Source organism: Mesoplodon densirostris, chromosome 3 (genome assembly GCF_025265405.1).
Source record: "Mesoplodon densirostris isolate mMesDen1 chromosome 3, mMesDen1 primary haplotype, whole genome shotgun sequence".
In the NCBI taxonomy this organism is placed as follows: Eukaryota; Metazoa; Chordata; class Mammalia; order Artiodactyla; family Ziphiidae; genus Mesoplodon; species Mesoplodon densirostris.
The window spans coordinates 39,261,227-39,333,315 of record NC_082663.1 but is presented as its reverse complement, the minus strand read 5'-3'; the positions used below and the strand labels follow the sequence as shown (position 1 = coordinate 39,333,315).

Genomic DNA, 72,089 nt, shown 5'->3' with positions numbered 1-72,089 from the left:
TCCTTTCTCCACTGTACATTCCTGCCTCCTTTATCAAAGATAAGGTGACCATATGTCCGTGGGTTTATCTCTGGGCTTTCTATCCTGTTCCATTGATCTATATTTCTGTTTTTGTGCCAGTACCATACTGTCTTGATTACTGTAGCTTTGTAGTATAGTCTGAAGTCAGGGAGCCTGATTCCTCCAGCTCCATTTTTCGTTCTCAAGATTGCTTTGGCTATTCGGGGTCTTTTGTGTTTCCATACAAATTGTGAAATTTTTTGTTCTAGTTCTGTGAAAAATGCCATTGGTAGTTTGATAGGGATTGCATTGAATCTGTAGATTGCTTTGGGTAGTAGAGTCATTTTCACAATGTTGATTCTTCCAATCCAAGAACATGGTACATCTCTCCATCTATTTGTATCATCTTTAATTTCTTTCATCAGTGTCTTATAATTTTCTGCATACAGGTCTTTTGTCTCCTTAGGTAGGTTTATTCCTAGATATTTTATTCTTTTTGTTGCAATGGTAAATGGGAGTGTTTCCTTGATTTCACTTTCAGATTTTTCATCATTAGTATATAGGAATGCCAGAGATTTCTGTGCATTAATTTTGTATCCTGCAACTTTACCAAATTCATTGATTAGCTCTAGTAGTTTTCTGGTAGCATCTTTAGAATTCTCTATGTATAGTATCATGTCATCTGCAAACAGTGACAGCTTTACTTCTTCTTTTCCCATTTGGATTCCTTTTATTTCCTTTTCTTCTCTGATTGCTGTGGCTAAAACTTCCAAAACTATGTTGAATAAGAGTGGTGAGAGTGGGCAACCTTGTCTTGTTCCTGATCTTAGTGGAAATGGTTTCAGTTTTGCACCATTGAGGACGATGCTGGCTGTGGGTTTGTCATATATGGCCTTTATTATGTTGAGGAAAGTTCCCTCTATGCCTACTTTCTGCAGGGTTTTTATCATAAATGGGTGTTGAATTTTGTCAAAAGCTTTCTCTGCATCTATTGAGATGATCATATGGTTTTTCTCCTTCAGTTTGTTAATATGGTGTATCACGTTGATTGATTTGCGTATATTGAAGAATCCTTGCATTCCTGGAATAAACCCCACTTGATCATGGTGTATGATCCTTTTAATGTGCTGTTGGATTCTGTTTGCTAGTATTTTGTTGAGGATTTTTGCATCTATGTTCATCAGTGATATTGGCCTGTAGTTTTCTTTCTTTGTGACATCCTTGTCTGGTTTTGGTATCAAGGTGATGGTGGCCTCATAGAATGAGTTTGGGAGTGTTCCTCCCTCTGCTATATTTTGGAAGAGTTTCAGAAGGATAGGTGTTAGCTCTTCTCTAAATGCTTGATAGAATTCCCCTGTGAAGCCATCTGGTCCTGGGCTTTTGTTTGTCGGAAGATTTTTGATCACAGTTTCAATTTCAGTGCTTGTGATTGGTCTGTTCATATTTTCTATTTCTTCCTGATTCAGTCTTGGCAGGTTGTGCATTTCTAAGAATTTGTCCATTTCTTCCAGGTTGTCCATTTTATTGGCATAGAGTTGCTTATAGTAATCTCTCATGATCTTTTGTATTTCTGCAGTGTCAGTTGTTACTTCTCCTTTTTCATTTCTAATTCTATTGATTTGAGTCTTCTCCCTTTTTTTCTTGATGAGTCTGGCTAATGGTTTATCAATTTTGTTTATCTTCTCAAAGAACCAGCTTTTAGTTTGGTTGATCTTTGCTATCGTTTCCTTCATTTCTTTTTCATTTATTTCTGATCTGATTTTTATGATTTCTTTCCTTCTGCTAACTTTGGGATGTTTTTGTTCTTCTTTCTCTAATTGCTTTAGGTGCAAGGTTAGGTTGTTTATTCGAGATGTTTCCTGTTTCTTAAGGTGGGATTGTATTGCCATAAACTTCCCTCTTAGAACTGCTTTTGCTGCATCCCATAGGTTTTGGGTCGTCGTGTCTCCATTGTCATTTGTTTCTAGGTATTTTTTAATTTCCTCTTTGATTTCTTCAGTGATCACTTTGGTATTAAGTAGTGTATTGTTTAGCCTCCATGTGTTTGTATGTTTTACAGCTCTTTTCCTGTAATTGATATCTAGTCTCATAGCATTGTGGTCAGAAAAGATACTTGATACAATTTCAATTTTCTTAAATTTACCAAGGCTTGATTTGTGACCCAAGATATGATCTATCCTGGAGAATGTTCCATGAGCACTTGAGAAAAATGTGTATTCTGTTGTTTTTGGATGGAATGTCCTATAAATATCAATTAAGTCCATCTTCTTTAATGTATCATTTAAAGCTTGTGTTTCCTTATTTATTTTCATTTTGGATGACCTGTCCATTTGGTGAAAGTGGGGTGTTAAAGTCCCCTACTATGATTGTGTTACTGTCGATTTCTCCTTTTATGGCTGTTAATATTTCCCTTATGTATTGGGGTGCTCCTATGTTTGGTGCATAAATATTTACAATTGTTATATCTTCTTCTTGGATTGATCCCTTGATCATTATGTAGTGTCCTTCTTTGTCTCTTCTAGTAGTCTTTATTTTAAAGTCTATTTTGTCTGATATGAGAATTGCTACTCCAGCTTTCTTTTGGTTTCCATTTGCATGGAATATCTTTTTCCATCCCCTTACTTTCAGTCTGTATGTGTCTCTAGGTCTGAAGTGGGTCTCTTGTAGACAGCATATATATGGGTCTTGTTTTTGTATCCATTCAGCCAGTCTGTGTCTTTTGGTGGGAGCATTTAGTCCATTTACATTTAAGGTAATTATCGATATGTATGTTCCTATTCCCATTTTCTTAATTGTTTTGGGTTCGTTATTGTAGGTCTTTTCCTTCTGTTGTGTTTCTTGCCTAGAGAAGTTCCTTTAGCATTTGTTGTAAAGCTGGTTTGGTGGTGCTGAACTCTCTCAGCTTTTGCTTGTCTGTAAACCTTTTAATTTCTCCATCAAATCTGAATGAGATCCTTGCTGGGTAGAGTAATCTTGGTTGCAAGTTTTTCTCCTTCATCACTTTAATTATGTCCTGTCACTCCCTTCTGGCTTGTAGAGTTTCTGCTGAGAGATCAGCTGTTATCCTGATGGGGATTCCCTTGTGTGTTATTTGTTGTTTTTGCCTTGCTGCTTTTAATATGATTTCTTTGTGTTTAATTTTTGACAGTTTGATTAATATGTGTCTTGGCATATTTCTCCTTGGATTTATTCTGTATGGGACTCTCTGTGCCTCCTGGACTTGATTAACTATTTCCTTTCCCATATTAGTGAAGTTTTCAACTATAATCTCTTCAAATATTTTCTCAGTCCCTTTCTTTTTCTCTTCTTCTTCTGGAACCCCTATAATTCGAATGTTGGTGCGTTTAATGTTGTCCCAGAGGTCTCTGAGACTGTCCTCTGTTCTTTTCATTCTTTTTTCTTTATTTTGCTCTGCAGCAGTTATTTCCACTATTTTATCTTCCACCTCACTTATCCGTTCTTCTGCCTCAGTTATTCTGCTATTGATCCCATCTAGAGTATTTTTCATTTCATTTATTGTGTTTTTAATCAATGCTTGATTCATCTTTAGTTCTTCTAGGTCCTTGTTAACTGTTTCTTGCATTTTGTCTATTCTATTTCCAAGATTTTGGATCATCTTTACCATCATTATTCTGAATTCTTTTTCAGGTAGACTGCCTATTACCTCTTCATTTGTTAGGTCTGGTGGGTTTTTATCTTGCTCCTTCTCCTGCTGTGTGTTTTTCTGTCTTCTCATTTTGCTTATGTTACTGTGTTTGGGGTCTCCTTTTTGCAGGCTGCAGGTTCGTAGTTCCCATTGTTTTTGGTGTCTGTCCCCAGTGGCTAAGGTTGGTTTAGTGGGTTGTGTAGGCTTCTTGGTGGAGGGGACTACTGCCTGTGTTCTGGTGGATGAGGCTGGATCTTGTCTTTCTGGTGGGCAAGTCCACGTCTGGTGGTGTGTTTTGGGGTGTCTGCGGACTTTTTATGATTTTAGGCCACCTCTCTGCTAATGGGTGGCGTTGTGTTTCTGTCTTGCTAGTTGTTTGGCATAGGGTGTCCAGCACTGTAGCTTGCTGGTCGTTGAGTGAAGCTGGGTGCTGGTGTTGAGATGGAGATCTCTGGAAGATTTTCGCCGTTTGATATTATGTGTAGCTGGGAGGTCTCTTGTGGACCAGTGTCCTGAAGTTGGCTCTCCCACCTCAGAGGCACAGCACTGACTCCTGGCTCCTCAATTTGGGATGATTTGTTGTCTATTCATGTATTCCACAGATGCAGGGTACATCAAGTTGATTGTGGAGCTTTAATCCGCTGCTTCTGAGGCTGCTGGGAGAGGTTTCCCTTTCTCTTCTTTGTTCTCACAGCTCCTGGGTCTCAGCTTTGGATTTGGCCCCGCCTCTGCGTGTAGGTCGCCGGAGGGCGTCTGTTCTTCGCTCAGACAGGACAGGGTTAAAGGAGCAGCCTCTTCGGGGGCTCTGGCTCACTCAGGCCCGGCGGGAGGGAGGGGCACGGAGTGCGGGGCGAGCCTGCAGCGGCAGAGGTCGGCGTGACGTTGCACCAGCCCGAGGCGCGCCGTGCGTTCTCTCAGGGAAGCCGCCCCTGGATCCCGGGACCCCGGCAGTGGCAGGCTGCACAGGCTCCCGGAAGGGCGGTGTGGACAGTGACCTGCGCTAGCACACAGGCTTCTTGGCGGCGGCAGCAGCAGCCCCAGCGTCCCACGCCCGTCTCTGGGCTCCGCGCTTTCAGCCGCGACTCGCGCCCGTCTCTGGAGCTCCTTTACGCGGCGCTCTTAATCCCCTCTCCTCGTGCACCAGGAAACCAAGAGGGAAGAAAAAGTCTCCTGCCTCTTCGGCAGCTCCAGAGTTTTCCCGGACTCCCTCCCGGCTAGCTGTGGCTCATTAGCCCCCTTCAGGCTGAGTTCTCGCCGCCAGCCCCAGTCCTCTCGCTGCGCTCTGACCGAAGCCCGAGCCTCAGCTCCAGCGCCGCCCGCCCCGGCGGGGGAGCAGACAAGCCTCTCGGGCTGGTGAGTGCCGCTCGGCACCGCTCCTCTGTGCGGGAATCTCTCCGCTTTGCCCTACCCAGGTATGTGGGGAGTTTCTTGCCTTTTGGGAGGTCTGGGGTCTTCTGCCAGCGTTCAGTAGGTGTTCTGTAGGAGTTGTTCCACGTGTAGCTGTATTTCTGGTGTATCTGTCAAAATTGTCTCTTAATATGAGGGTTCTTATGATAGTTTTCTATTGAAACTTTTTCTCTGTGTATATTTTTTACTTATAAATGATGTTTCTTCTGTTTTGGTTTCTCTTTCCATATTATATCTTTCCTTGGGTGTTTGGAAATCTTTAGTTGTTTATTTTGTTTAAGATTGTGGGATTAAAATTTTATTTTAATCATTTTGAGTGTATTGGACTTTTTTGACTTTAAACTTCACTTGAAGTTTATCTTAAATAATATGTTTTGAGGGATCCTTGGGCTGGTCATATACACTTGAAAATATTCTTTCAATCTCCTATCTGGAGAGTAAAGGTAATGGCCCATTAGTAAAGGCTTCTCAGTGTTCAGCATACACTATGTGTGTGGACACTGACCCTCCTATCTTCAGTAAAGTACTATATAGCCAATTATATGGGGGCAGAACCAAACTGTACAGTCACATTGAGCCCTGAGAAGAGCCCCACACTTGATTTGTCTATTGTAATTATCTTGAAATTAGTAATTTTTGAATAATGAACCCAGCAAGTTATGTATCCACTCCTGGGTATCCACACCCTCAAGTCTGCAGATCTAAGACCAAAGACCGTCAGTTTTATCTTCTCCAGTTTTCTTTAAGGGTGGAAGAAGGGCATTTGCCCAGCAACGTATAATTCAAGTGGGCATCTAGGGATCTAACTGTTTCTAAATTGGAGTTCACAGAATTCTCTAGCACTGCCTTTCATCCTCCTTCCCCCTCCCTCAAAAAGTAGCTGTGCCTAAATCTAGCTTTCCATGGGCACCAAGGTCACAGACTGCTAGAAGCTGATTTTGCTCTGCCACCCCGATATGTGGCTAGCTACCCAAATCCAGAACGCCTGCTGATCAGTAATCTTTTATTCCTCCACCACAAAGGCTGCTCTCTATTAACCGTGGGGTAGGGTCCTTCCTGTGAATGCTAAACCTCCCTCTGTGTCCAGTAGAGCACCCTGGCCCTAGAATACGTCTCTGTGTGATAAGGGGACATATTGAAGGACCTGTGCATTTCTTTCTGGTGATCATGCACTTTATGCTTTGCCAATAAAATCTGTTTCTTAACCCATTAGAGTGACTTGGTAGCGGCTTCAACAAAACACAGCTCCAAACGGATGAATTTGACACTGTGGGGGAGCAAAATTTGCCACCCCAAAATGTGTCTCTTTGGAATAAGGATTCATTTAGGCTGCTTATTTTTAAGAAACAGAGGGCTCATAAGTCTTTCTTTTTACCTCCCCCTTAACTGCAGAATGTATATAAAGGGCCTGTTCCCAGAATAGTGTTATCACTAGAGATATCTGCAAAGAATATGGGCTAGGTGTGGTGGGCAGACTCAGCAAGGCCTGCAGATCAGAGTCCACTCTGTTTCCCATTGTGTCTGTTTGGCTCAGAAACCATTTATTTACCAAACATTTGCTTTTTCATCTCCATGTCAGTTGCCTTCCTCCACTTTGAAGTCCCAAACCAGTACCCCCAACAACCTCTTCTGTCTTTAGCTAAGCATGGTATTAAAGATGAGGGTTTTGGCCATTTTGGCTAAGTTACCTAGTTTTCCTGGGTCTCTCCCATGTATAGATGTTCTTAATATTTTGTTTGGTTTTCTCCTGTTAATCTATCTATCTCATGTCAATTTCATTCTTAGACCAGCCAGAAAAACGTAGAGAGGTAGAGAAAAGTGTTTTTTTCCTCCCTGACACCACAAAACTAGAAAAAAATATAACTTTTGTGACATCTACAATAATAATAGTAACAACAACAAACGTTCACATATTTTATCATTTGCAATACTGCCAAAACTGTTATTTTCACCTTTACGACACTGGCAGATACGTATTATTTTCCTATGTTATGGGAAAAGAAACTGAGTCTTGGAGTGGTTAAGTGATATCCCCAAATTTACAAAAAGATTAAGTGGTACTGCTCAGTCTCAAAACTGCTGTCTCCAAATATCTTCTTAATCAGTGCGAACATGCAAGGCTGTCTCATCCACAGGCTGAGTTTTCTCCTTTTGTATATGGCATCTCCATTTTTGCTAATTTTTTCATTGAGGAAAGCTAATCTTCTTGTCTTCCACTCTTAGTCAAGAGCTCCTTAAATAATACCTAAGTTTATTAACTAAACACTTTCCTTAGCAACTATTAATCTTCCAGAAAGACTACAAAGCTGCTTTGTATCAGAACGCAAATCAGGGTTACGAATGATAGATCGATCGATTGATTTCTTATGCCACATCTTCAAAAAGAAATTTATAGAGCACCTAACACGTTGTAAAAACTAAGAATATGTTTTCTTGGCAACAGTTTAATGAAAAACAAGAGGATATCACTACAAACGGCCAAATATCTAGTTGCTGAGATCAATCAGTTTTATTTAACTTGTCGATCTTATTTTTTAAAAATTTTAACAAAACAGTTGAAATGTCATGGGAAATAATATATTGGCTCTATTTTGAGATAAAACTCTCTGCATAAAGTCAAACATTTGGATAAAAATTGAGAATTTGAAAGCAGTTATAGTGGAAAATGTCCTTCCTCGCCATCTCCTCCTTCACCCCTCACTCCTATTGTAAAGGTTGAAATAAAATTTTATGGATCAGGCTTGACATCTTTGATTTTGCTTTTTGTAAATTGCTTTATCTCTAAAATGTGAACATGAACAGGATCTCTTGAGAATCAGTCCAGCTATGACATCTTCACTTCCATCAGTCTAAATAATCAAATAACTGGGTATATTCAGGTTATTTAATTTTCCTTTCTCATTCATATGTTCGGTTAGCCCTCTTCCCCATAGTTTTAATTAGACATTGTCACTTCCTTGAGCTAGCATGAAATACGAGAAACAGTTAGGAATATTAAACAAATAATAAATGAATAATTCATTTAAATGAGTGGATTACTTTATTGGCCCAAACGCAGAAGCAAAATGAAATTCTAAAATAAAAGATGACTGGATATGACAGGAAGATGAGTCACAACTGTTGTTTATAAATGCATCAAAAAAATCAAACATAAAAAGAGAAAGCAAAAAATACTAGAAGAAATCATAGATACTTTTATATTTTTCTTAAAATAATGAAGGCTTTTTCTAGCTATGACAAAAGCAGAAGTCATTTTTCTTTTTTTCTAAAGACTGGTTAATCTGACTGCATAATACATAATTTTTGGTGATAATGCCAGAAGACAAAAGGCATACTGGGAAAAGTTACCACCAAAAGTGAAATAGACAGTGACAAGTGACCCAAGGAGGCTTGGTTTCTCCTGAGGCCTCTTACCTTGACCTGTAGGTGGCCACCTTCTCTCTGTGTCCTCACATGACCTTTTCTCTGTATGCACATCCTTGGTGTCGCTTCTATAATCTTGGATTATGTCCAAGATTAGTCATATTAGATTCTGAGCCTACTCATATGACCTTATTTAACCTTAATCACCCCTTTAAAGGCCTATCTCCAAGTACACTCACATTCTAGGGTACTGGGGGGTTAGCACTTCAACATATGAATTTTGGGGGAACACAGTTCAGACAATAACACTTTGTGCCAAGTGATCATAGGGTATCAGGCTTTGGTCTTCCACTCTTCACCTTTATGTTGGGATGCCCAGAATCTCCTCAGTCACAGTGCTGAGTGAGTCCCACAGCAAAAGGTCTGTATACCTTTAAGTCATTTCTAGACTAGGTGGCTAGCAATAACTTGTCTCTATACCAAAGGGACTGCAAAACACAAAATTATATTAGAATAAATCTCTACCAAGTATATCCTTAACTCAACTTCCTTTTAGCAGGACCCCCAAAACAGTCACAGCATGCCATCTGACATGTGGGAAAGTATGACACAAGAGAAATTGGAGTAGAAATAAATGGTCATATTGAGTAGTTCCAGTTAAAATAGCTTACTTTAGCAAATTTTAGAAAAAATCATATGGAAAGTGAACATATTACTAGTTTCTGTCCCAGAGCCTTAGAATGCATCTGTACAAGTCATGGATCTGACTTCCCCTTCTAACAAGACTTGCCTATTTCTGGAGTTGGATGGAGTGTCTGCATCTGATAAGAGTAGAAGGTATATTAAGTTGAAGGAGTACCTGCTTTGGTTTCAGAGAATAAGTATGAAGAAGGGTTGCCTGTCAACAGTGAATAGGACTGGAGCGAATATTTGACATATTCAGGACTTCTTATATTCTGAAAGTGCTTCTGTATTTGGGGAAATTTTCACATTATGAATCCTACCTCCCCCCACTGAGATCAGAACTCAAACACTAGCCTCTCTTGCAGCTAGCACTCAGGCATGTGCCCTAGCCCTTCACACACCCAGGTGAGTGAGACCAATCAGAGATGAGCCTGGCGGCACTCCTGTTTATGCAGGGTAGCTCTCCCATTTGGCCAGTGTAGGTGGCAGCAGGAACTGCAAGAGCAAGTTCCTGACACACAGGCAGAATCAGTGATGGAGGCAGTAGTGGATGTGGGGCGCTGAGTCTCTGGCATTTCATGTTTGATGGAGGAGGCATCAGTGGTACCTATATCAGACCAGTATACTGCATGGGTCTTGGTGTTCCTGGAAGTTTATCCTTGAGTTTGTTTCTTCAACAGCCCCAAGTAGGACCTAATAAACTTTAAGAGGTTATTCTTCTAGTTAAACTAGCCAGACTGAATTTGTTGTTTGCAATGTTTGAACATCACATTTTAACATATAAAAAATACACATCCCATGGGCTTCCCTGGTGGCTCAGTGGTTGAGAGTCCGCCTGCCGATGCAGGGGACACGGGTTCGTGCCCCGGTCCGGGAGGATACCACATGCCGCGGAGCGGCTGGGCCAGTGAGCCATGGCCGCTGAGCCTGCGCATCCGGAGCCTGTGTTCCACAACGGGAGAGGCCACAGCAGTGAGAGGCCCGTGTACCGCAAAAAAAAAAAAAAAAAAAAAAAAAAGACGCATCCGGACTTACAACTTCTTATAAAGAAGTACAAATTAAATTGTAAATACTTGCCGTTTTTCAACTGTCAGATTGGCAAAGATCAAGAATTTGATTTCTTGGCATTAATACAGGGAAACAGGCCCTTTCATTGTTGGTGAGAATGTAAACTAATAATTTTGAAGAAAAACAATGGTACAGTATCTATCAAAGTTTAAAACACAAATATCTTTTGATGAGGAAATATTATTTCCATGATTGTATTCTACATGTATACCCTTGTAGGAACCACTAAAGAAATGTACAATGATATTAATTTTTAAGCTGCTTGTAAATGGAAGTATTTAAAACAATATAAATGCAGTCAAGTGAGACCTGGTAAATACATAGTTGGACATTCACAGAATGGAATGATATTTAGCTGTTGAAAGGGGAAAGCTCTATATAGAGGAAATAGATATATTGTCAAAGTAGAAAAGTTAGGCACGGAATGCCGCCATCCATGTGAAAAGGCATAGGCGTACAGAAACATTTTGCATAGATTTGGAATATCCCTGAAGAAGGCAGCACAGATAACTATCATCTCTGGGGAGGGAGTCTGGGTGAGGGACATGCCAAGAGATGGTTACTTTTCAGAGAGTATCTGTAGATTTTGAGTTTCATTCTTTAATTCATCTCTGTGACAACTGTGTGCTGCTTACTCTGGCACATGGGCCTGGGACATGAAGGTAAATCAGACACTGTTTCAGCATTTAGGGAGCTAAATGACATAACTACACAGATGATTATAGCATAATGCATTAAGAGCTGGGATAGGTGTGTACACAAGATGCTGTGGAAGCCAGAGAAGAAGCTCTTGAAGTGGAACAAAGAGAACTTTCTGGAGAAAAGGGCACGCAGAAATTGAAGTGAGAATTGGCAGTGGAGCTATAGGCAAAGCTATTCCAAGCATTAAAAAAAAAGAAAAAAGAAAAGAAAAGAAAAAGAAAATAATCAGAGGTAAAGTCAGTGAGGCACACAAAACAGTCAACTTTGGGGGAATTCTAAGTATTTCAGGATGAGTATAGTTTGGGTGGGGGAAGATGTCGAAAGGTAAATTAAATAATTATTTAAGGTCCTTAGATATTGGATATTATCCTCACAGAAAAGGTGAGTAACTAAAGCTAGGAGGTGGAAGGAGAATCCTGTGTGGAGACAGAATGGGAGTTCCAAGGCAAGGTGCAAGGCTTTTAATTTAAACTAAGGAAGTACTGGAACAGATAGGAATGCATTCAACTGCTATGAACCAAAGAGTGCTGTAACCAGTAGTTATTATTTGATACAGGTCTGGAGGGAGGCATCTCAGGGCTGGTGCAGTAACTCAGAGATGTACCAAGGACCCAGGTTTCTTTCTTCTTTCTTCTCTGCTATTCTTGGAAAAGTTGCCTGGTCACCACATCATTGCAAAGTTGCCACCGCTGATACCGGTATCATGGTTATGTTCAAGGCAGGAAGAAAGAGGCAAAGGGATGGGGCAAAAAGCCTTCTCTACTTAAAGCTTTTCTCTCTTTGATGAGGGAAGCCATTCACAGCAGACTTGCTCTTGTATTTCATCAGCTATGTTCCCCTTAGACACACCATTGCTAAGGGGAATGAGATCTTACTCATGGTTTTAGACCAATTATGATTTATCTCCTAGCATGTAGTAGAGGACTTCCATCCCTGAGATCAAAGGATCTCCATATATTGCTTAAATAATTTAGCAATTATTAAATATATATACATATGTGTATATAGTATATATATACATGCACGTCTATACATGTAATACCCATGTATATATACACACATGTATGTGCATATATATATATATATATATATATATACACACACACCTATATATCAATATATCTATATTTTCTTTTTCTTCCTTCCAGAGAAGGAGAGCAAATGACTGTCAGATGGTCATAGGTCCCAATTTAGAAATGGTATAAACTTCTGAGTAGCTTTGGAACTTTTTCATCTAATTCTTAATATCCAGAGACAACTAAAGTGGTTTCTTTTTCCTTCCATATCCATTCCTGACCTCGTTCAAGTATAGGATCATTTTTTTACAATGTAACTAGAATCACATCTGATGGGCTGCCCTGTATTAGTTTATTACCACCAACTTAGTGATTTAACACAAATTTATGATCTCATAATTTCCATGGGTCAGAACAGACAGGCACAGTTAATTGCATCCTATGCTCAGGGTCTCACCAGGCTGCAAAGTGTTGACTGGGGCTGTGATGTCATCTGAGGCTTGGGGTTTCTTCCAAGCTCACTGGTTGTTGGCAGAATTCAGTTCCCTGGGGTTGTAGGACTGATATGCTCAGCTCCTGGAGGATGCCCCTCTCCACGGGCAGTTAGTTCACAATGCGGCTGTTTGCTTTTTCCAGACAAGCATGAGGGTATCTGCCTCACTAGGAATGTCTCCCTCCAGCCTGCTGAAATAGAGTCTTATCAAATGTAACCTAATCAAAATAGTGACTACCCCAACATATTCACAAACCTGCCCACATTCCAGTATCACCCCATGTGACCAGGTGTCAAGAATCTTGGGAGGGCCACTGAAGAATTTTGCCTACCATTATCTCATGACTTGGATTTGTATTCTACTAATGGGCAGTAGAAAATTCTCACCTTTATTTTTAGTACTTTACATATTACTGTCTGATATAATGCTTTTTTCTAATAAAATTTTAAAATTAAATATTATTTTCAGTAGGAACTAACCCACTCCACATTCCCATTCTCATTTTCACAGTTTCCCAGGATCATGTCATACACTTTTCACTCAATAATAGCTTAAGGAAAAAAAAAAAAGATTTTATAGCATTATTTTACTATAGAAAAAGGGAAAACAGAGTTTTAGGAAAAACAGAAGAAGAAAAGAGATGTTTTGCCTATACTGAAAAGAGTTGTAATGTAGTCAGGAAAGAAGATATAATCACATGAGTTGAATACCAATAAAACATTTAAATGGGGGTTGAAACCAACAATGAAGGTCAAGTCACAAGGCTATAAATTGTTAACTGTCAAATTAATCCTAGGGAGATTCAGAGGAGAGTGGTTGGATAATTTTTTTTTTTTTTTTTTTGTGCGATACATGGTCCTCTCACTGTTGTGGCCTCTCCCATTGCGGAGCACAGGCTCCGGATGCGCAGGCTCAGCGGCCATGGCTCACAGGCCCAGCCGCTCCGCGGCATGTGAGATCTTCCCGGACCGGGGCATGAACCCGTGTCCCCTGAATCGGCAGGCGGACTCTCAACCACCACGCCACCAGGGAAGCCGTTGGATAATTTATTGTGGTGACACAAGCTACCCTTAACTTTAGTGTCTTAAAACAATAGTGTTCTTACATCTCACAATTGTGTGGGCCAGGAGTACAGGCAGGGCTCAGCTGGGCAATTCTTCTGCTTCAAGGAGCATCACGTGGCACTCAGCAGGCCTTGTCTGAGGCTCCAAGAAGGGTCCCTCACAAAACTAGCACACCTTACTGCCCCTCAGCCCCTCCTTCTACATGGCACCTCATCCTTCTAGGCCCCCCCCCCCCATGTAGTCTGGGCTTCTCACAGCACGGTGATCTCAAGGTAGTCATACTTCTTTCCTGGCAGCTGTCTTGTAAGAACAAGAAGGAAGGAAATGGACGCTCTTGTCGTCTGGATCCGGAAATTCACACAATGTTACTTCAGCCATATTCAATATGTCAACAGGAGTCACCCAGCTCAAGGGGAGGAAATACAGGACTCTCTTTCTTCTTCAACATACCTCATGATGAGGACAGTGTCAAAGCAGATGTGGCCATATTTAATTCACCATGGAGGGAAAGGTCAATCTGGACCAGAAAGATCAGAAAAAGCCGTACATGGAAGGTAGTATATAAATTGGTTTTAAAGGATACGGATCATTTGAAAAAACTGGACTGGGGATAAGGCTAAAAAATATTAAATATATAAATATAAACCAGTACTAATGGGGACAACTTTCAAAATGCTTAGCAAAACAAGAATTATATTTCTTCCTCAATTTATTTTGCTCTAACAGCAAAAAGAGAAGTGGAAACTAGCCTCAACCTGGCAAGTCACTTTTTCCTGTTCATAAACACGTTGATCTGACTGGGAAGATAATTTTTCCTTAAGTGAGGTCAGCTTATTTGAAGAAAGGTGAATTTGAGCTTAAGGATTTTATTGGAGTAATTGGGGAAGGTCAGTCAGAGTCCAGTTTGTTTTGAGAAGTGCTTAACTGTCAAAACTCTCCAAAGACATAGGGAAATGCTTGTAGTTAGTCTTGAGACAGGATGCAGGGCAGCAAGACAGGGGTGTGACTTAGCGACCGGTGATCAGGCAGTTTGGGTTTAGCAAGTCCGCTCAAGGTCTTAAGAGGGTCATGATGTAAAATGTTTAGTCCTTCAGGGTCTCTCATAAGGCTTTGTTCAGAAAGGTTTAATCATTATAGCCATAATTTTCTGACTGAGACGAGGCTTTCCTTAGATTTGTAGTTCATAGATAAATAGCTCTCTAGATGTGTGTGTGTGTGTGTGTGTGTGTACGTGCGCGCGTGCATGCAGGCACTCCTTGCAGTACAAGAAATGAACACAGTGCCTGGCACTTGGCGGAAATTTAATATTGCTTAACGAACTGTATTATTCACGTTCTCTCGATACAAATTTAAATAATCTACATTTTCCCTCAAAGTCTTGCCTATGTAATATTAAACTGGAAACAGGAATATTTTAAAAATACACACCAATTAAAAATCATTCCTGTATGAGGTGAGCATAGCTCTTGTCTTGCACTTCAATTTTCAAAATTCGTATCTAACATTTTCTTTCAATCCTTTTTTTTGACACTGATATATTTTGAATTTAATGACTATCAAACCTGACATTGCAAAGACAAAGGCAGAGGGAACAAACTCATGAGAAATACTTTAAAAATATATCTTTTAATGTGTTGTAACAGCCTGGAGAATTATCACATCTTACTACTCCTTTATGTGGTAATTAGATTCCTCCTGCCCTCTCCGATAAAGCAGTAGCTTTTAGCTGTTTTATTTTATTTGGTCGGGAGCACTGAAAAATTCCAAGCTACAGTAAGTAAGGGATAACATTATCTTAAACGGTGTTGGAGTTTGACAAAGGTCTACAGGCTTGTGCATTTTACACAGTTATCTACTTTCCATAGTTTTGTTTCTTGAGCTCTAAGTGGCTTCTCGGAAACTGCTAGGTTAAGCAAACAAAAGAAAAAGGAAAACAGACTGCGGGACTCTTGAGACTCTGAAACTGTAATCTAGAGCGAACCGGTTAAGCCTTCAGAGAACGGAGAGGAAGCTGTGTGCGATTGGTAGGCAGAGCAAAGACAGATTAGTCCAGGATGCGGGGCAGCTGGAGAGCGCCTTCCACTAGCGCACACATAAGCCTTCTTAACCCAGAATGGCCGGGGGAGCTGAAACGCGTTCCCATCCTCTGTCCCACTAAAGTAAATAAGTGAACCCTGCTTCAGATGAACTGCAAAGGATAGTCTGCAGATATATCTATAGATATTAGGAGTTTCGACCTCTCTCCCAGGAGATGGGCTAGGCGCCACCCGCCAGCGTCTTTAGCTATCTCCCTCCCTGACCTGCTGGGGCGGAGAGGAGGCGGGGGAGGATGCGGCGCGGGGGTGGCCACCGCACATCCGGGCGCTCCTGCAGCCGGCCGCGGGCTGCATAATTGATGGAGGGCCGGGCGCAGTTCTGGGTGTGCTGCTAGCGCAGTGCGAGTGTCTAAGGGGAGGAGGGCAGGGCGGCCGGCCCCTCCCACTCCGCCTTTTCTCGAGTGTCCTGCCCCCGGGCCTGGCAGCGGGCAGCGGGCCGCGGGCGAGTGTGCGCAGCGACTCCGGGCACCGACGGCGGTGGGTACGCGAGGACCGCGGCGGACCTGCTGGCGCCATGCGCTCCCTCCCCAGTCTGCGGGGGCCCCGGACGCCGCCCCTGCCGCTGCTCCTCCTGTGCCTCCTCGCCCCGGTGCGCCGGAGCTCGGAGGACGGCCGTACCCCAGGTGTGATGGTTGCTGGGCCAAGGAGGGGGCGGAGAGCGCGCGGGGATGCCGGCGACCGCGGGTGGGGAACGGCGTCCTCTTCCGCCCGCTTGCCACGCTAGGGTTATCTAAACTGGCCGAGAGGCCGGTGCGGTTCGGGCTTCTCCGCTGGAACGAACAGCGCCCTACGAGACGGGGTCGTGGGTAGTAGGGCAGTGTCTGGGGGTTCCTAGGAAAAGGGCGTGAGGGTGCGGGCAGGAACAAGGCATCGACTTGGCCTCTGCTAAAGTGGCAGGATTTCTGAAAGCCACATTTCCCAAGGCCCTTCACTTAAATCGATGGTGAGTCTTAAATATCCCCTCCTCCCTTCCTGGCAGGTGAGTTGGCTTTGATGATGTTTTTTAGAGCTGAGCTGAAATAACACAACAAAAAAACAAAGCCCCACGACTTAAGGATAATGTGTGTATCTTCTTTTCTACCTTGGTCTTTGAAAACAAAGACCATGGGTTTTTCTTTGTTTGTATTTGTGGTTGTATTATTAAGACACTGAAAGAGGGATTTTGGTGCAAAGCATCAGGGAAACCAACACCAGATTTGCTATTTTAGCTTCACCTGTTTATAATTACATTTTATGGTCAAAGTATTCCATCTAACGTACTTTCTAATGCAAGTTCCTGTGTTATAAATTTCAAAGTATTAGCGGCTATTTAGGATAACAGACCACCTCCAAGTTTGCAAATATTGCCCATCAGTGACTAAAATCAGGATATTATTCTACACAAGGTTTCGAACCTTTAATAGGAATTCATTTTTTATGAGCTTATAGCATGTAGATTTTTTGTAACATACTTTGAAGATGGAAAGATAATCAAATAATAAGATTACTCATTTTTTAATAAATGTCCTTTAACAGGCCTGTTAACAACTTGGACAAAACATTTTGGGTTGCCTCAGTTTCTAAATTTCCTCACCCCGCTTTGCAGCCACCTTTCTCTTTTTCATTCACACCACTTATAAAGAATGGTCAGGGACGTTTTCTACACCCTGGGCTGTCCCTGATTCACCTATCATTCACCTGAGGGTACTGCACTTCTGAGGACCAACGCATTCTAGGTGTGTCCTAGAACATTGGTTCTCGACTTGGCTGTATGTTGGAATTACCAGCGAGCATTAAAAATGCTGATACTGGATCCTGCCCTCAAAAATTCTGATTCAGTTGGCCTGGGATTCAGCCTACACGTGAGGAGTTTTAAAAGCTCCCATGTGATTTTTTTTTTTTTTTTTTCCTTCGGTACGCGGGCCTCTCACCGCTGCGGCCTCTCCCGCTGCGGAGCACAGGCTCCAGACGCACAGGCCCAGCGGCCATGGCTCACGGGCCCAGCCGCTCCGCGGCATGTGGGATCCTGACGGACCGGGGCACAAACCCGCGTCTCCTGCATCGGCAGGCAGACTCTCAACCACTGCGCCACCAGGGAAGCCCTCCCATATGATTTTAATCATATGATCCTAAGCAGGTTGAAAACCACTGCTTTGAAATGATATGGCCTAGAGAGTGCACTGCTGGATAGGTATTCCATTGGTATCAGGGAGTCAGGTTTAAATTGACACTTAGAGCAGACTTCCAAAGAGAAAAGTAGGAAACAAATGAAGGTGGAATAAATTAACAAATAAAGTTTTAAATAAATAGAATGATGTGTATATGTACGGCAGATGTCTCTGTGTGTATGTAGCACAAGTCCTGTCCTTTAAGCTCCACTTAAACTAAAATTATGGAAGAATGTGACATATAAAAGGCGTGAAGTTAACATTTCAAGGCAGAATTAAAACCTTGAATTCTGTGAGGCAGCCTCATCTCACTTTATAGATACTGTATTGATCTCGGTGAGGTTCAGTTTCCTCCTTGCTAAAGACCATTGTGAAGTTTACTGGCTATTTTTTACCTAGGTGCTCTTGAACTACTTGGAAGTAGGTGTTCTATAAACCTAAGATTTGGGGCCAAATTTTAAAAATAAAAATGCTTATCATTTTTTATCATAAATGTATCATATTTACTATGTAACAACTGTGTGCCAGGCATTGCACCATATAGTTTATAGCTCTATGGGTTAGTTTTTATTATCCCTGACTTTCAGATGACGAAATTGGAATTTAGAGAGGCTGAATAGTTGCCTAAGTACAAATAATTAAGCAGTAGAGCAGTTCAGTTTAAGCAGTTCAGTTTGATTCCAAATACTGTGTTCTTAAACTCAGTTGTCTCTCTGAGAGGAGTCGGTATGTTTATGAAAGTTTGGAATCACTGACAGAGAGCAGAGTGTGTGGATACAAATGGTAGATTTGGGCTGTAGGGCTTGCTGACTCAGTTTGAGTCCTGGAATAAAGTTGGCACAAGGACTCACCTTAACTCTTTGAGGCTGTTTTAATTAAATAAGAAACGTAGAATATCTTTATGAAGGAGAAATATTACATAAATGGGAATATTTAAAAATCATTATTATTACTCTTATGGGGGAACAAATTGAAGGAAAGGGTCATGCTTATCTTTTGAAAAATGTTTGCAGGGGAGTCGTTTGAAATGATCATTTTTAACTTCTAAAGGATGTTGCTTATATGCTTCCTTGATCAATGCCCCCTTCCTTTCTAGAGACACACAGAGCAACTGCCCGGTAGTAAATATTTGTTGGAACAAATATTCGAGCACCTATATATGCCTTACATTGTTAGTCTATATCTAAGCAGAAAACTTTAGCAGTTTTTACCTTTCATGGCATTTAAACTTTAAAGGAACAGATTGGATATAAGCCTGTCTTTAATAGGGTTGTATCTGAGGCATCAAAATTTTGACCCTAAATTACCATCACATTTGAAATTACATTATATACACATTTGTTAAGAATTAGTTCAACTGGCTCTTCCTCATCCTGGTCTTTTATCCCCACCTCTCATCCCCATCTCCTTCCCTTCCTTCTGGGAATGAGTCCTGTAGTCATTAGGTGGGGAAATGCGGAAGCGTCTCCCCTGTTGAAGGGACCCAGATGGTTTCAGATCAGGTAATTAGAAGCTGAGCCCAGTCAGGATGGCATCCAGGTAGGAGGGCAGCCCCGTGTAGAGTGTTAGAGCCGAAGGCACATGAGGTGGCCGTTTCTGCAGAAGGGTGGTCTGGCGAGAGGCCTCAGCGCTGAGCAGAATGACAAGGGCTTCTACGCAGCTATGGCATGCAGGTCTGATCCTGATCACAGGATGGAGGTAAAGCATGCGGGAGTAGACAGTGCAGGATGCTGGAGCCTAAGTGGGTGAGGAAGACATCTCTTTGGAGCCAATGGGAGATTAGTTATATATGGGGGAATTGATCAAATAAGTAAAGCTGGTGAGGATAATACAATCTAGGTTTTTCTCTAGAGAAGAAGGAAATAAACGGGGAAAACAAATGAACCTTGTGGTGTTGGACTGCAATTGGCAGCATTAGCGTGAATTCATAACTTTAAATATCTATCTATCTCTATCCATGTCTTATGTCTATATATATCTATATAAATAGATGCATAAATATAAACATGTATGTGTAAATATATGTATAATGCATATATGTGTCATATATATTTACAGGTGATCCCTGAACACAAAGGTTAATCTATGTATAATTTATAGTCAGCCTTCTGTATCAGTGCATCTGAGAATTGAACCAACCATGGACCATGCAGTAACGTAGTATTTACTCTTGAAAAAATATGCGTATAAGTGGACCCTTGAAGTTCAAACCCTCATTGTTCAAGGGCCAACTGTATATATGTATGTATATTATACCCATTATATATATGTTGTGTGTGTGTATGAATATGTACACATGTATTCTTAGGTCCGCCCACTGTGATGGAGCAGTGATGAACATACTTAGCACTCAAATCTTGATTCTAAATACTTTTTTTTTTTTTTTTTTACTAATAATAACTTGGATTTTTATAGAAATGGCTGATATCAGGACTGGAGTGGGGAAAGGATAGGATAAGCCTGGAACATCTTATGCCAGAAAGCAGCGAAGTGTTCAAAGAATAATGGGTAATGTCAAAAGGATACAGAAGCCAAAGTGAAGGGGGTACGAATGGACAAACAGAGTATGAAAGTAAATAATAATACTAATGGACTAGTATCCATATGCACTGAATAGTGTCCATTGAATTATGTAGGTATTCATGAGTACATACTGAATTTAATTAATTAAATGAGTCAATTGAAAGTTTGATGAGGCTCAAAATATTATATAGTAACTTCCCACAAAATTGGCATTAATGAAAAGGGAGAAAGAATAACTTTTAAGTGGAGAAGCCTGGCAGACACCACTTTAATCAAATGATCAGAGTGTAAATCAGTAAAGAAAGAAATAAAATTGTGTGTCATCTGATAGGATGCAGTGAGAAGAACACAACATCTCCTCTGTGATTTTCCTGCCAAAGATGCCTACTCTGAATCTAATCGCATTACAACTAAACTATCCTGGAACTTTCATAAGCATCAAGGTCATAAAAGTCAGGAGAGACTAAAGCTGTTTAGAGTGAAGAGAATAGAGGGACATGGCTCATGGCAGCTCATGTGATCCTGAGCTGAAACCTTTGACTAAAAAAGTACACTATAAAGACTTTTGTTGAAACTTAGATAAGATGTGGGATGAGATGATAGTGCATAAATGCTAATTTCCTGATTTTAACAGCAGTACTGGGGTGAAGTGGGCTCTGTCCTTTGTAGGAAATAATGTTGTAATGTTTCTGAGGTCGAATGGGTCATCAGGTGAACAACTTGTTCCCCAGTGGTTCAGGGGAAACATTCTTTACCCTGTACGTAAAACTTTTCTGTTAGTTTGAGATTGCTTGAAAAGCAAAAAGAATTTCAACTCTGAGAAAGCTTGAATTAACAGACAAACCACAAGGATAGCTGAGAAATAGTCATCAGTTTATGTAATTAGGTACGGTTTTCCAAAGGAGTATTTGCCCTCAAACAGAGACAGACTGTAAGTGTTGAGGCTTTCTGTCCTAGATTGTAATCTTTTCAAGTTACTTTTGTATAGCTGGCCTCACATATTTCACAATATTAGGTGAACCTCGGAAATAAACAACTTAGGACACACACATTGACATAGAAGGAAAAAAACCTCACAATGGTTTACTAAAAATAAACTCTCCTAATAAAACATAGTCACTATTCATGCACAACAAAATATCTCAAATAATATATTGTTAGTATAGAAATAATAGATGTTATCTTTAAAAATGGTGTTTCTCTTTTAACTGAAAATAATATTTTTCTGGTATTTTTAAAGTCATTGTGGTCATATCATTACTAATGTATCCCTACTCTCAAGATAGAATCTTTTTTACTATTGCCTTATAATTATATAGTTCTGAGACCCTGAAAGGGAATTTAGATGTCTCATCTGATTGATCTTGAAGCCCAGAGTGCTTTTGTGATGTAGCCAAGAGGCTGGAGCTAGCTAACACCTGTAACTGGTTTCCTAGTTTGCATTTTAAAACTCCATCCAGCACTTGGTGCCTCTTTGGAAAAGGTCCTCAAAATAGGAAGGGCTGCAAATGTTCATGCTTTAAAATATCTGCACCTAAACCATGTAAAACAGGACCTCAGGGCTATAGGGCCATTTGAAGATTTTTAAAAATCATCACTTTGAGGAATGAGGGTTGAAGATGTACCTGTTTTGAAATCAGGATTTCTCAACTTTGGCATTATTGACATTTTGGGCTGGATAATTCTCTGCTATGGGGGGCTGTGCTGTAGAATGCTTAGCAGCCTCACTAGCCTCTACCTTTGTAGTGGGTGAGTTGTGTCACCCCCCAAAAGATGTTCAAGTCCTGACCCTTGGTATATGTGAAAGTGACCTTATTTGAGAGTAGGGTCTTTGCAGATGTAATCAAGGTAAAATGAGGTCATGTTACATGAGGTCATGTTACATGAGGTCATGTTACATTACGATAGACCCTTAACCCAATGACTGTGTCTTTATGAAAGAAGTGAGAGGGAGATTTGGATCTAGAGACACAGACACACAGAGGGAAGATGGATGTGTAAAGATGGAGCCAGAGATCGGAGTGATGCATCTACAAACCAGGGAATGCCAAGGATTGCTGGCAACCACCAGAAGCTAGGAAGAGGCAGGAACAAATCTTACGTAGCACCTTTAGAGGGAGCAAAGCCCTGCACCTTGATTTCAGGCTTCTAGCCTCTAGAACTCTGAGAGAATAAACTTTTGTTGTTTTAAGTCACCGTATTTGCAGTAATTTGGTATGGCAACACCACAAAACTAATATAACCTACCAGGTACAAGTAGTAACCTCCAAGTTGTGATAACCTGAATGTCTCCAGACATTGTTAAATATCCCCTGGGCAGGGTGCAGGGAAGAAATCACCTCTAGTTGAGAACCATTAAACAAAATCTAAGTCCTATCAAAGAATAACCTAGTGGGTGAAACATTTAAAAAACCCACAGTCTCTAGAAAGAGCAGAAACCCTAGTTTTATTTGGCATAAGTTTCACTGTTAAAATATCTTAATGACCCAGGTGGCGCTAGTTTGAAACATTAGTTTCCACACTGCCCTTCAAAATATATTTTATTGCAAAAATCATATTTTAAAGAAAAGGTCAATTTATTTGCATTTCTATGTGACCAAGTTTTAAAAATAGTTTTACAAGGCTGTGTAAAAGTACACATTGCTTTTGTCATTAGGCTTTTTAATTGTTCTTTTTTTTAAACTAATCTAAAAATGACCTTCTTGTCCAATAGTTACCATGTATATAAAAAAATATGAGTTCCCTATCTAGACTGTTACCTGTCCCTGACTTAGAAAGTCTGACTTATAAATGTTCCCATCAGGAATTTATTTTCTTGCCAAAACTTCTTTCCTCTTCTTTTCTTGACAAACTCTCTCTGGAGTATAGTGTCTAGGAATCAAGGTAGCCATATTCCCCTTCTCTTCTTTTACTCCTGCCGCTAGAACAGGGGATAGGGATCCTATATTCCTAGAGCCCAGCGGTAGAACTCTAAATGTATTGTTTACAAGCAGTATTGGTAATTAGATATTTTAATGCTATAGTTCAGCTATATCATGGCTTAATTTTTACAATTTGGTGTGGGATCTCATGGTTATGTATATTGATAGTGCTGCTTCCACGGGGAAATATATTCTGAGTTTGAAACCTCTGTTTTATAAATAGTATATGTTATCCATTCCTAGGTTGTGTTTCTGTAATTGGGTTGCACATTTATATTGCTATTTATCAGAACGCTAAAGCTAAGACTTATTAAAATAATTTTAATTATACATGTTGATAGCAATCAATACATTATGTGGATGAGAGAGAGAAAGACAGGGAATGGTATTTATCCTAATAGCTGTTTCTTATACCTTTCTTCAAATGATGTCCAGACCCTTCCAAGATTTTAAAATATAAGAGATTTGCGGGGCGGATGTTAGAGAAAATGCTTATTCTTAAATAGAGGTATAGTTGAACTGATTTTCTGACTTAAAAGCAAATCTTAAAACCCAGTGCATTTTTTTAGTGTTTATCTTTTTTTTTCTTCCCAATTTACTTCAATTAAATAGGGCCCCATTTAAACTAGTGAAAATGTTACCTTAATATTAAATAGAAATTATAGCATGTTTATTTCATTTAAAATGTTAATAGCATACATTATAAACCCTTCTAGGAATGTCTATTTTAAAATGTAATATGTTAAAGATATCTAAGTGGAGATCATTTTGCGATTTCCCAGGAAACAATATAGGTGAAAATTAGAATGTTACACAGTTCTTTGATGCAACACCCTCATGCCCCATCGCCCAAGTAGAGGGAGAAAAATCTTTTAATCTCTGTCACAACTACTAAAAGCTACTCTTTTATGTTGGCATTTTGGCCACTACCTGTAAAAGAATGCCGAGTGGAAAATTTCCAGCAATGATTAATAGAGTGAGTATGATAACTTAAGGAACACGTGTTATGATCTTGGCACCATCACTCAATATCCAGCTTTTCTGATCCTCCCTTCTCTATGAAATGAAACCCCAAGTAACAAGTCAGTGGCAGAACTTGGACCAGGATACAAATCCCTGACTCTCCATTCTGTACTTCTTTTTGTGACTCAGCCTAATCCTTTCAGGGAAGTATTCAAACCACATCTGCCTGAATCTCCTGCCAGTTTCCTTTAAACACTAACATCAGCTGCATCAGCCTCCTGCCAGCTGTCCTCCTACTGAAAGCAATAAGGTTTACATTCTCACTTTATTGATTAAAAAATATCTTGGCTAAACAATGAACTTCTCACTTTAATATTCTAACACCTTCTGCAGACTGCCCTGCTCTTGTACTCAAGACTCTTAAAGGAACTTTTCCCAAGACAAAAATCACAACAGTTATACATGCCCTTTTGCACTTGGGGCTTCTTCAGTGGAGTATGGAGCCTTATCATGAATGCTTTAAAGGCAATAGCAAGTTAGGATACAGGTGGTGGCTGGATTATAGATGTCTGTTTGTATTTTTAATACACAAGTTGGCAATTGGAAGTGGTCACAACAGTTAGTATATTCTGGAACTATCCAAATTTTCCTACTCTTGAAGCTTGGTTTTTCCTTTTCCTCCTATTCCTTCAACTTTCATAAGCTTATATTTTGCCCAAGCCAAGCCTAGAACCCCCTTTTCTCTCCTTGTTCTAATGTAGGTCCTAGGGGGACCCATCCATCCACATCCTGTTGATGCAAAATGGGAAGATAACCCCAGCCTCAGAGCTCATGTCCTTGGCATTATCTCCAGCTCTGTTCTACGTCCAGAGTCCTTCAAAGATGTAGATCACACTTCATACTCTGTAGCTCACATACCAACTTGTATACACCACATAGGCTAGTTACAGTCAAGATTATAAATGGGTGCTACTCTGAAATTTTAATGACTCTCAATCACAAATTGTGGGCCTAAACCAACATTATTATGATCCATGTAGCCCTCCAGGAACCAAGTTTACTCAGCTTCATATTCCTTATTGGCATCAAGCATGTATGCTGTATATATTCACTTATTTAAGTGAAATGAGAATCAGAATGACAGCATTTTTTTCAGCTTATGTCATCCTTACTGTTGCCGATACTGTGATTAAGAATAATGATAATGATAATAAATGTCAGACCATCTCAAAAGGGTTATGAGCTTGTTTCAGGGATAAAAAGTGTGGTGAAGATCTTCATGATGGCATTCTGCCCTGCAATAGGCTAGGCCAAGAAAAAAGGTCTCCCGAGCAAAGGAAGCAAAGATATCAAAGCTTATGTTTGCAAGCTTCACAGGACAGATGATAGAGTAGAACAGGTCTTTCTTTCCCATCTGCCGTTCCCAGATGCTGCTCCCTCCTGGCTTCCTGTCCAGAAGGGAACATCTGCCTTGCATCTGCCTTGCATCTGCCTTGATCTTCCTGAGGTATTTTCTCTTTAATGCAAACTGTAAGTGAGCTATGCCCAATAATAGAAAAAAAGAATTTTCATATTGATAGGTGACTTTTTGGCAATGTGTGTGTGTGCTTGAGAGAGAGTGACAGAGAGAGAGAATAGGAATGAATGAATATTAGGTGTGGGTGGAGGAGAAGTTTTGTATTCCCGACAGCCTAGTGAGAAACTCAGGGCATATTTTCCTAAATAATCACTGTCAGAGGGTGGTATGATTTAGGTATGTTATTTGTTAAAGGATTATTTTATGGGAAAGTGCATCCCACCTTCCAAGACTGTATTAGAAGTGATCAAAGCTCTGGAACATGGCTTAATTGGAGAGCTAGGTTCTGTGAGGTAGATTTTTTTATTAGGCAATATTGAAAAGCTGTGTGTAAGCTGAAGCAACAAAAATGATCACTTCCTTTGATAACATGTTTCATACGTATAAGAAAAGTAAAGAACTAGAAATCTAATCTTGCACTAGGAATAACTTTCTGAGCAGAGTGTTAAAAATGTGGTGTAAAAAAGGCCCAGGTATGGGCCTCCCTGGTGGCGCAAGTGGTTGAGAGTCCGCCTGCCGATGCAGGGGATACGGGTTCGTGCCCCGGTCTGGGAGGATCCCATGTGCCGCGGAGCGGCTGGGCCCGTGAGCCATGGCCGCTGAGCCTGCGCGTCCGGAGCCTGCGCGTCCGGAGCCTGTGCTCCGCGACGGGGGAGGCCACAGCAGTGAGAGGCCCGCATACTGCAAAAAAAAAAAAAAAAAAGGCCCAGGTTTAATTTAAAGTGAATGAAGGGTCTTAAGAATGCAGCCAAGTTTACAATGATGAGCCTTTCTCCTCTGACTTGTTTGGTAAAGTTGGGGTAGTTTTCGTGGGAGGTAAGGTCTGTGTCTTAAAGTCAAAGAAACAGTATCTAGTGTTAAAAAAAAAAAAAGAATCTTTGAGGAAGATTTTGAGGTGGAAATGGAAACCTTGTTTCTTCGATGAAGGTTTTTGAAAGAAGAGATAAGTGACAGAGAAAAACGGAAAGTTGGTTTGGTAGAGGACACACTGGACTGTCACCGTAGCTGGAAAACAGAGCAGCACAGACTCTCCCTGTCCATCCATTTATGTCCTCTGTCCTGTAGCGCCCGGTGCACTCTCTCTTAGTCCTTTTTTATGCCCTTTATTTTGGTCTCTCTGTCCCTTTTTGTGCTCTCATCTTCTCTCTGCCTTTTCTCTTATTCCTTTTTTATGCCCTTTATTTTGGTCTCTCTGTCCATTTTTGTGCTCTCATTTTCTCTCTGCCTTTCTATGTCCTTTTTTTCCCCTGGCACTCTTATCTAATTTCCCCGTATCTTCATTTATGTTTTATAAAGAAACTACGAATTTTAGGATAAGGAAGGTTTTTTTTTTTTTTAAAGCCATTTGATGTAATCAATAGGGATTCTTCAGTAAGAAAAGAACATAGAAAAATTGGAAGTTTTGTTAGATTTAATAGCTCAGTGTGTTTCTGAATGTCTGTGGAGCATGTAAGACCTAGTGAATCAGAGCTTCCTGAAAACATTATTTTTCATTAATAGTATACAATATACCATTTTAGCTGTTGTGAACTAGCTTTTAGACAGTCACTTAACCTTGATAATAATATGTAATCACATGTTCTTATTCTTACAGCTGCACCTTTCACAAGCCTACCTGTCCGGGAAGAAATGATGGCAAAATACTCTAACCTTTCCTTGGAGAGTCATAACATATCACTGACTGGTAAGTGTATTGTGTTTCAAATAATATAATGCCAGATAATTTTTCTTTTTTAATTAAGTTACTGTATGAATTATGAAGTACTAAAGCCTGGTGCCAGTCTGGCGGGAGAGACACACCAGTACCTTATACAGTCATAACACAGTATGATGGGGTCCTGTGCGACCAGGCCGGCATGCCCTGTGTGAGGGAGGAGGCAGCCTTTCCAGGCATGGGGGTTAAATGCTCTCTAGAAGGAGGGAGCCTGGGACGAGAGGAGGGCTCATTTTGATGTGCAGATGCTCTTCAGTTTTCATCACACCTTGCTGGTACATCTGTTCAAACCACTGTTCACTGAGAGGAGAATTCATGTATCTGCTGGAAGGCCTTTAGGCAAAACAATTAAAGATGTCATCTATGACTGCTATGGAAAATCAAGCGAAGAATCCTGACATAAAACTCAAGTCTGCTTTCTCTTTTCACAGTTTTGGATTCCAGTATTTTAAAAGTAATCTCAGAGTTCTTTAAATGAGCAAGAGTAGTTATCTGTTTTAGCAACAATATTAAAAGTATAATTAGAATTTTAATCCTATTTATTAAGTCACTAATAAGTTTCATCCAATTATATGTCCAGGCTTTAACTGTCCTCTAGTTTAAGAACGGTTTCTCTATTTCTGTTTAATATGAATTAAAGGTGTGCCCCTCCCCCCAATCTGATACCAATGGAATATTTGCAGTGAGTTTTCTGGTAGGAGAACATTTTTATGACTTTGTGCAACCCCTGTTTGTTCCCAGATGTCCCCATCCTAGTATTTGGAGCTTATTCCTACTTGTAAAAAGTAATTACAACACTCCTGTGTTGCTACTTCTTCTTTTACTTTTTGCACGTTCTAGTCGTTGGTTTCCTTTTTTAGGATGGAATGTTTCTTTAAGAGAGATTTATGTGAAAACGTAAGTTTGCAAATCCTTGGATTGGCCTGGTAATGCTGGCAGCAGCACACACCTCACTTATCCTGTGTAGCTGGAGCCCCGGGAAAAAAAGGGTCAGGTGCCCAAAGGGAGAGCAAAAATTGGACTTTTTAGTTGATGTCAGGTTGGTTATTTACTTAACCCATTTGGAGGGTTTCACTCCTAACCACTCTTTTATTCTGGTACCAGTATTCCTACAGTATTCATGAGAGCAGGTGTTCACAATTGTCCGTCACTCACCTTCAGCTCTGGCCTGATCAAACTTTAGTCAGGCTTTTCTCTTCCTCCCAGACCCCTGAACTTGGCATGCCCCAAGTCTGAGCAAGCAGTAAATGCATGACCACAGCCCAATCGCGCTGTCTGCTTCTACCCACCAGTTGCCTCATTTCTTCTCAAAAGTTCCTGCTAGCCTGCTTACCCCTCCCTATAAAAGTCTTTTTCTATTTGACTGTGAGATACTTGTAGATCCAAAGCTTGGAGCATTTTTCCCTATTGCAATAGACTTTTGGAATAAAGTCTCTCCTTATTTAAGTCTAGGTTTGTTTTTATTTGACAAAAGAAAAGATTTGACATTAATTTCGAAACACAGGATCTCTGAACTGTGACCCTTGTTGTTCTGTTTGCCTTCCCATCAAGAAGTTTGTTCTTAGGAACTGCCTTTATTGAAATATAGAATTTAAATCTGAAGATGTACTTATGCTTATTAGGAACCATAGGCTTTCTACTTACTGTTACCATCAAGGATTTTTAATCTACTTCATAAATAGAATGTTTTCATATTTTGTCATATCATTGTTTATTTGAAGTGTGCTTAACATTTCTGTGTTGTTACTTATTTTCTCTTTCCCTCTGGCCATTTTAGAAGTTGATCTCTCTGTTGGGAGAAAATTTTTTTGTACAGAGATGCAAATGTAGTACATTAGTTGCAGATTTTGGACCAGCATGACAACTTTTGGCCCAGTTCATAGCACATTTACTCAAAGATGCTTGAGACTGGGAAACAGGTCCTGTGCCTTGGAGAGTGAAAAACATGACCTTTGATTCATGAAAGCCTAATTGTTTACTTGTTTTGTTTTTAAAATACTGCTAATCATTTACTTAACAGACATATGGTATTGACTATGTACCATGTATGTATTTCTACATATAACTTAGTTTAAACCTCATATGAACCCTAAGCAATGGGTACTATTACTATTTGCAGTTTGCATATGAGGAAAAAGAGGCACAAAGAGATCAAGTGAACAGACCATGGTCACAGGTGGTAAGTTGGGAGTTTGATTTTGAACCCAGACTGTCTGGCACCAGGCGCCACTAATACAATTATACCTATTTTAAGGAAACTTAGATTCGCTATGAGACTATGGAAAGAAGTTTCAAAAACAATGAAAACAAAGGTATTTTGATTGCCCTTTGCTAAATAGGTTTGTCTTGGAAATTGCATTTGCTGAGATAATGGATATCTTTGTAAAAGTATAATTGACTTCACTAAGCATGAAGTGTTTTTTTTTTTCCAGTTGTCTGATGTCACTGTCTTTCAAAAATTGATCTTTTAATAATGGACTATTTTAACATGACTGTGTTAGGTTTCCCAATGTCAATATTCAGAAGTCATTGTATTATAGCAATTAGAGTATTTCTTTATTGTTTTATTTTTTTCTTTCTCTGTGCATATTATAGTGTTTGGTGCCTCCATTAGTGTGTTATAGTTTAACCCAAGAGGTTAAAACCAAAGCATCAGCTGGCAGTTTTCTTGACTACCCTGGTAATGTTGGCATAGGCTCTCCCCACTGGCACACTTCATTTATCATTTTGAGATGTGAGCAGCTGGCCTGGTAAGGACCTCATGAGACAGGGAGGTAGACAAAGCAGGCATTGGAGCTACAGATACATATATTAAGGCATGGAGTAAAATTTGGGAAGATTAGTCAAGGTCAGGAATGGCAGCCATGTTGCTTAGACCAGCTAGACAAGAAGTTGTGTTAGGACCATTCAGATTCCTGGTTCAGGTGCCTGGTCAATCAGATTGAAAAAATAAAAGAAGTGAGGGTCCCTTACATTTGGCTGCTCAGACACCTTGTTGCAGGGAAGATCCCAGAATGACTCCAATGAGGTGCACATGTTTAGGATGTTTCTCAGAAGCAGACCACCAGTTATCAAATCTTATGTAGACTGTAGATGTACAGGGGAAAAAAATGTGAATCCTAATATACACAGAGAGTGAAAGAGAAGGTAGAAGAGGGATTGCCCATAGTAACACAATTGGTAGTGGCGGTTAGCAACTTTTGTTTTACACTAGGGTTTCTCATTAGCATAAATATTGACATTTTGGGTTGGATAACTCTTTGTTGCTGGAGTTGAGGGGAGCATGTTCAGGGCATTGTAGGATGTCCAGCAGCATCCTTGGCCTCTACCCTCTAGATCTGAGTTTGTTTAAATTTTTTTCTATTGTAAACCATGAGCAATGAACACTTCTACATACCTCTTTCTGGGCATGGTTGTGTGTGTTCCTCTAGGATAATTGCCACAAGTAGAATTGCTGAGTTAGAAACTATGCATATTTTAATTTTAATACATACTTGCAAACTGCCCTCCAAAGTAGCCTGACAATTTACCCCTTCCCCCTATCTGCATATTTGAGTATAATTTTCTCTAGATCCTGACTAACCTTGGTAGTATTTAACTCTTCACTTTTCTGAGTGTGAAAAACTGTACTATTATTGTTTTAATTTGCATCCTGGAGTTAGGCATACTTATATCTGTGTTTGTTTATCTGTTAATACCCTTTATTCATTTTCCTATTGGGCTTATAAATTCTTCAATTTATGTAAGTGAGACAGCTATACATTTTGAGTACTAATCTGTACTTTTTATAAAAGTTGCAAATGTTCTTTCTTGTCTTTAAAATTTTACATGGTGTTTTTTATTGTGTAGAACTTTCACTTACATATTTCTCCTAATATTTTCATAGGAGTTCTTAATAGGAGTTTTTAACCTTCAGTTTTTAAACCATTTAAAATATGGTTTTACGCATTGTGTGCGATAGAGCACTAACTTTATTACTATTTTACATAGATAGCTAATGTCCCAACATCCTTTACTGAACAGTTCTTTTTCCTACTGCTGTGAAATAGCACACTAATCATATTCCAAATTCCCATATGCTATTCTGTCTCTCTACTGTTTCAATGTTTTTCAAACTTTTTATAGTGCTACACAAAGTAAGGAACAACTTACCTTGTAAACTGATGCACTACCATGCATGCACCCACACGTCAAGCAACACCCACACCTAATAGATGTGTTACACTTTGATAATTTCTCTTTTCTTACAACCCATTAAAAAACAAATCTGGTGGTAACTACTAAATTTATTTCCTGATCCACTAATAGTTTCCAACTTGCTTCTGAAAAATTCTGCTTATTTATTCCATTAATTTTCTAGGTGTTTTCTAGCAGCACTAACAAATTAATATTAATTTTTGAAACATTATACTTTATACTTTTCTTCTTTTTTTAAAGGTAACTTTTCCTATTTCCTGGACTTTTACCCTTTCATGTGGGTTTTTTTGTTTGTAATCAAGTTCCATAAAAAATACTTTTTGGATTTTGACTGATTTTTCACTGAATCTATAGATTAATTTGGGGGAGAATTAGTATTTTTATGATACTCTATTGTCACCTGTGATGATCTAGATCTCATTTGACTTAGGGTATCTATTATAGTTAAAATTTTCCATATATATATAATTTTTAATCATTGTATATAATTAAGATGTACAACATGACTATATGGATATATATATATTACTACAGTCAAGCAAACTAATTAACATATCTTCTCACAGTTATCATTTTTTGTATGTGAAGAAAGCACTTGAAATCTACTGTCTTAGCATATTTCCAGTGTTCAATACAGTATTAACATAACGTACAGCAGGTGTTAATCATATTTATCATATTGTACATTACATCCCTAGTACTTATTTATCTTGTAACTGGAAGTTTGTACCTTTTGGCCACCATCCAGTTTCCCTTCCCCTCACCCCTGCCTCTGGTAACCACAGATCTGATCTCTTTTTCTATGAGTTTGTTTTTGAAGTATAATTGAGTCCACAACACTATGTTAGTTCCTGGAGCACATTATAGTGATTAGATATTGCTATATATTTCAAAATGATCACCAGTATAAGTATAGTTAAATTTATACCATCTGTCACCAGACAAATATGTTACATTATTATTGGCTATATTCCCAACGCTGTACATTTCATATTTGTGACTTATTCATTTTGTAACTAGAAGTTTACACCTCCTAATCTCCCTCACCTATTTCTCTCAACCCTATACTCACCTCCCCTCTGGCAGCCACCTGTTTGTTCTCTGTATCTGTGACTCTGTTTCTGTTTGCTTATGTTTGTTCATTTGTTTTTTAGATTCCACATATAAGTGAAATCATACAGTAATTATCTTTCTCTGTCTGACTTATTTCAGTTTGCATAATACCCTCTAGGTCATTCATGTTCTTGTAAATGGCAAGATTTCATTCTTTTTTTATGGCTGAGTAATATTCCATTGTGTGTGTGTGTGTGTGTGTGTGTATGTGTGTGTGTGTGTATGTGTGTATGTATGTGTATACACCACATCTTCTTTATCCATTCATCTATTAATGGGCACTTACGTTACTTCCATATCTTGGCAATTGTAAATAATGCTGCAGTGGACACAGGGGTGCATATATGTTTTTGAATTAGTGTTTTTGTTTTCTTTGGATAGATACCCAGGAGTGGAATTGCTGGATCGTATGGTAATTCTATATACACTTTTTTGAGAAACTTCCATAGTGTTTTCTGTAAGGGGTGCACCAATTCACATTCCCACCAATAGTGCACAAGGGTTCCCTTTTCTCCACATCCTCACCAGTACTTGCTATTTATTGTCTTTGTGGCAATAGCCATTGTGACAGGTGTGAGGTGCTATCTCATTGTGCTTTTGATTTGCATTTCCCTGATGTTGAGCATCTTTTCACATGCTTTTTGGCCATCTGTATGTCTCTTTGGAAGAATGTTCAGGTCCTCTGCCCATTTTTTAATCAGGTTGTTTGTGTTTTTTCTTTTCTTTTTTTAGAAGATGTTGGGGGTAGGAGTTTATTAATTAATTTATTTTTGCTGTGTTGGGTCTTTGTTTCTGTGCGAGGGCTTTCTCTAGTTGTGGCAAGCAGGGGCCACTCTTCATCGCGGTGCGTGGGCCTCTCACTATCGCGGCCTCTCTTGTTGCCGAGCACAGGCTCCAGACGCACAGGCTCCGTAGTTACGGCTCACGGGCCTAGTTGCTCCGCGGCGTGTGGGATCCTCACCGACCAGGGCTCGAACCCGTGTCCCCTGCATTAGCAGGCAGATTCTCAACCACTGCACCACCAGGGAAGCCCCTGTTTGTGTTTTTGATGTTAAGAAAGGTCCATATACTTTTTTTTTTTTAACATCTTTATTGGAGTATAACTGCTTTACGATGCTGTGTTAGTTTCTGCTTTATAACAAAGTGAATCAGTTATACATATACATATATCCCCATATCTCTTCCCCCTTGCATCTCCCTCCCTCCCACCCTCCCTATCCCACCCCTCTAGGGGGTCACAAAGTACCAAGCTGATCTCCCTGTGCTATTGGGCTGCTTCCCACTAGCTATCTATTTTACATTTGGTAGTGTATATATGTCCATGCCACTCTCTTTGTCCCAGCTTACCCTTAAAGTTTTAAGAGAGTATTTAGACAGAGGTAAATTACTGTATGATTTAAAGAACATTCTTTTTAAAAGTATAGTTCAGAAACCGAGCAAATGGGTATGGTCTTGGAAATGCAGATGTCATGGATGTTTTTTAACACTCTAAAACAGCAGAAATGCATTGCAGTTGTGGAGTTTTGGGGAAGTTGAAACATTGTCCATTGAGTTAAATGGACACATTAGTTTTCTGGCTAACCAAAAAATATTTTAGTATTAGGGATAAAACTTTCTACGTATTTTTGATGCTTGTGATTTCCTGACAGGAAGGAAATCAGGCTGCAGAAGCACCAGCAAAGTATAAAAAACAGTGAGATAACAATTAGGGCTTGGAGGATGGCTTGGCAAGAAGAAAGGTTACATTGCAGTTTTAATAGAAGCATTTAGTTGAAAGTATGAATGTTTAAAATATGTTGATCAAGGAAAAAATATTTTTTCTTTTTCATTTATTTTGTATCTCTATGAAGTGATGGATGGTCCCTAAACTTACTGTGGTAATCATTTCATAAGGTATGTAAATCACAACATTATTCTGTACACCTTAAACTTATATAGTGCTGTATGTCAATTATATCTCAATTAAACTGGAAGAGAAAAAAAATTTAAATTAAAAAAACGTTGATCACATCATCTATCATCACATTGCTAAATTATAAATTTGTTTCATCTTCTTTTAATGTTTTCTTTCATTTAAAATCTTGGTTCAGTAGTTTGAAAGTGATGAAGAAGTTAGTTTCACCGTCATGAGCGTTTCATATCTTTGAGAGTTGGTTGTGAGAATCTGGACTCAGTCACACCTAAATTTGAGATTCTCTGCTGTTATTATCTTGATGCATGATTTTGGGCAAGATAGTCGACCTCTCTTTGCCTCAATTTTCTCATCTATGAAATAGTGATGAGAATAATGGTACTTACCCCGTAGAACTGCTGTGAAGATTAAATGATATAATCAATGTATAACTTTTAGCAACATACATGATAACTTTTGTTATACTACCCAAATGAGATAAATTGTGAGAGGGAGGAAGTGTGTAATTATTCAGCAATTACTATATTACTAATACTTTTCTTATGATAGTTCATTTAATCCTTTCTACTATCTTACGAAATATGTATTGTCCCATTTTATAAATGGGGAAACTGAGATGTCCAATATAAATATACTTTGTTTTGCCCTGTAAGTAACCTCAGGCACAGAGCCCCTGACATTGGGCTGCTTTCTTGTGAAATGAGGGAATAATTCATATTCTAACTTAGGAGGCTCCAGTGAACCACATCACCAAGAAAAGCACGGTGCCCTGGAATCACCTTCTGGAATGTAAATATCTCTATACTGTTTCCTGCTAGGGGTGATAATGCAGCTACATCTCCCTGCCAGTTCTCCCCAGGAAAGTTTGTCATCAGCCTCATGAGGTGCCAAAGAAATAATGCCAGAGTCAAACAGCCTTTTCTGGGTGCTCTGACCGCTGGAGCCTCTTACAGCTCCGTGCCCTGGAACAAGGTCTGGGCCTCCTCGTTCTGAGCAGGGGAACCCTGCACGAGTTAGACTTGGGTTGAGCAGCATCCAGCAGGAATCAGCTCAGCTCAGACCTAGGGAGGAGACTCACAGACGTCTACAAAGATTTTATTCCTGAAGCAGAGTTTTGCCAGATGTGAAAGAGTCTTTTGTAGAGTTGAGTGATGGTCCATCTACCACGTGTCCTAGGCATTTTGACCTCCTGAGGCCTCTTCTTTCTTTATAAGCTAAGCTTTCCTTTCATACACGAGGCAGGGAGATAAACCAACCAGTTCAGTCTTCAAAGAAGCCATGCAGTACCAAAAAAAGGCTGTTAACTACTATGAGCAGAGACTGCAAAAATGCAGACCCCTCCATATGCATGGAATCGTGCAGTGTTTGTCCTTCTCTGGCTGCCTTATTTCATTGGGCCTGGTGTCCTTGGGGTTCATCCATGTTGTGGCATATTGCCAAATGAATTTCCTCCTTTTTAAAGGATGAGGGATGTTCCATTGTTTGTATATACCACATTGTTTTTGTCCATTCATCCATTGACGTTTGGGTTGTTTCCACATCTTGGCTATTGTGACATGATGTATCTAAAACAGTCAAATTCACAGAAACAAAGAATAGAGTGGTGGTTGCCAGGGGTTGGGGAGGGGTGGGAAATGGGGAGGTATTAGTCAAATGTCTAAGTTTCAGTTAAGCAAGGTGAATAAGTTCTAGAGATCTACTGTACAACATTGTGCCTACAGATAAGAGGGTAGGTCTCGTGTTACTACCACGAATTAAAAACAAAAAAAAGTATACTTTTTATTGGCAAATGAAAGGTATCTAATCAGAGTAGAATAATAATCTGAGTTTTACTTTAGAAGGACAACTTTGGTGTGTTAAAAAAAAACATGTAGAGGAGGAGAAACTGTAGCCAAGAGAAGTTAGGAAGTCATTTTTCTCATCCTGATGAAAGGTAATGAAGGTGTAGGGGAGGAAAAAGTTTTCCTTGACCCTCTTAGGGTCCCTATCTGGGTCTGAAAATTAAACTGACAAACATAGTTTAACAGGATTAAAGCATACGAATTAATTTAAGTTTTATGTGACACAGCATCCTTCATAAGGAGAGGAGGACCCAAAGAAACAGTTAAATCTGAGTATTTTTATGCTAGGCTTGATGAAGAGTGGAGAGTCGTGGGAGAATATGATAGATCAGAGAGTATGAGATAAGTGTAATAAACTGGGGGAAATTTAGCAAATCCTATTTGTTAGAATTCTTCTATGTGTCCCTTTTGTCTGTGGAGATAAGGATGCTCCTTTCCCCCAGGTATAGGGAAGGCACCTCTCCCATGAAGGTTTTATGACCTGTTTCAGGGGAGAAGCGCAGGGGGAATGTCAGAGTGACCTTTCTGCTTCTGCTATTTTCACAAACTCCTTCAGCTTAAGACATTTAGTATACCAAGGTGCCATATCAAAGCCCTACAGTAAGAAGAGTTGGAGACAACTGAGCAAATCTGATTGACATTTCAGAGGTAAGAATCGACTGAATTCTACTGGATGTGATTTAATCTTAGGGGTCAGGAGAAGAGAAGGCTAATGCATCTCCCTCGGATATTTTGAGTTTGAAGAACCTTTGGGATATCTAGGTTTAGATGCTCAGTAGGCAACTGGAGCTATGAGCCTGGGGATCAAGAAGGAAGTCTTGAATGGAGCCAAGAGTTTTACGAATAAAGGATATTAGAAATAATAGTTGAATCCAACATGGGAGTGTCAAACAGAAAAGTAAAGAGACCAGAGAGCAAAGTCCCAAGGGAGACCAACATTTAGGGATAGTTGGAAGAATTGGTGTGTGGCTAGCAGAATGTTAGGATCATGAAATAGAAGCAAAATAAAGGGAATTTCTAGGAGTAGGTAGTCTCTGGCAACATCAGATATTTCAGAGACATCAAACAAAACATGAGCTCTGAAAAGAGGTCATCACGTTAAATAGGCCATCTTAAACCCAAGAGGAAGCACTTTCTGTAATGTGGTAAGATACTAGAATACGCTGTATTGAAATGAGAACATGGGTGAGGACAGAGACTGTGTGTAGAAAACTCTTAAGAAATTGGCTAATGAAGTAAATTTCTTTGACAGACAGGACTAAGTTTTAAGGCTATCATAGAGCTAAAGATGAAGTGAGGAAAATTTATAGAAAACAGAAGCTCAGAACCAAATACAGCAGATCTTGAAACATTTTCTCCTATTACTAGTACCTAGTATAATTTCTGCATGTACATATGCTGAAATGTATAAATCCCTTCAGTTTTACTGACTCAATTTTTTTTCCCTGTATAATTGTATTTTGTTAAGGTCTTCCCATAGCTAGGGTTTTTGTTTTGTTTTGTTTTCCTTTTTGGGCATAAAATTCAATTCAGCAATTTTAGAATTACACGAGCAGTTATTTCAAGCATGTGCTCACAAAGCACTTCACACTAGTTGTACTTCACTGTTGGCAAAACTTTGCACATAGTCATTGCTTAAGGAAGCATTTTTGTGAAGTTTTAAATGTAATTAAAAGTGATGTTATGCTATTTTAAGTTCTATTTTTTTTTCTTTCTACATTTTGGCTCTGCATTCTACTTTTAATGATACTATACTATTGAGCGTGAGATGGGGAAATCTGTTTATAAAATGCAGTGCCCTCTCCCAAACACAGCCCTTTCCTTCCCATTAAAAGTAACCATCACTGTTCTGATTTTTGTATAGTCACTTCCTTGCTTTTTAAAATTGTTTTATTACATAGGTGTACATTCCTGGGGCTCAGTGGTTAAGAATCCGCCTGCCAATGCAGGGGACACAGGTTCGAGCCCTGGTCTGGGAAGATCCCACATGCTGCAGAGCAACTAAGCCCGTGTGCCACAACTACTGAGCCTGTGCTCTAGAGCCCGCAAGCCAGAACTACTGAGCCCACGTGCCACAACTACTGAAGCCTGAGTGCCTAGAGCCCATGCTCTGCCCCCTTCCACTTTACTTTTTTTTTTTTTTGGACAAGATTACTTCTTAGGTAGTGGGGTGTTCCTCCTCAGGAGACACACAATTCTGTTTTTGAGATGATTGCAGCAGTTGATGCAAAATGACTGGATTCATGATTCACCGGGGTTTCCTGCATCATTGTACTATATTTCTATGATGTCTTCATTTATTTGCTGCAATTCTATAAAGAGAAAGTTATCTTCCTTTATTATTTGGTTACCAGTGGTACATTTAGTATAGGAAGAGCAGTGTGCTTACTTGATATTTTTTTCTTTATTTACCACTGTTCAAAATTTTAAAAAGCTGGCTCTAAGTTGGATATATTTATCAATATCTATATCTACATATTTATATATAGATATATCACCTAATGGCTTTGTACTGATATTTCAAATGCAGTGAAAATTCAGAACTGCAAGATGTTTATTTAAATTCTTCTGTCTCACGACTGTATCTTTATCCCATCCCTACAAATTCTTAAGGAGTAAGAAGACTGGGAATGATAGAATTAGTATATCACACAAACCCACATTACACACTTTCTTGTAGTAACTACCAATAACATGATTACTGAAAGGAGTTGAAACAGTCACTCCTATCTCTCCTTACTAGTTTCTGTTTGTTTCTACAGTTGTGCTGTTTCTATACTGTCAGAGCACATGGCACTTCTTTAAACAGTACTCTTCCCCCTATATCCTTGTCAGCTAGTGAGTTTAAGGAGATTAAGATCACAGCGTTAGGCTTTTGTGATTCCATTACTATTGTAACAAAACTTTTCTTCAGCTGTGCCTATGAAAGAAAATAATAAAGGGAACTAAATATATGTTACAGAGGAATAATTCTTCAAAGGAATGTTACATTAGGAAACTGCTGATATAGCCCTATTGTTGATTATTTAAACTTCTTTATATCTTGGATTTCCCCTAAATGTAACTTTTACAACATCTTTTTGTTTGTTTGTTTTCTTTTGTGGTTAACAGAACATTCCAATATGCCAGTCGAAAAAAATATCACTTTAGAAAGACCTTCTAATATAGAACTCACATGCCAGTTCATGACATCTGGAGATTTGAATTCAGTAAATGTGACTTGGAGAAAAGGTGATGAACTACTTGAGAATAATTATCTCATCAATGCAACAGGAAGCATCCTGTATACCCGATACATGTGAGTAAACAAAATTTTAACCCGTATGGCTAGATGAAATTAAATTCTAAATATTTTCCTGACTGAGCATTCTTTCCTTTGCTGTCACTTGAATGTTATGCTAATATTCTAATTTGCACATTTACACAATTTTTTCATCTTTAAATTTTGATTAATGGCTGAGTCTTTCATTTTCATTAAGGAGAGTTTTTTGAGAACTAAGCCTGTATTAATAACTTAAATTATCTTTAGGTTCACCATCGTTAATAGTGAACAAATGGGAAGTTATTCTTGTTTCTTTGAGGAGAAAAAGGAACAAAGGGGCACATTTAATTTCAAAGGTCAGTACTAATAATTTGTAGAGTAATAACTTTAGCATTATATTCTTAGAATTCTAAATCCTCAAATTTGTTGGGAAGAAAATATCTAGTTTTTGTGCTGAAATAAATCTTTACCATTATGTAAAGGTCTTGGATCTTATGCCATCATCTAAAATCCTGTTGTGTTCACAAAATAATTGTTGTGGTAAAAAATAAACAAATAAATCCTCAAATTTTAAAATTATTATTACAATACTAAAAATACAGCTGAAAAAAAAGGCATCATGTGCTTTCTATTGAATCATAAGTGGTGACCTTGAAAATGGAGCTTCACAGTGCTCCCTCCCCCAGTTTAAAACACAGGTTTTAGTTTGAAAGACCAGGCTGCCAGGTTATTTGTACCTCTCTTGTAGCAGTCTCTTGAATTTACTTATTTATTTAGCCCTCCAAACTCAGACCTTTTATAATACTCCTCTAGGTGTCTGAGTTATTGCACTCCTAGACTGTGAGGATATGCTTTGGTGTTCCATATCCGTGGCTCCAGGACTTGGGATTTTAGGAACCCATAAAATTTAAAAATAATTTGGAGATGCACAGAGGTTGCCTGCTTTTGATTTCATCAAGTAAGGACAAACCCCAGAATGTAATCCACAGTTCTCCCCCACAGGAAAAAATAAACTCAAAGTATTTTACTCTTACCATCATTAAACCAAAACTTTAAAGGTCTCAGTCTCATAATAGAGACTAGTTGTTCAAGTTGGGTAATTATCTTCATGAAAAACCCATATTCTCTGATAGGTAAGTGAATGTCACTGTCCCTGCTGGTATTTGGGAAATGCAGTCTGTTGCCATATTAACTATCTTGGGCTTTGCTTCACATTAATTTACCAGCACACATGAGAAATTGTTCTTTTTCCTAAAATTTGTGAAATCCAGCTAGCTGCTATGACAAAATACGAATTCTATCCCCAAAGTCCCATCAATAGCAGAATGGCCTGACTCATCGCTGCCATGATTTCAGATGGTCCCCTCCTTCATCCCTCCCTGTAGTCCCTCTGCACTCAGACTCATTTCCTTTCTGTGGTTTTATAAATATTCCTACTGGGTAAATATAATAAATCCTTGTATTTATGCACTTTGGTCTCTGCAAAGGCAGAAACTATTATCATCTTTTGATTATTTTGGTCATGTACATTCTCTTTTAACCTTCTTTCCTCCATTTGCCAAATTTAACCTAGTGAAGGATAGATATATCATATACATTTCCTTCCCTTATTCCTTTTCTTACCTTCCCTTTTCTTTTTCTTTCCTCAGTCTTTTTCTCTTGCCCCCGCCTTGCCATCCTAATGAACTAACAGATACTAAACACATGGACACACATACACACACACAAACACACAATCCTAGTACGCATTTTATGTGTCTCCTTTAAATGTGTAAAGAAGGCCTACAGGTCTTGAGGAAATACTCATCAAATCTTGAGGCTCAAAGTGCTTCCAGGAGATTCAACTTTAAAAATTGCTTTTTCCCCTCTTCTAAATAGCACTGTTTTCTAGAAATATGTACTAGTTCAAAGTTTAAATATCGAATATATTACATTTTTTCTTATTAGCACTGTTATGATAAATTACACAAATTATTACTTGGAAGTCATCATTCTAGTCTCTAATGTGAAGATTAACAGAAGCATTTTAGTTTTCAGTGTACTAATAAATTTAATGCCAAGTAGTCTGAAAGAAGGCCTCTTGATCTGTATCTATTTTGAGTAACTAGGTTGATGCTGGCTGGTGTCAAAAGCACCTACACAAGGTCTAGGTTTGAAATCAAGTGCTTGAGGAATGCAAAGAGCCACTGAATATTTACATTTTTGCTTTTTATAGTTTTCTTAAAGCAGTTTAGTTCAGTTTATTTGTTTTAAATGCCCACTTAACAATGTAACTTTTAAGTATGTACTATATCTTAAATATTTTTATATAATTAATAAGTTGGGCCCTTCCAGATTTTCTTTGGTAAAATAATAATTCTCTTTAATTTATCTAAGTTGAATATTGCTTGGAGGAATCATTTCATTTGAGTACAATTTAAAGGCATCTGCAGAACAATTTATATTACAGTTATTATTATTATTATTATTATTTTTTTTTTTTTCTTTTTGCGGTATGCGGGCCTCTCACTGTTGTGGCCTCTCCCGTTGCGGAGCACAGGCTCCGGATGCGCAGGCCCAGCGGCCATGGCTCACGGGCCCAGCCGCTCCGCGGCATATGGGATCCTCCCAGACCGGGGCACGAACCCGTATCCCCTGCATCGGCAGGCGGACTCTTAACCACTGCGCCACCAGGGAGGCCCTACAGTTATTATTTAATTAGATCTTATAAGGCTTCTAGAATGGTATATATATATTTTTTACAAATATCCTATTTTACTCTTTCTCCACATGGATTGCTTATGGCTTTTCCTAAGAAGAGGAGTATCTTTTCAACTGAGCATGGATGAAAAGCCTGTTTTATCCTCCCTTTAAAATTGAGCCCCCCCCAAAAAATTCTGCTATTGATCACATGAGTCAACTAAAGTGCATGAGCCTGAGTCCTCAGAACAATTTATCAGCAAAGTCCCTCCTTCTGCCTTTATGGGAACTGGTTGATTTATTACTACAAGATTATAAAAGGGCCTTAACATCACTGTGTGGAAAACCCTGCTGACTTTGTGTGTTTGTCTGGCTGTTGATGACAGTATAGGGGAGAAAGCAAAAGTCACACTGGAAGCTTGCAACTGCTAATGTCACTGACTGCCTTTCACCAAGAAAGATGGGTGATGGTCTGCAATGTTTTTTAGTAGTAGGTCAAATATTCTGAGGTAGATGCTGAAAATTTCTATAATAACCATCAATGTTAAAATCTCTTAGTAAAAAGATGCAGAAACTTAGTTGGTAAGGCATAAGGAATAGGACGTAGAACTTCTTGGAAGACATGGTGAGATTCTGATAGTACCAAGTGCTATGAAACCTGCCTTGACCCAGCCATCTGTCCTCACTGGGAAGCATCCAAGGAGTCAAATGGAAGAGCATAGTAATAGAATCAGTTTGAACTTAAGCTTCAAACGCCAGTGCTGAAACCTAGTTAGCTGTCTTTGACTATATGGAAGAATCTTTTTCCTAATTTGATAACACCTAAACATCCTTGAGCCAAAAATGACACAGGCTAATGTTTTCTAGTCCATAAATATGCAAATATAAATCTCTAAGATTTACAATAGGGTTTTCACTTTCACTGAGTAGTTCCTAGACCTCATCTTCCTAGACACGAGTCTGAATCAGCAATTACACCATCTTTAAACTTGAATTCTTTCAACCCCAAGATTTTGTGTGTCCTACTTTATCCAGAGTTCCAAAAGGTCAAAAGGACACATTAGAATTCTCTGTCACTGTCCTCCTATTCATAAATATTTCTAAACATAAGCAGAAGCCCAGAACCAACGGTTACCTCTGGAGAAGTTTGAACAAATTAATGTTCCACTGTTATCAGCCATATAAAGCATAATAGAGCAGTGTTTAATGTCATCTTGGCCATTAGTTTATGGCATAGTCAAGGAAACAGAAGAGATGAAAAGAAAATAGAATGTGGGTTTTGTTTCTCTGTGGCATCCCTCAGTCACTGTCAGTTATCTGCTGTCTGTACCCAAATCTTAACATTTAACTGGGATGGTTTAATAGCATACCCATGTGTTCCTCACCCAAACCTCAAAATACCCAAGATTTTCTTGAAAAGCACCCTTCAGCTACCAGTTATGCTTCCCAAGCCTGTGCCTCTTAGAGGCTTACTGCAGACCATTGTATCTTCTGGCATGTTTCCCCCCTCAAATGTTACCTTTCTTCTACTTTTGATTCTTAGCTTGTGGGTGGATTTCAATATTTTGATCATATTTCAACACATATTTCCCTGCTGAAGCATGATTTCCAGAAAGAAGCATGCTGAAATTGAGAAACAGGATAGATATCTGGGCGATCCATAAGCTGGGAAAGCAGAAACTTGCCCTTAACTAGTGCTCAACAAAACCAGTTTTGCGGTCTGCCTTCAAAGCAGTGTTTGTTTTAAGGTGAGCCTAGCCTGGCTCTAGAAGTACTGCACCAGAGCCACACTATCAAAAAGCAGTGCCAAATATGTACATGTTGTATCTCTCCATGTGGAACTCAAGAAGGGTGGCTCTGCTCCACTGGAGGTTTGGAAGGAAACTTGTGGCTTCAGAAAAGAATCCCTATTTTAGCCAAGCTCAAATCTCTACTTAATCTGCAGGCCTTTAGTTGAGGCCTCTCCTAAAGTAGGGTTGATCTTTCCAAGTGGGACTTTATCCCTCAAGTGCTTCTGTGTTCTCATACTTCATTTAGTAATAAAAGCACACCAGATGCTGGGAATATTGGAATGAAGTATGATTAGAAAGTGCTATTAAGCCAATAGTGTTTTGTCAGCAGACCCAAGAACAACTCCATTCTCACCTGGTCCAATCATTCCTCTTCACAACAAATCTCAAATGTGGAAATATACACAAAACAGAGACACCAAAGAAAAGTAACATCTTATTATTGGCCAGCCTTGGCCACAAACCTCGCTGTAATCCTTAGATGGCTTCCTTTTTTCTCAGTTAGGTCTTACTAACCTTAAACCAAAGCAGAGTCATCTATTCTTTCACAGTCCAAGCTCAATTTGGTACTTACTACTCTAGATAGGAGGATATACCCATCTGAACCAGAAGACACATGCTGAGCATGAGGCTGAGTTATTTATATCTCCAAATCCCCAGCCCTAGAAAACAAGACCCAATCTGTGCCCTGGAATATGACCAATCCAGGACTAACTTCCTCTCTAGGACTGGAAAACTGGAGGGTTGAATGAGAGGAGGGAATTTAATACCAAGATCACCAAGGACTTCTGTCCAGACCACTGCCCAGACTTCTGCTGCCTTTGCCTCCAGTGTCTAGTGAGAGAACTAGCTCTACCATAAGAGAAATGAAACAAAATATGTTCTGTGGCTCAGCCTAATTTAGGCCTTTAACATTTTGACATTTAAACTTATTGTCTTGTTTTTCAGGAACTTAAAATATAGTTGTTATGTTAATATCTCAGTACGTATGGTCAACCTTTTCTCTTTGATCCTAGAGTTGCTTCCACTTTTCTTATATTGGTTCCTCCATTAGAGTGCTGTCTGGGTCTACAAATGGCCCTGAAGGGGTAGCTGCAGACTGAGGAAATTGAACCAAACTAATTTTTATTATAAAATCATGTGTATATTATTTAAAAATTTAGCTCATGGTGTGTCAAATTATTACTTGCTTTATTCTTGCCTTTTCTTATTAAATCCAGTATGTGGTGAGTGGGCTGTTTCCTTTTTATTCTTAGGTTTTATAATAATATGTAAAGTACTATTCCATTTGTTCTTTCTGCTCCATATACTACATAGGTCTGGAAACAATAATTTCTTTTTAATTTTTAACCAATTTCATTTCTTTTTATGGTAAGGAGCCGTAATTAGGTCCCCTGATTGAAATTGTTCTAATTTATACTTAAATTGTAATCCTTATACAAACTTTTTTTTTTTTGCTCACAACTCACACATACATACTGTATTTTATTTTTACAAGAGATAAATAAACTGACACCAAGCATTGTAAATGGATGACCACAACAAAAGCAACAATGATTTCAAATATCACACACGAAACACACTAATACTATGTCATAATATTGACATTCAGTCCAGTAATCCTCCACTGTAACAGCTCCTTTACTTTGCAGTGAAAATTGATTTGTATTTTTTTACCTCTGAGTCCTTGTGGGATTTTTTTTTAATTCAAACAGAAAGTAACAAAAATTATAATCATCCTCATCAGTTCACTCAGTTCCATGTAATTTTTTTTTCATCTTGATCTTTTGTTAGCACTTTTATGAATTCATCAGTTTTCCATTAGAGTTCTGAAAATGCTTATTCATTAAGTTCAGCAGTATAGTCAGTTACCAGAAACCTGTACTTGTCAGTCTTTTCCATGAATTCCTTGAATATGAAACCCTTTTATAGGAACATTTTTGAAAAGCATCAGAGTACACCCAGAACTGTCTGTAAATGACAAAAGACTTAAAAATGACCATGGTTAAAGATTTGATGAAAGTTCATAATAATGCAATTGACAAGGAAATTTAGTTATTTGAGATATACATTTTAAAGTAATAACTAGAATTATGACTTATAACATTATACCAGAACATATAAGATTTTTAGAAATTTCATGTAATGTCTGAAACATTTATATTAACATATTTCCATACAAATAACCCAAAGAAAGTTTAGTTGTTTTTTTGTTTGTTTGTTTTTTTATACTGTAGGTTATCAGTCATCAATTTTATACACATCAGTGTATACATGTCAACTCCAATTGCCCAATTCAGCACACCACCATCCCCACCCCACTGTGGTTTTCCCCACTTGGTGTCTCTACATCTGTGTCTCAACTTCTGCCCTGCAAACTGGTTCATCTGTACTATTTTTCTAGGTTCCACATATATGAGTTAATATACGATATTTGTTTTTCTCTTTCTGACTTACTTCACTCTGTATGACAGTGTCTAGATCCATCCACGTCTCAACAAATGACTCAATTTAGTTCCTTTTTATGGCTGAGTAATATTCCATTGTATATATGTACCACAACTTCTTTATCCATTCGTCTGTCGATGGGCATTTCGGTTGCTTCCATGACCTGGAACAGTGCTGCAATGAACATTGGAGTGCATGTGTCTTTTTCAATTATGGTTTTCTCTGGATATATGCCCAGTAGTGGGATAACTGAATCATATGGTAATTCTATTTTTAGTTTTTTAAGGAACCTCCATACTGTTCTCCACAGTGGCTGTATCAATTCACATTCCCACCAACAGTGCAAAAGGGTTCCCTTTTCTCCACAACCTCTCCAGCATTTGTTGTTTGTAGATTTTCTGATGATGCCCATTCTAACCAGTGTGAGGTGATACCTCATTGTAGTTTTGATTTGCATTTCTCTAATCATTAGAGATGTTGAGCAGCTTTTCATGTGCTTCTTGGACATCTGTATGTCTTTGGAGAAATGTTTATTTAGGTTTTCTGCCCATTTTTGGATTGGGTTGTTTGTTTCTTTAATATTGAGATGCATGAGCTGTTTATATATTTTGGAGATTAATCCTTTGTCCATTGATTTGTTTGCAAATATTTTCTCCCATTCTGAGGGTTGTCTTTTCGTCTTGTTTACGGTTTCCTTTGCTGTACAAAAGCTTTTAAGTTTCATTAGGTCCCATTTGTTTATTTTTGTTTTTATTTCCACTTCTCTAGGAGGTGGGTCAAAAAGGATCTTGCTGTGATTTATGTCATAGAGTGTTCTCCCTATGTTTTCCTCTAAGAGTTTGATAGTTTCTGGCCTTAAATTTAGGTCTTTAATCCAGTTTGAGCTTATTTTTGTGTATGGTGTTAGGGAGTGTTCTAATCTCATACTTTTACATGTCCCTGTCCAGTTTTCCCAGCACCAGTTATTGAAGAAGCTGTCCTTTCTCCACTGTACATTCCTGCCTCCTTTATCAAAGATAAGGTGACCATATGTGCGTGGGTTTATCTCTGGGCTTTCTATCCTGTTCCATTGATCTATCTTTCTGTTTTTGTGCCCGTACCATACTGTCTTGATTACTGTAGCTTTGTAGTATAGTCTGAAGTCAGGGAGCCTGATTCCTCCAGCTCCGTTTTTCGTTCTCAAGATTGCTTTGGCTATTCGGGGTCTTTTGTGTTTCCATACAAATTGTGAAATTTTTTGTTCTAGTTCTGTGAAAAATGCCAGTGGTAGTTTGATAGGGATTGCATTGAATCTGTAGATTGTTTTGGGTAGTAGAGTCATTTTCACAATGTTGAGTCTTCCAATCCAAGAACATGGTATATCTCTACATCTATTTGTATCATCTTTAATTTCTTTCATCAGTGTCTTATAATTTTCTGCATACAGGTCTTTTGTCTCCTTAGGTAGGTTTATTCCCAGATATTTTATTCTTTTTCTTGCAATTGTAAATGGGAGTGTTTTCTTAATTTCACTTTCAGATTTTTCATCATTAGTGTATAGGGATGCCAGAGATTTCTGTGCATTAATTTTGTATCCTGCTACTTTACCAAATTCATTGATTGGCTCTAATAGTTTTCTATTAGGATTCTCTATGTATAGTATCATGTCATCTGCAAACAGTGACAGCTTTACTTCTTCTTTTCCGATTTGGATTCCTTTTATTTCCTTTTGTTCTCTGACTGCTGTGGCTAAAATTTCCAAAACTATGTTGAATAAGAGTGGTGAGAGTGGGCAACCCTGTGTCCCTCCTACCGTCTCATTGTGGCTTCTCCTTTGTCTTTGGATGTGGGGTATCTTTTTTTGGTGAGTTCCAGTGTCTTCCTGTTGATGATTGTCCAGCAGCTAGTTGTGATTCTGGTGTTCTCGCAAGAGGGAGTGAGAGCATGTCCTTCTACTCTCCCATCTTGGTTCCTCTCCACAAACTCTTATTCATCTGCTTTAGCCAAGGACTTGCATAAGTGTTTCAAGCAGCAGAATTTGTTTTACAGCTTCACTGAAAAGTTTTTTAATATATGTTATTAAAGGATGGATTGGTGCCACCTTCAGCATCTCAAAGCTACTGTTTCTTCATTCTTCTGGGCCTTGTCTCCTGTGAATTCATCTTTTATTTTTTATCATTTTAATCTCTTTTAATCGCCTTTCTCAGATGGGCTGAATGTTCTGTAAATGGCTCAGTTTGGACCCTTTTCCACATTTGGGAGTGTTTTTATACATTCCTATGGTTCTGAATGAATTCAGGTGAATTTCCAGTTCTCCTTTTATTCTGTGTCTTATTTCTTCTCTGTTCCACATGGCCAACTGGCCTAGAAATCATTCTTGCACATGACAACAATCCATGCCATTAAGCTGGCTAATGTAGGAAGGCTGTGGGCATTACAAATTGTACGAAAACTCAATTAAGAAAAGCAGTACCAGTACATGATGATAACAGAAGTTCAAATTTTGTGGTATTGCTCTACACCAAACCCTTCATATATTGTGTTTGTGTACTTAATTCTTTACAGTAACATTGTAGAAGGGTATGACCAACCTATGTCCTCAACACTAGTAACACTGAAGCTATAATTCTAATTCAAATATTTCCTGGACCCAAATCTTATATGTTTCTCACATCATTGTCTCATTGTGCTGACTACTTCAAACGCTCATTGACCTTTGAAATGGACACATATTAACCACATTTCCCTTAGTGTCCCTCAGCCTAATGGTGACCAATAAGGAGTGTGGGACACTAGTAGCCATTCAAAAGGAGTGTTCAGAATATCCTCTGGCAAGATCAACTCACCAATTTCTTCTGGCTGGGATGACTTCAGTCATGCCAATCACATGTGTTCACTTCTCTCCTACCTCAGGAGTACCCTAGTGGTACCTTACTAGGTGCTCATAAACTATTAGTGGGGTGATTATAAATTCTGATTGGTAGTTCACATCTTTGGGTAATATAAAATTGTAGATCATTCAGTTTTATCAAAACATACTTCCTTGGTTATGAAAAGTATGAGAACCGTTGACTTATAGATTGCTCTGTCATCTTATGATTTACACTTTCAGTGGTGATATACCTTCCTTATTTGCATCTCTTTATTATTAGCAGTGCCTCATTCAACACTCTGCTGGTCAGCATTGCTGATGAAGGAGGGGGTGATATGTGCAATTGTATTTAGGCCCACGTTAAACCATAAGGAAAACTGAAGACTTCCAACACTCATCACTGTAACATTAATCACCTAAAGACAGAACCTGTGAAGAAATCGAACCCTATTTTTACTCCTATACAAGTGGTTATAGAAGTCAGAATTTCTTTTCCAGTTATTACCAATTATTTCCCCCTTCCTCATCTTTACAATTCATACATCCAGCAAATGCCCAATACTCTTCTGGTAGTAGAAAGCCAAGAGTGTTTAGAAAATGTATTTAATCTGGAAACGTAATTTTAGCAATTAAAATTGATCTTTCCATTTTCCACCCTGACCCTCCCCAAAATAAAATCTAAAAATAGGATAACAAGTGAGTAGCAAACAGTGTCTATAAAATTTGTCAACACAGTATTAAAAATTTAGACATTGTCTCTCTGCTAGAAAACCAAAGAAAAGAAAAAGGAAAAACAAAACACAAAACCTGCTAAAATTAGTAAAAGAAAAAAAAATCAACAAAAGTCATCTTTGTTGATAAGTCTGTCTCCCATAAAAGTGTACATTTTATAATACATCCTTTGAGGTCAATCAGAAGGAACTGATTTCACCATGGAAGCTGCTGGTTGGATTTTTATTGCTTTGCTTATGTTCTTATGCTTTAATTTTCTTTACCAAGTTATTCATAGCCTTAAAACTTAATTTTTCTAAATCCAGTGCTCATTTTTATTGTTACTAATGGCATCTGCTTCAAACTTTAAGATATTTATCACAATGAATATTAGTTTTTGTTTTTTTCCTACAAAACTGCATGAAAGTATTTTTTATCTCATTTTCTTTCCTATTCTTTTCTCTTTCTCTTAAATTTCCTTTGCTCCTTTCTCATCTTCCCGTCTTCTCCAACTCTTTTCATAAATCTGTGTCAAATAAAAATTTTAAATCCTGAAAATTTTGTCTCCTCACTCGAGTGCCATTTAAGGGTGAACTTTGAAAAAATATTTGCTCTAACGTAACTTAGTAGGTGGGAAGAAAGAATAGTCTTGAAAACATGAAGTTTCTTTCTTATCCAAAGCATGTAACAGTCTATTACAATACTTGTAATTGTTATTGGCTCAATAATAGAAGACCTTCCTTCTGTTTCTATATTACTGACAATTATATTGCACCATCTACCTACTACAACTATATGTCCTAACTATAGATAACTATACTGTAAATTAGTTCATTTTATATAGAACTAAAACTACAGAAATAAAATCATATATTAGTGAAAAAATGAAAAGAGAAATTATATTCTACTTGAATACATTCCCCCTATTCAAACTCTTTCAGTAACATACATTTCTCTCCATTTTTCTTAGTCCCTGAACTTCATGAAAAAAAGAAACCGTTGATCACTTATGTAGGGGATTCAGTTGTCTTGATGTGTAAATGTCAAGACTGTTTTCCTTTAAATTGGACCTGGTACAGTAGTAATGGGAGTGTACAGGTAAGATCATATTTCTTTGACTTGAAGAAAACAAAATAAAAACTTTTATTTGATAAATAATAAGATTATAATACACTCACAGTTCTTAGGACTTTATACTTCTGTTATCTTGTTCCTTAATATGTGTTCATGAAGAAAAAGCAGTGATGAATGGAGCTGTCATTTGGTGTTTTTGGCATATTACATTATACATCTGAAGATACTCTTAATGTTTCATTAAGTGGTACTTTGTTTTTTAGATTTAGGTATTTATTAAAAATTCTATGAAAGGAAGTTACAATTCATTTTTAGTTGACAAGTTTAGATATAACCCCAACAAAAAAGAATCTTTTTTTTCTTATCATTTCATGAGAGTAACTAGAAAAAAGAAAGGGAGTTTTCTTTTCCTGTTTCTGTCTCTGGAAACATTTGTGATAGAATGCAATACACTGGCAGCATCTGAGAAAAGAATGAAAATTTGGTAACTTAAACTCAGGTTCTAGGTTCTTTTAGTGTCACTGACCTCTTTTGGACTTCCAGAGACCTAAGGGAAACCAAATACTTTAAATTCCTATTAAAGAATTAATGGAGCTTCCCTGGTGCGCAGTGGTTGAGAGTCTGCCTGCCGATGCAGGGGACACGGGTTCGTGCCCCAGTCTGGGAAGATCCCACATGCCACGGAGCGGCTGGGCACGTGAGCCGTGGCCGCTGAGCCTGCGCGTCTAGAGCCTGTGCTCCTCAACGGGAGAGGCCACAACAGTGAGAGGCCCGCGTACGGAAAAAAAAAAAAAAAAAAAAAAAGAATTAATGGCTTTTCAAAGAGCTGATATTAAGAAAAACATGAGTACTTAAGAAATCATTTCTGGTTTTCTTCCTCCCAAATAGCAGGGAAATTTAGGACATTGTCCTTTAGGGGACACCCTTTTATTGCCCTGGTGCTAATGAGCATTGAAATTGAAGTCTTGTAAAGGCAATTCTAGAAGGAACGGTATGAGACAGTGTAGATCTTAGTGAAATATTAAATTCCTTCTTAGACAATACTGATGCTATTGTAGACTGCTGACGACGACAGAGGGAAGGACTTAAAAGGGTGAGTTACTGATTCTGTGATTGGTTTGAGTTGTCAAAGAGATAGCTCCAAATCACTTAGGAGTAGACTTAAACTATTATTATTTGTACTATCTTGTTATTGATGATTAGGAAAGGCAGTCATTTTGTGTATGGAAATATTTTTAAAGAGCATGTAAATTTGTAAAAACAAGTAACAGACATAGTTTTTGAATTACATAGCCTAATTTATTTATGCATATGTGATAATAGACAAAAAAAAGCCTGTCTAATTATATTAAACTTTTAGAATGTAGTCTGTGCTTCTCTCCATTTTCTATACTAAGTTTCTCTCAATTTGGCCCTAAGCATGGGTTATATTAGGATATGAGAAAAGTGCAGGGAAGATGGTGCAAGTCAAAACTTTAGGTCAAGTGTTTTTTCAAAAAGTAGGCGAACCATCTGCATCAGATTCACCTGGGGCACCTATTAAACATGCAGTACTTTGATTTATCAGCTCTGAGTTAGAGAGAGTACATTTGTAACAAGCATCACAGGCAATGCTGTGCACACAGTGAGCCAGGTTGCTATAATTTTTCTGGCAAATAATAAACTCACAGACAGTTCTTCATCAGATAACCTCCAAGAATATTTGTATGCAAATTAGCATCTACTGAGCAGTGCAGTTGAGTGATAGAGCAATGAAGACATCAAATGGCCTGAGAATAAAATTTAATTTAATGGATTAAATAAATCAGCCACCAAATAGCTTAGTATGGATCTTAAAAGGCTGAGGAAAACCCAGTGAATCTCAGAAGCCAACGTGTCAGAAAGAGAGAGAAATTCAGCTATGAGAAGACAGAAGGTGTGCAGACCACCATGTATACCAGGCTTACAGGGATTTCTACCATTTCTTCTACATCAGCTTCAAAGGCCTGAAGATTTTGTCTTCGGTTCCAGTTTGAGGAACTCCCAATGTCATGAGCCAGTGAGCTTCCTTTACAGGAATGATCAGATATAATAGCTTCATTAATTTAGTAGTTGATTTAATGAATGTATGCCTGAAATTGTGAAGGAGGAAGTATTTTGAACTAGTCAGGGATTGTAACATGAAACCCAGATGGCTGGAAAATTTCTGTATTTCTAATTCTCATAGAATATTTACCCACAATGACTTGCACACTGTAGTTTCAAACATTCAGTGCTAAGTAGTTAAAGCAAAGTGTACTTTTCCTTTGTTTGCTACCTTTGAAAGATCAAACTATGGTAAGACTTGAGCTCTGTATGTATAACTTCTCACATACTTTAATGTGCTCCCTTCTTTAATAAATTTATTTATTTATTTTTGGCTGCATTGGATCTTCGTTGCTGCGCGCATGGTTTCTCTAGTTGCGGCAAGCCGGGTCTACTCTTTGTTGAGGTGCGCGGGCTTCTCATTGCGGTGGCTTCTCTTGTTGTGGAGCACGGGCTCTAGGTGCGCGGGCTTCAGCAGTCGTGGCACGGGGGCTCAGTAGGTATGGCTAGTGGGCTCTAGAGCACAGGCTCAGTAGTTGTGGCATACAGGCTTAGTTGCCCTGGCCCAGGGCCCAAACCCCTGTCCCCTGCATTGGCAGGCGTATTCTTAACCACTGCACCACCAGGGAAGTCCCTAATATGCCCTTTTTCTGGTAAGCAGTTTTCTTGGTACTATCTTGTAGCTTTCACTCAAAACTAGATCATTCAGGACATGTATCTTTTATGCAATATGATAGGAACGGATTTTAATGTCTCCTTCTATTAGGTTCCTGTTGGTGTTCCAATGAACAATAAGTATGTGATCAATGGAAAAAATGCTAATGAAACAAGGCTCAAGATAATGCAACTTTCAGAGGAAGATCAGGGATCTTACTGGTGCCATGCAATATTCCAATTAGGCGAGAGTGAAGATCACATTGAACTTGTCGTGCTGAGTTATTGGGTGCCCCTCAAAGCATTTCTTGCAATAGCTGCTGAGGTTGTTCTTTTAGTGGCTATTATTCTGCTTTGTGAAATGTACACCCAAAAGAAAAAGAAGCACTCAGGTAGGATTTCTTTTTTTTAGATAATTCTCATGTTATGACAATCCATTACGGTGGCTTTAGAGAAAAACCTAACTTTTGTTTTTTGTAGTGGTATTTATGTTAATAACAACGGTGACAGTGAGCTATGAGCTTATATTGATGGTCTTCTGTATCAACTTCCTAAAAAATTTTAATGTTAAAATATACCTTTTTTCCCTTTTCTTTGGTGTTACTGGGACCAGCACACCAATTAAGTGATATGTGCATTGGTACTGGAATATTAGAAAATTCTGCATTAGCTTAATATAAAAGATCTCAAAGACAAACAATTATTATTTCATTTAGATAACTCATTTTTAAAAACATTTAATCAAACATTCTGAAATTCTCATAAAAGACATTGCCTGCCAGCTTTCTGTTTTCATAGCCTGTGCCTGATGGATAACAGACTGAGAAACCAATGGTCCCCTAAGAAAATTTATCTTATATTCTGTATTTTTTCCTGATTTTGTACTAAATTTTTCATAACTTAAATAATTACAAATCAGTCAGTTCTGTTTTTGATGATCCCAGGCACCAGACTATGCTTGATCAAAACTGCAGGCAATTTTGCAAGTCGGGAGAGCAGGGAAGGAGTGGACATGATGGAGGGGCAGCTGTCTGATGGGGCCCATCTCTCTCATTCCAGAGCGGGAAAACAGCACAGGCAGTCAGGAGATGTTGAATTCAGGGGAAAGTAGAATTGAGCATATATGCTTTGTAAGACTAATAAACCAATCTTAAGAGTTAAATTCTTCTTTTGTTACACAGATGATGGGAAGGAATTTGAACAAATTGAACAGCTGTAAGTATTATTTTTTATAGATTAATTTTCACATGCGTAAAATACAGATAAATATGAAATTAAATAAAATGTTTGCAGTTAGAGGAAAAAAGTACAAGAGTATATAACGTAGTTTACAACGTAGTATATAATGTGTGTTATTTTCTGTAGATGTCCATGTTGTGGTGAAGAATGGCATTTGGCATTTACGTGCATGCAATAGAATCCCCCTCCACCACTTACTTTCACCTCTCTGTGCTTCAGTTTTCTCTTCAACAAAATGGGTTTAATGATATTACTTACCACATAAGGTTTCTGGATTAAATGACTTTCTATGTGTAAAAATCCTTAGCATAGGCTTTGATGCACAGGAGGCACTCAAGAACCATAAGGAAGTATTATTTGTGTAAAGCAATGATTCTCAACCCTGGCTATATTTTTGATCACTTAGGATGCTCCTTAAAATTACAGTTACTCAGACCTAACTGGATATCTCGGATCAGAACCTCTGGAATTGGTGCCTGGGCATCTGTATTTCTTTAAAGTGCCTATCACTGATTCTGATTCTCAGAATTCAGTGTTGAAAATCACTGGGCTTGTGTGTCATTATTTTTGAAGGAACACAAATTGTGCCACATTTCTGTTACAGTCTCCTTTGTTTAGAGTTGAGCTGAGCATGAGGAGAACTAGGAAGAAAATTACCAGGGATATCATTTGGTTTGGTGAACGTGGGAGTTACTGGACCCACCAAGCCAGAGAACTGACAGTGGAGCCCAGTGAGAGAGGTGCTTAAAGTCCAAGTAACACAGCCAAGGGCTGGGGACCAAGAAAATGAGACCGGATTAAAGGAGCCAAAAGAAACCTAGGAAATGGGAGGGCTGAGCAACAATTACCAACCCAAAATTACACCTGAAGTTTATCTTTTTCAGTCAACAGGGGCTCTGAGGTGTGAGTGCTATAGCCACGGTTAAAGAGCAGGAGTGGGGCGGACAGCTGTCATGCAGATATTCGTAGACATTATTTAAATAGTTATTTTTTCCTCAGTTCATACATGGCAGGTAACTTAAATCAACAGGATATGAACTTCTAAATTAAGAGCATAAAATAATTATTTTATGGGTCAGGAGGTCCATAACCCCAGATAGGAAAAAACTGTTGTCTTAGAACAGAGACTCTCATGGTTGGAAGGAATCTGAACCTCTTTCCGGAGAACTTGGACATCTTGTTTGTATTGATTTGAACATTTTATCTTTCTGGTTCCCATGTATTGATTACCTTTCTTATACTCAGAGTCATAAAAAACATGACCGTCATTCAGATATTTGAAACAATTACTGTCTTGCCTGAATTCTTTTGTTTTCCCAGCTCAGCCTCCCCAGTGTTTCTATCCAGTCCCTTGCAGTCACATTTCTCATCTTTAGGTTATTTCAGTATCTTTAGATTTAAATTAAGTATCAAGGGCACTTGTACTCATTTAGAACAACTTTTCACCAATGCTGTTTTTAGAATTTTTAGTTTAGCAGATAAATTTTTCTTTACAGAGAATATTGTTTATCAATACATTTTATATTTGATGCTTATATGTGTGTTTAGATACCAGCGATTCATAGAATTTCTTGGTGAAAATGACTTTTAAAAATAGTACACTACTAAATAAGCATATAACATCAAAACAAGCTAGTCATTTCAAACAGCATTTATCTGATCCACCCAGATATTTAACGCACACAATATTTAACCTACCTGCCCCATCCCCTCAATTTTTAGACAGCTGATTAGGTTGTTGAGTTTATTATCTGGTGGTACTAGTTTAATGAGCTCAAGCCTGCCAATAACATCTATTTATTATAGCATTTATTATATACCCTTGTAACCTAGTTTAGTTTTCCTTAAGAATCTGGAGCCCACATTGTGGTCTTACTCTGATGCACATTGGGTAGATAAAGAACCATGTTTAACCTCTAATTCAATGTAATTCAATGTAATAGACATACTGAATTACAGCACCTGTATTGCACATACTGGCTGAGCTCCTGATTGGCTATTATCTTGCATGTGTCAAAGCAACATATAAGTTAGGCTATATACCCAAGCCTTCACTCATGCTTGGGGAGAAGCAATTCTCCCTCTGCATAAAAGAAACAGGCCTTTGCCACTGTCATCTGTGGCAACAGTTCCTCTCCAAGCAATGGCATACAAATAAAATCAACACTATGAGTAAAACATTTTTAGGAAGAATAAATTTTGTATGTATTGACCTTTTAAATTGACCTTTTAAATTTTAACCCGATGGCCATGATATAGATGGTGTACTGACCTTAGTTTTATGCAATGTAAACATCTAGTAACTTTCTTTCTTGTTTTCTCTACAGGAAATCAGATGATAGCAATGGTATAGAAAATAATGCCCCCAGGCATAGAAAAAATGTAAGTTGCTTCAAAATGATATTCCAAATAAAAGCTAAAATTCAATATGCATAGGCTATTAATCCATCTACATTTTTTAGTTTTAAAAAGACCTAGTCATTCACTATGTGCTTGGATATGCTTTTTTAAACAATATTATAGGAGAATATACATAGTTACACAAAAATAATCATCTTTTTTCCACCAGAGAACATATAACAACCAATCTAAAAGTGAATCTATTACACTGCAGATATATATTGTTTCTTTTGTCACCACAGGCTAGTTTCTTTTACAACTTTTTATGTAGTCTTTTTTCTTTCTCAGTTTTTCTGGATTCTCCTATTTTATTGTCACATATTCCCATATACTTGGTGCTATGAATGAACCACTATTAGCTTATTTTCTTCACTGATTAGAATCAAAATTTTCATAGTTCATAAACATTTTTTTCCTTGAGTATTTAGAATAGGAACTGTTGGTTTTGGCAGTAGTTTGGATCACCTCTTCCAGACATTTTTGCTTTGCTAAAGTGATAGTAAGTTATTATAGAATAACCAGATTATGCTAATTATGTTTCATTATGCTTTATGTAACTCAGGAATCTGTGGGCCAGTGAATGAGAAACATCATGTCAAGAGTCACAGGAAGATGTCAAAGAGTTTGGATTTCTGCTTTGTTTCTGCTTCCTGTTAAGAACATGTGAATTTTTATTTTTAAAAGGATGAAAAGTTTATGCAAGATGCTCAGCAGTAGCTTTGTAAACAATATATGCTATTTCAGATCTAAAGATATATTTTCATTCTATTATTATTTTACATTAAAGCAAGGTAAATTGTATTAAGTATGTTCTATGAGCTGTAACCCAGGACAATTAATTTCATTCTAGTCCTCAAGGGACACACAGAACAGACACCAGCAAAACCAAATAGTACACAGAGCAAATGTCACTCAAGACCTGTTTATAACCAAAGAATTCATTAAAGACAAACTCTTTGCCATTTGTCTTAAAAAGGTTTTTTCCCCAATCATGTTTACTAGGTGTAGAAGTATTTGTAATAATTTTCATGTAAAGTTCATCCTTCAGTCATATTGAAAAAAAGTGTCCTCAAGAGGAAATTAGCACTTTCTACCTTTGTTAATGATGGTTACTGTACAATGTCCGTAAGAAAAACATACTTTTCCTACAAAAATATTGGTTTAAGGCAAGGAAATAAAACCATACACTTGCCCCAAATCTCCATCACCACAGAAGCAGATTTCCCAATCTCATTCCACTCATCGCCACTGTTTTCCCACACCAGGCTAAAGTGATATTTAGTCTTTCTGGAGAACAGTTTTTTAAAGCTATGGGTTTTGGATTTCTTAAGTGACAGCTGGTGTTGATGTTGTAGGGTACAGGTTCACACAGATGGGATGTAGCACTGCTACTGACATGCTTCCTTGCTTCATGGTTTCCTGGTATCCATGGCTGGCTAAATATCTAAAAATGAATTATTACTGGTTTATAATACTAATGCCTTTGTCTGAAATCAAGAAGTACTAAAGCAGTTCTGTGTTGCTGCCAGTAACTTAGACTTTTCTTTAAAATAGAATACTTTGTTTCTATTTCATATATAACTGAACTATTTTATAAAAATCAATGTAAGTCCAGTGAAATCTGAATAGACATGAAAAGTTGTTAATGGTTTTGAATGTAACATTAACATCATATGGCAGGATACTAGGTTAGGTTGAAGACAGTGATGTGAAACCTGCTGGGGGGCCCTTGGTTCTGATGAGTCCACTGTCCCCCTGCTCGCAGTGCAGCAGGGTTCAGAACAATCATAGGCAAAGAGGGAAGGATTTGGGATGGGGGCAAAGAACTCATGATCTTGGTGACTAGGGGATTAAAGCTTGAAAAAGAGGTGTTCAATTATTTGAAAAAAATACTTTTTAGACATTTATATGATCTCGCTGAGAAAATTATAATAAAATTCAGGTAGTGAAAAATTATACTTTATATGGCATCTTAACTAATGATGAAAATATTACGAGTATAAATAATACACATACAGTGTCACTTGGAAGCTACTCATTTTGTTGCAGCAGTGTTCTGTGTAAAGCATGTTAACTGTTGACACAAGTTTTGTTGACTAGACTACATCATTTAAGTAATGGGAGGTTTCATCTTATTCTTGTTTTAGAGCAATAAGCCAGGCATTTGTTTTGGTTTAATTAATTATTAATTTGATTAAATGATCTTGGGTGGTATCTATATGATGGCAGACAACCAAGCAGTTCACTTAATTAATCTAAACAAGTTGAATTCAGTGAAAAATTATTCAGACCTGCTATTTGACTAAGTCCAATTCAAAACAATGTATTTGTGACTGGACATATACAAATCCCCAATTTGTAGCTCATATGCAGTACGCATTCTTCTCTTTTGCCACCACAAAATGGTTCTCAAGCAAGAAAAATAGCTGCCCCAATGTAAAATAATATGAAATATTTATGTAGTAAATTAAATTTTTAAGTGTTAATGCTTGCTATTTTTCCTAACAAAGACAATTCACTTCAGTAACTTTAAGCAGAAAAGGTACTCAGAAAATTAAAGTTGAATTTTGGCTTTTCAGAGTCTCTCTGGAGAACTTCCAGAAAATTATTCCACCACTGTTAGATTAAAAATGGAATGCTTCCATTAACTAACCTCACAGAGATGAATGGATTAACTAAAAATGACCAATTGTAAATTGAAATGACCAACTGAAAATACTAAGCAAGCAGAAAGGCTGAAGTAGGAAAACTACTCCACGTTTATATATTAGACACCTTGGGAAATTCTATCAATCTTTCTAGCTAACAGAGTTTTTCAGCATAATAAGTAGATTTAACGATGTCTTAAAATTCCCAGATATTTTCATATTCAGTTTATGCTCTAATGTAAATCTTATCTTTGCAGTCTTTCCCCTTTTTCTCAGCATCTAGTTACCCAGGCCAAAACCTAGAGCTCATTGTGCTATTTTCTTCTCTATTAGCTAATGTTTATTAGTCATGAATCTCTATTCCTTTGGCCTTTTTAATAGCTCATTAATCCACCCACTGCTTCCCTTACTCCATGCTTGCCAGCTGCAACAGCTAAGGTCTTGATTTTCCTACCTCAGTCTCATCTTCAGTTAATCATTTTTTGCATTGCTGTTGGGCCATATTTCTGAAACACTATGTAGCTTAATGTGGCAGCTTCCATGAATCTCACTACGTAGCTTAATGTGGCAGCTTCCATGACAAAGCTCTACAGGCTCACCTTTGCCATATCTTAGTATTGCAGTTTTCCAAACTGTGAATCCTTTCCCACTGTCTTGATTTAGCCTTGACATAGAGAGAGTCTGTCCAGAATGCTGCCCCCTGTGCTCCCCCCTTTTGATGAACTCAAGTTCAGCTTTCAGGACTTTAATCTGATGTTACTTCCTGGCAGATCCCTCATACCCAGCTGAATATGTGCCATCTTATGGGCTCAAATAACTCCATGTTTCTTTGTGCTTATTACCATGTATTATAAATACGCACTTATATGTCTCCTTCCTGGATTCTACTTTTATTTCTGTATCCCGTACCTACCACAGAGAGGGTACACTGGAGATGCCATGAAGTGTGTGGTGCATGGATAAATGTATAGGTAAACATCAAATTTCATACATTTATACTTATTTTTAGAAGAACAATTTAAATTATGACATCAGAATTGAAACAAAATATTTTAACAGAGATAAACAAGCCTTTAAAACTTCATTGTTTGCTTCTACTTCTTTGAAAAACAGTAATAATAGAATAAAAAGTCCTGTCAGATTTTAATAATGTGTAATAATCTAATGAGCAAAGGGAGGTCTGATTCCTAAACTATTATACAGGGTATGTTGCTTTCAACTTGTCTAAATTCCTATTGGGACTTCTCTGGCAGTCCAGTGGTTAAGACTTCGCCTTCCAATGGAGGGGGTGTGGGTTTGATCCCTGGTCAGGAAGCTAAGATCCCATATGCCTCCCGGCCAAAAAACCAAAACATAAAACAGAAGCAATATTGTAACAAATTCAATAAAGACTTAAAAAATGGTCCACATCAAAAAAACTTTAAAAAAAAAGTTCCTATTGTCCTTTATTTTTCATACGCAGTGCAAATGTTAACCTTATTTTTATCCTTTATTTTAATAAGACAGTGTATTGACTTTATATACATAAAGAATTTTAGTAATTGTAGTTCTTTGCATGGTACTGTAGATATTAGTGTCCACTCCACTAACTTTCTCTTTCCTCCTCCCTGCCAATACCTCAAGAATATCTCAGAGTACCTCAAGAGTTCCTCAGAATATCTCAGAATCCAATTCAAAATCTGTATTAAATATATTTTTTAGAAAGCTTTTGTTGGTTAGTTTTGGTCACTGAAAGTTTGTCATTAATTAAATTCATCAAAAGACAAAGAATGTCAGTTCTGCTCACTTATTCCCTGGGTTTTCATCTTTGAGGCATTTAAATAGATATATGCAAATTATTTACTGAATATCTACTTCTTTATAGAAAATGAATCTTCTCTAACTGAACAAGTTATGCAGTGAATTAGGGACTTACTTCCCGTTAGCATGTTTAGGTGGCAGCAAGTTCAAGTGTGTGTTCCAGAATTAATTAAAAGGCACACTGACCTATTATAGCTTTCTCTGAATTTATATTTACTGAATGACTGAAAAATAGATGAATGACTCAATTATTTTGGAATCTTAAATTATACATATTTATGTACTATCTACTTTGATTTTAATTAATTAACTGTGAATTTATCTTCTCTAGCATAGATAAAAAGAAAACTGGAACTATCTACGTGCAATTCTTTCACGTGATATTTAGGAATGTATTTGCAGTATACCTGAAAGGTCAGTTACATGCTCAGTTTATCAGTTGAGTTCTTTATTGAGGGTATATCATATTATTAAATAGTAATAAACACATTTGTTGAGTGCTTAGCATGTGACAGGTACTGTGCTAAATACTTTGAAATGTGTTATCATTTAATTTCCACATCACCTTATGCTATAGAAACTATTAACTACTTTTTTATAGATGAGGAAACTGAAGCTTGAGAGATTAGGTATTTGGATCTGGGATTGAAATCCAAGGAGTCCTCCTCAAGAGTCTAGGTTTAACTACGTTGAACAGCTTTGGCCTGCTACTTAGGTGCTTCTTAGAAAAATGAGGCTATTATCTATTAACTGTCTTTCTTTAAAAAAATTTCACTCCTTTTGATGGTCAATTAAATAATAAGTTCCATAATTTTATTCTTAAGGCTTATAGAACCTATTCTGTGGTATACTTGTGCCCCTGCAGTGGTCCTGGGGAATCAATATACTTCTGTTTGAGACTCTTCATTGTTTTCTCAATAACTAGTGTGACCATAAAATTTATCATCCAAACACTGAGAATGAAATAAAGTGCTATTTGTAATTTTACCAGGACAAACAGAAAACAGACTGTAAGTCATATTTTTAGCCTGTAGGTAGGAGATAAGTACTTTATGGATGATCTAGCCTAGGCACAGCAGTAATATCTGCAATTTTGAGTAATAAACACTTTGAAATTTACCTCCAAGGAACGACCTATCTTTAGCAAATGCCAGGTAAGTCTCACTATAGAGATGTGCCTATAATGAGACAATTTAGTAAGCTTAAAGATTTATTACTTTTCAAAAGTAGTATGATTAAACTGTATCAGCATTTGAAAATGTGATTCACAAGTTGTAAGAGAAGCTGGGAAAGAAGGTCCTGTTTTTGATGGCCTGTGAAATGAACTAGACAATTCTTTGGACTTGCTTACCTTCATGATTAATGTGTCATAATGATAATATCTATATAATTCTCAATAAATCAGGAATGCCTGATTATGCCCTTATAATAAAATTTACTTATGAAATCAGTGAACAACACTCACGACTAGCACTGTCAAAATTACTTTTAATCACATGATTAACCTGTAACATTTATATTTCATTATTTCTCATGTCCCAAATGGGAGAATGCTAGTGAAACTTGTTTAGGGTATTGGTTAAAGTCTATATATTATTTTGGTGTGTTATCTATTAAGAACTTTTGCTTATAAAAATTGATTTTGCTATTTAATTTGTAATTTACTTCAGAAAATAATTAGCACAAATTCTTATTTTTCTAAAGTTTATTTGATAAATGAATGAAAATATTAGACTTATTACATATATAATTAACTATAATGCTATGTAATGGTTTAAAAATATCACAAAATACGATGACATGAACTGCTTTTGTGTCTCTTAAGATAGAAATTTGACCATAAACTTTACTTTTTTTTTTTAATCAAGGACCATGGATTTATTATGACATATTTCCTAGTAGTTATAATGTCTTTTTTAGCATGTGTATCTAAATTCTCATTAATGCCTTTCTGTATTATGTAAACAGCACAGAAAATGTTTGTATTAGAATGTTTAAAAGTGTCTTTGTTTCATTAACTCAAAGGATATGCCTAATATGTATTTAAATTCAATAAAATGTACTCTGAATTAAAAATTTAAGTATTATAAAATGTATTTTAAATTTAAAATTTTTAATAGTCACTTAAATATGAATTTAAAGGCACTAGATAATAGAAAACACTGACTTTTTTATTTTTGATTTTTGATCATACACCCAGGAAATTCAAGTTTTGTAAAACAATTCATGCTTCTCAAGTCCAATAAAAAAAACTGCCTACAGCTGGGATTCTGTATTTTGACACATCAAATAGGAAGTTAGAAAGGAATTTTCAAAACATACCAAGATATATTTAGAAAATTTAAAAGACAACTGTGGCCTTGACAAAAATGGACATTTAAAATGAAATTAATGTATAGAACATATTTGCTTGTTGTCCTGGGTGATTTTTTTCCCCAACATTGCAGTGTCATTTTCAATTGGTTTAGCAAAAACAGTTACAAAATATTTCAAAATTTGTATTCTATACAAATGTCTACTGCTACAAAAGAGAATCAATATTACAAACAGAGCATTTTAATGATCCTGCCAGTCAGTCAAGGTAAAAAGAAAAACACATTAGGGAGAATAATAGCATATTTCACTATATTATACTTGACTCTTACTTTAATTGAAATAATTAAATATATATATTAAAATGATGAATGGCTAATAAAGAAGTGTTTGTGTTGTAAAGCATATGAAGCCAATTTAAAAGGAGTGAGTAACTGTATTTGGGCAGTGACGATTAAAAAAAAAGAAATGATTGGGGAGATCCATGTCTGGAAATATGAAGTTGACATATTTTCCTCTATTCCTCCATCCAAGTATAGCTAACAATCTTGTGCCTTATTAAATAAGTAAATATTTAATATTTACAGTAAAATATTCTGAAAAGTGAGGACAAGAATGCAGATCAACTAGGAACTTTGGGAAACAAGTTATGACACACCAATGAGATTCCTGATTTTAGGTGCTAGAGAAGCCAACAGCCTGGAAAAACCAATGGGTTCAGGTACAGAAAGCTCCCCTCTCTTTAGCCAAAGAGCCAGGAAAGGAAAAATCTAGCGAGGCAGAAAGACATTTAGATAATAACTATTCTTCTCCAGCCAAACACCACCACTGTGGCTCCCCCATGCACGACCAGCAGCAAAAGTTGAGTGGGGAGCTGAGACTTTTAACCCACCCGGTTGTAGTAAGGCACCTCTCCCACTCCTAGTGGAAGGCTGAATTCCCACTTCCATCCTAGAGGAACAAGGTACCCCTCCTTCCCTGGATGTCAATGGAGGCAAAAGAACTTGGATTTCCAACTCTACCTGACAGTAACCAGGTGAAGTACCCCTTTTCCCACCAAAGTGTCTCACAATACCTAAAGTATCCAGGTTTCAATAAAAACCTCACTCGTTTTACCATAAATCATGAAAATGTCTCACTGAATAAGAAAAAACAATCAACAGATGCCAATACCATGATGAAAACAGAATTATCTGATGATGATTTTAAAACAGCCATCATCAAAATGCTTCAGTGAGCATTTATGAACAAATGAAAAAAAAGCAAATAAATAGAAAGTATCAGAAAATAAATAGAAGATATAAGGAAGACCCAAATAGAAATTTTAGAACTGAAAAATATAATAACTGAAATTTTTTAAAAAACTCAGTAGATAAGCTCAACAGCAGGATGGAGATGATAGAAGAATAAATCAGTCATACTCAAGACAACAATAGAAATTGCCCAATCTACAACATAGATCATCTAGACTAAAAAACATGACAGAGCCTTAGGGACCTGTGGGATAACAACAAAAGATAAACATTTGTGTTAATGGAGTCCCAGAAGGAGAAGGGAAATGGCAGCACTGAAGACGTACTCTGAGAAATAAGTAATGGCTGAAACTTTCCCCAAATTTGGCAAGTAACATAAACCTACAGATTCAAGAAGCTATGCAAATAACACACCATAAACCCAAAGAAATCTATGCCAAGACATACTGTAATCCATGTTGTGAAAACTAAAATAAATAATCTTGAAAACAGCAATACAGAAACACCTTATCTGTTGGGACAAAAACAAACTGAATGACAGTGGGTTTCTTATCAAAAACGATGAAGGACAGAAAGGAGAGTCACAGCATTTTTCAAATGCTCAAAGTACTGTAAATCCAAAGTTCTATATCTGGTGAAATGATCCTTCAATAATGAAGTAGAAATCAAGACATTCTCAATGAGGGACAACTAAAAAACTTTGTCCCCATCAGACCTACCCTAAAAGAATGGCTAAAGAAAGTTCTCTGCAGGGGGTGAGCAGGTGGGGCTCACACCTATGTGGCCGGGTGGGGAGCCTGGGGGATGGGGGAATGAGGAGGCGGGGCAGGTCTCGCAACACCGTGCTTCGGCTCACATGGGCATTGGGTGCACGGTTGTAGCTGCCTGGTGGCAGGAGAAGTGGCGCTCGAGCCAAGGGACGTGCAACTGCCCTCACGTGGTCATGGAGGCGTTGCAGTGGCTACCGGCAACCACTTCAGCCCCTGGCTGGAGCCGAAAGCTACTACTGCTGCAGCTGCTGCTGTTCCTGCTGCCGGCCAAAGCTCTGTGGGGCTTGGAGGTGGAGGAGAGGCCCCCAACCCACGAAGAGGAGTGCCACTTCTATGTGTGTAGACAAGTGTACCTGGTGGGTAGGCATCCCAGGTCTCAGTTGCCTGCACCTCAGCAAAGCCAAGATTTCCAAGCCAGCACCTTATTGGGAAGGAACAGCTGTGATAAATGGAGAATTTAAGCATCTGGAAGTTAACTGATTATTGTGGGAAATACCTGTTTTTTTTCTTCTACCCACTTGATTTCACTTTGTGTGTCCAACTGAAATCAGTTATTCTTTGGTAATAGAACTGAGGAATTCAGATCCATAAACACTGAAGTGGTAGCATGCTCTGTTGATTCACAGTTTACCCATTTGGCCTGGATTAATACCCCTCGAAGACAAGGAGGACTTGGGCCAATAAGGATTCCACTTCTTTAGATTTGAACCATCAGATCTCAAAGGACTAGAGCGTATATCTGGAATACTCAGGCCACACTCTTAGAGGTCTCTTCATTACTGATGACAAAGGAATCCTAAGACAGATTACTCTGAATGACCTTCCTGGGAGTAGATTTGTGGATGAGACACTGCGTTTGGTTCAAGCATTCCTGTACACCAATAAACATGGAGAAGTCTGCCCTGGTGGTTGGAAACCTGGTGGTGAAACAGTAATCCCAGATCCAGCTGGAAAACTGAAGTATTTTGATAAACTGAACTAAAAAATACTTCCTCAGTTCTTGATGCTTGCAACTTCTCAATAAGGTTCAGTGTTTTATTACCAAAAAAAAAAAAAAAAAGTTCTCTGGAGAGAAAGCAATTATAAAAGAAGAAATTTGGGAACATCATGAAGAGAGAAATAACAATGGAAAATAAAAATATCAGTGAATACAATAGACTTTCTTCTCTTGATTTTCTCTATTAATTTTGACTGTTAAAGCAAAAATTACAACATTGATCTGGTTGTCAATATAATGTAAATATAAAGGAAATATTTAATATACTTACATAATAAATGGGAGTGTAAAGGGACATAAAAGAAGATAAAGTTTCTACACTCAAACTGGTAAAATGTCTACATCAGTAAATTGTAATAAGTTATGCATTATGATACCTAGAGAAACCACTAACAAAGATATACAAATCTATTATAGATAAATCAAAACGGAATGTAAAAAAATGTTCTAGTAACACACAGGAATGCAAGAAAAAGAAAACAATGATAAAACAGTAAAGTAAAAGGATGGAAATATATGCCATGTAAACTTTAATCTAAAGGAAATAGGAGTGGAGACTATTACTATCCAATGAAGTGGTTGTCAGAGCAAAGATAATTACCATTAACAGAAAAGGACAATTCATAATGGTAAAAGAATCAACCTACCAAGCAAATGTAGACCAAACAACAGAGTTGCAAAATATGTGATGCAAAACTAATAGAACTGAAAGAAGAAATAGACAAACCCACAATTACAGTTGGAGACTGCAACATCCTTCCCTCAACTGATAGAACAACTAGACAGAAAAAATAGCAAGTATGTAAAATAACAACATTGTCTCCAAATACAAGTTCTTGTGCCCCACACACAGCAAGGACAAACAAACTGAAACATAAAACGTTAGAGTTTGGAGCAGAGAAATGTTTATTACAGAGCCATACAAGGAGACAGGTGGCTTGCATCCAAAAAGCCCAGAACTCCTTGAATGGTTGCAGCAAAGCACTTTTAAAGGCAAGGTGGGGGGGAAAGGGGGGAGAGTGGTTAGCTGCTACAAACTTCTTGGTGTTGAAACCCTTTGTTCTTGCAGCTGTCCAGGCAGGTCAGGTCAAAATGTTCCTGTAAAGCTCCAACACATGCTATACTCTGTTTTGCAACTTTTTATCTCTATATGAATGGATTCTTACAGGTCTGAGCCCTGTGAATAGGGCTCCTATATATTTCAGGCTATAGGGAACATCCTTTGTTTTTTTTTTTAGGCAACGTTCTTTTACAAAAGCTGCAGAGCCAGCATGACTAACCACAGGCAACAAAGCACAAGGTCAAAGTAAAAGGAACAGATCCAATATGGAGTCAGATTTGTTCTTCCCTATTGCAACACCATCAACAAATAGTATCTAATTTACATATATGGAACACTAACCCAAAACAGCAGAACATGTGCCCATGGAACACATACCAAGATAGATCATATCTTAGATCATAACCCAAACATCAACAAAATAAAAAAAAAAACTAATATCAGTATTTTTTCATCCAAATGGAATCAAACTAGAAATCAGTAACAGAAAGCAAACAGGAAATCTCTAAACTTGGAAGTTAAACAATACATTTGTAAATAACTTATGCCTCAAAGAGGAAATTTCAAGGGAAATTTTAAAAATACATTGAACAGAAAGAAAATGAAAATACAACATCAAATTTATGGGATACAGCTATTGCAATGCTGACAGGGACATTTATAACATTAAATTCTTACATTAGAAAAGAGGAAAAGTCTCAAATCAATCTAAGCTCTCACCCCAAGAAACTAGAAAAAGAAAAAATAAATCCAAAGCAAGCAGAAGGAAAAGAATAATATATATAAGAACATAAATCAATGAAATTGAAAGTTCAAATAATAGACAAAAGCAATGAAACAAAAATCTGGTTCTTTGAAAAGGTCAATAAAATTGACAAACCTCCAGCAAGACTGACAAAGCAAAAAGACAGAAATTACCAATATCAGGAAGGAAACAAGGCAATATCATTAGAGAACCTGCAGACATTAAAAAGATAATAAAGATATAGCATGAACAACTCTGCCTACATAAATTTTGACAATTTAGATGGAACAAACTACACGATTACCGCACAAACTACCACAAATCACACAATGTACAAAAGTTAATAGAATAGCTCTACGATTATTAGGGAAATTAAACTGATAATTTAAAAACTATCAAAAAGGAAATCTCCAGGCCCAGATGATTTTACTGGTGAATACTACCAAACATTTAAAGAGAAAATAACACCAATTCTTCATAATTTGTTTCAGAAAATAAAAGAGGAACAAACATTTCCCAATAATTTTTATGAAATCAGTGTTACCCTTACACTAAAACCAAAGATAGTACAAAAGAAAACTACAGACCAATACCCCTTGTGAATATAGAGCAAAAATCCTTAAAAATATATGACCAAATGGAACTTAGCAATATATAAAAAGAGTTATATACCATGACTGAATGGAATTTATTCCAGGGATGTAAACTGGCTCAATATTTTAAAATCAATCATTGTAATCCACCATATTATCAATGTAAAGGAGATAAATCACAATTATCAACAATTGGTGCAAAATAAGCCTTTGACAAAATTCAACACCCAATCATGATAAAAACTCAGAAAACGAGGAAGAGAGGGGAACATCCTCAACTTGATGAAGAACATCTACACAATCCAATAACTAACATTATACTTAATGGTGAAAGTGGAATGCTTTCTTTTTAAGTTTGGGAACAATGCAGTGGTGTCTCCTATCCCCACTGCTAGTCTACATATTACAGGAAGTTCCAGGAAGCTCAATAAGGTAAGAAAAAGAAATAAAAGACACACAGATAGGAAAGGAAGATATAAATCTGTACATATTTTCAGATGACATGATGGTCTACATAAAAAATCCTAAGAAATATACCAAAAACTCATAGAACTGATATTTAACAGTTTACAGTTCAGTAATGTCTTAAGATCCAAGTAAAACATACAAAGATTAATTATATTTCTATATAAAAGCAATGACCACTCAAACTGAAGTTAAGAATATGATACCCTGTATAATCTCTAGAAATCAAAAAGATTAAACACATGTATAAATCTAACAAGACATGCACAGGACTCCTATGCTGAAATCCAGAAAACAGAAAGTAACCAAAGAAGATCTAAATGAATAGACATTTGGTGTTTGTAAATTGGAAGACTCAACAAAGTAGAGATGTCAATTTTCCCCAGAATGATATACAGATTTAATTATCATAATCCAGTAAGGATTTTTCCTGAAGATAATTATTAAATAATAAATAAATAAAGCAAAATTATTCTAAAATTTATTTGTAAAGGAAAAAAGAAATAGAATAGCTGAAACAGTTTTGAAAAATCAGAATAAAGGAGGAATCACTTCATTCAATTTCAAGATTTATTATACAACTGTTACACAAGACTGTGTGGTACTGACAGAAGGACAGACATACAGAACAATGGAACAGAATAAAGAATTCAGAAATACTCCCACACAAGTACTGCCAAAGAGTCTTTTCAACAAATGTTGCTGGAGGAATTGGTTATCCAAAAAGATGACCCTCATCTTAAATGTCACATGTTATGCAAAAAATATCTCAAAATGGATCACAAATTTCATTACAAGGCTTAAAGCTAAATCTTCCACATCCATGTTCATACAGCACTATTCACAACAGCCAAGAGGTGGAAGCAAAGCAAACATCTGTTGAGATGAATGGATAAACAAAATGCAGTAGAGTCATACAATGGAATTTATTCAGCTTTAAAAGAGAAGGAAATCCTGTTACCTGCTACAACATAGATGAACCTTGAGGAATTATGCTAAGTGAAATAAACCAATCACAAAAAAGACAAACACTGTATGATTTCACTTCTGTGAGGTATCTAAAGTTGTCAAATCCACAGAAACAAAGAAGAATGGTGGTTACCAGGGCCTGGGGAGGAGGGGAAAAAAGGAGTTATTTAGAGGGTATAGAGTTTTAGTCCTGCAAGATGAAAAAGTTCAGAAGATCTGTTTAACAACAATGTGAATATATCTAATACCACTAAGCTGTACACTTAAAAATGGTTAAGGTGGTGAATTTACGTACTTTTTTTAAACCACAAGAAAAAAGAAGAATGACAGGGTAAAAAAATAACCTATATATCCTTTGGTAGAAAAACAGGAGAAAATCTTCAGAAACTAGGGCTTGGTAAAGAGTACACAGGAATGACATTAAAAGAACAATCCATAAAAGAAAATCTCGTAAATTATAAACCATCAAAATTATAAACCTTTACTCTGCAAAAGACATTCTTAAAAGGATGAAAAGACAAACTACACACTGGGTGAAAATATTTGCAAGTCACATATCTGACAAAGGACTCATATTTAGAATATATAAAAAATTCTAAAAACTCCACACTAAAAACAAAACAATCGAACTAGAAAATGAGCAAAAGGTGTGAAGAAACATTTCACCAAAGAGGATATATAGATGGCAAATAAGTACACACAAAGGTGTTCAACATCACTAGTTATTATGGAAATACAAATTAAGATCACAATGAGCTATCACTACATACACATGAGAACAGCTAAAATAAAGAATATCAAAAACACCAAATGCTGACAAGGATGCACAGAATGAAATCTCTCATATATTGTTTGTG

At 37.7% G+C, this 72,089-nt stretch overlaps 1 protein-coding gene and 1 pseudogene across 1 annotated transcript; both read left to right on the top strand.

The window, feature by feature from the left end:
• The first annotated feature begins 16,054 nt into the window (after window positions 1-16,054).
• Window positions 16,055-58,199, top strand: EMB (embigin). The gene is made up of 9 exons (XM_060094326.1): window positions 16,055-16,163; window positions 27,265-27,354; window positions 39,559-39,745; window positions 39,977-40,065; window positions 51,159-51,286; window positions 54,093-54,372; window positions 55,162-55,195; window positions 57,547-57,601; window positions 58,182-58,199. Exons 1-9 carry the CDS (start codon window positions 16,055-16,057, stop codon window positions 58,197-58,199), a joined length of 990 nt encoding a protein of 329 aa, XP_059950309.1.
• An 8,377-nt stretch (window positions 58,200-66,576) lies between these two features.
• Window positions 66,577-67,385, top strand: LOC132485193 (peroxiredoxin-4-like; annotated as a pseudogene).
• The last annotated feature ends 4,704 nt before the right edge of the window (window positions 67,386-72,089 follow it).

Bases quoted from the DNA above. Each gene is read 5' to 3' on its own strand.
- EMB (XM_060094326.1), top strand. From the start codon at position 16,055: ATGCGCTCCCTCCCCAGTCTGCGGGGGCCCCGGACGCCGCCCCTGCCG. The intron at 39,746-39,976 runs GTGAGTAAACAA...AATTATCTTTAG, and splicing joins ATCCTGTATACCCGATACAT to GTTCACCATCGTTAATAGTG. The intron at 55,196-57,546 runs GTAAGTATTATT...TTTTCTCTACAG, and splicing joins TTTGAACAAATTGAACAGCT to GAAATCAGATGATAGCAATG.